The 72089-nt window shown below is 36.5% G+C and overlaps 1 protein-coding gene across 1 annotated transcript; it reads left to right on the top strand.

Annotated features, from left to right (window-relative positions):
* Window positions 1-35686: 35686 nt before the first annotated feature.
* On the top strand, window positions 35687-37438 carry LOC126732959 (transcription factor RAX3). Its single transcript, XM_050436046.1, has 3 exons — window positions 35687-36108; window positions 36219-36348; window positions 36472-37438. The coding sequence occupies exons 1-3, from the start codon at window positions 35973-35975 to the stop codon at window positions 37262-37264; spliced, it is 1059 nt and encodes a 352-aa protein (XP_050292003.1). The 5' UTR covers window positions 35687-35972; the 3' UTR covers window positions 37265-37438.
* The last annotated feature ends 34651 nt before the right edge of the window (window positions 37439-72089 follow it).

Raw genomic sequence — 72089 nt, 5'->3', positions numbered from 1 at the left:
ATCAGCGATGGGTTTGAGTCGCGCGATCAGATCGTTGGGGCCGTGGGTCGAGGATTGGGATATGGTGAAATCGGGGTGGGTTTAGCTGGGTTCATCGGAGATGGGTTTGATCAAAACGGAGGAGCTGAGGCGGTGCGATTAGATTGGCGATGGGTTTGAGCGGCGAGATCAGAACGATGGGGCCGTGGCTTAGGGACTGGATTTAGGCTTCACCGGTGATAGCTCTCTCCGTCCTTTGGCTTGGGCTTGGCGTAAGTGATGAGAGTGAGTGAGGAGAGAAATTTTCTAAGAAGAGTGGAAATGGTTTGAAGGTAAAATAAAAGTGTAAAATGATTTATGGGTCACAGCTGGGTATTTTACGGTCAATGGAAATCATTTTCCATTTGACTAAATTTTCCGGCCAATCCAAACATGCCCCGTGGTGTAAAATATTTTCCGGATTCCGTTTGCTGTCGAAATAAACACACCCTTAGTGAAAAACAGATAGATGTTACAGTGTTAATTTTCCCCAAGTATATGATCCAAGGGACCAAGCATGAACAGGGTTCTGCTTAACACTTAGAAAAAATGAATAGCGTCATAGAGTGTTAATTTCCCCAAAGTATCTGGTCCGAGGAGCCAGGTATGACTAAGGTTTTGTTTAAACACTTATAAAGATGTAATAGAGTGTTAATTTCCCCAAAGCATCTGGTTCGAGGAGCCAGGCATGACTGAGGTTCTGTTTAAACACTTATGAAGATGTCATAGAGTGTTAATTTTCCCAAAACATCTGGTCCGAAGAGCTAGGCATGACTATGGTTCTGTTTAAACACTTATAAAAGATGCCAACAAGTATTAATTTGGCCAAAGCATATGGTCTGAGGAGCTAGATATGACTAAAGTTCTGTTTAATACTTGGAAAGAATGAATAGATGTAATTGAGTGCTAATTTTACCAAAGTATGTGGTCCGAGGAGCCTAACATAATTTAGGTTCTGTTTAACACTTAGAAAAGATGAATAGATGTTATTGAGTATTAATTTCCCCAAAGTATGTGGTCCGAGGAGTCAGGCATGACTAAGTTTCTATTTAAATACTTATAAAGATGTCATAAAATGTTAATTTCCTCAAAGCATCTAGTCCGAGGAGTCAGGTATGACTAAGGTTCTGTTTAAACACTTATAAAGATGTCATAAAGTGTTAATTTTCCCAAAATATCTGGTCCGAAGAGCCAGACATGAATAAGATTCTGTTTAAACACTTATAAAGATGTCATAGAGTGTTAATTTTCCCAAAGCATCTGGTCCGAAGAGCCAGGCATGACTAAGGTTCTGTTTAATCACTTATAAAAGATGCCAACAAGTATTAATTTGGCCAAAGCATGTGGTCTGAGGAGTCAGGCATGACTAAGGTTTTGTTTAATACTTGGAAAGAATGACTATATATTATTGAGTGTTAATTTTACCAAAGTATGTGGCCTGAGGAGCCTGACATAACTTACATTCTGTTTAACACTTAGAACAGATGGATAGATGTTATTGACTGTTAATTTCCCCAAAGTATGTGGTCTGAGAGACCAGGCATGACTAAGGTTCTGTTTATAAAGAACGAATAATGGGAAGTACAATGCCTTTATACAACAAAAGAACATATTGACAAAGGAAACTTTCATTAATAATAATATATTTTCAGGTTGTTTACATTCCAAGAGCACAGTATTACATGCTCATCTAAGTCTTTCAGAAAATATGCTCCTATACACCGAGGTGATGCAATATGGTCCTTCCCAATTGGGCCCTAACTTTCCCCATGCCGGGTTCTTTGCAGTACCTAGAACCTTCCTTAACACCAAGTCACCAGGCACCAATGGCCTCAGCTTCACATTGGCATCATAACCTTGCTTGAGTTTGTGTTGGTAATATGCCAATTGAACTATTGCATTTTCTCTTTTTTCTTCAATAAGGTCTAAGCTCTTTTCAAGCAACCCATTATTACCGTTCGGATTAAAAGAACTTGTCCTCAACATTGGGAATCCAGTCTTTAAAGGAATGACAGCCTCGATTCCATAAGTCATTGAAAAGGGGATCTCTCCTGTTGACCTGCGAGGTGTAGTTCTATATGTCCAGAGGACATGTTATAGCTTTTCTACCCATTTTCCCTTCACGTCATCCAGTCTCTTCTTGAGTCCATTCATTATGACCTTGTTTACAGCCTCGGCTTGTCCATTCCCTTGGGGATAAGCTAGTGTAGAATATATTTTTGTAATTCCCAAATCACAGCAGTATCTCCTAAAATATTTGCTATCAAACTGAAGGCCATTGTCTGAAATGAGGGTATAAGGGACCTCAAATCGGGTGACAATATTTTTCCAGACAAACTTCTTGGCGTCCACATCTCTGATATTCGCCAAGAGCTCAACTTCAACCCACTTAGTAAAGTAGTCCGTGCCAATCAGCAAATACCTCTTGTTCCCTGTTGCCTTGGAGAAAGGGCCAATGATATGTAAGCCCCATTGAGAAAATGGCCAAGGGCTGGATAGGGAGTTAAGGACTCCTTTTGGTTGATGTATATTTGGTGCAAATCTTTAGCATTGATCACACTTCTTCACATATTCTTGCACTTTTTTCTGTATATTTGGCCACCAATAGCCTTGAGTGATGGCTTTGTGAGACAAAGATCTGCCTTCTGTATAGCTTCCACAAATCCCTTCATGTAACTCCTCAAGGAGTAGTTCTGATGCCTCAGGATGAATGTAGAGTAGATATGGCCCAGAAAAAGAGCGCTTGTACAATTTTTGGTCCTCAGATAGCTAGAAATGAGGCGCCTTTCTCCGTACTTTGTTAACTTTTGATTTATCCTCCGGTAAGATGTCCTCTTTCAAAAATAGTACTATGAGATCCATCCAGTTAGGCCCTACTCTGACTTGGTGAGTTTGCATAAGTCTTCTATAAGGATAACCCGAGGTAAGCTCTGCGCCGAGAAGTTTGCAAGCGTGGCTAGGGAATCAGCATGTGTGTTTCCACCTCTAGGGACATGCAGTAGGCTGAATGATTCAAATCTTGATTGCAAATGCCTAACTTGACTTAAGTACCCTTGCATTCTCTCATCTCTTGCTTTTAGCTCGCCCTTCACTTTGCCAATAACCAATCTTGAGTCAGAGAACATCTTTATTGCTTTCCCCCCCCCATTCTTTGAACCATGGACATTCCTTCCAACAAAACTTCATATTCGGCCTCATTATTTGTAGTTGAGAAGCCCAGTCTTAGTAACTTTTCAATGGTGATTTGTTCAGGAGAAACCAGAACTAGCCCCACTCCAGAGCCTCTTTGATTTGCTGCACCATCATCATATACCTTCCAGAATAAAGGTTTTTGCAGGGAAATTGTGCCAACTGATTTTCCATCCATGCTCTATGTTGCTGCCACTTCCTCTAATGGAGGTTCTGCGAACTTGGCCACTAAATTCACGAAGACCTGGCCCTTGACAGAGGTACGATGCATGTACTTGATGTCAAAAGCCCCTAGAACTGTGTCCCATTTAGCAATCTTCCCCGTGTAATCAACACTTCGAAGTATAGACCTGAGCGGAAGCTGAGTTAGGACAACAACTATGTGTGCTTGGAAGTAATGGGGAAGCTTTCGTGTAGCATGCACCACCGCCAAAATGGTTTTCTCTAGTGGTAGATAACGAACCTAGGCCTCATGTAGTGACTTGCTTACATAGTAAACTGGCCGTTGTATGCCACTATCAACTCGTATCAACACCAAACTTACAGCATGAGGGGCCATAGCGATATAAGCAAACAGGACCTTATCCACCTCAGGACTGAACATGATAGGTGGCTGAGATAGATATTCTTTAAGTTGCTGGAAGGCCAAAGCACACTCCTCGGTCCACTCAAATCCCTTCCATTTATTCATCAAGAGGAAGAAGGGTCTGTACCTATCCACTGACCGAGAAATAAACCGGTTCAAGGTAGTAGTCATTTCGGTAAGCTTTTGGACCTCTTTGGGATTTCGAGGTGGTTGTAAATTGTTAATGGCTTTGATTTGATCGGGATTGACCTCGATTCCTCTGTGAGTTACCATGTAGCCCAAGAACTTGCCTGATCCCACACCAAATGAGCACTTGGAAGCGTTTAGGCGCAACTTGTGTTTCCTCAAAATTTCAAAGACATTTCTGAGGTCTCCCACATGCTTAGACACCACCTTACTTTTCACCACCATGTCGTCTATATAAACTTCAATACTTTTACCCAACTGTGGTTCAAACATTCTCGTCATCATTTTTTGATAGGTAGACCTTGCGTTTTTCAAACTAAAGGGCATCACTTTTAGTGGTAGTTTCCAATGGGAGTGGCAAAAGCTGTCTTTTCTTGGTCGTTTAGGGCTAGTGGTATCTGATGATATCCTTGAAAGGCGTCTAAGAAGCTCATCCAAGGATGGCCCACCGTTGCATTCACCAACTGATCTATTCGAGGCATAGGGAAGGGATCTTTTGGGCAAGCCTTATTTAGATTTGTGAAGTCCATACACACTCGCCACTTTCCGTTCTTCTTTTTCACCACCACAGTATTAGCCAGCCATTCAGGGTAGAAAACTTCCTTGATAGCCCCTGCCTGCTTGAGCTTCAACACCTCATCTTTGACAGCATCTGCATGTTCTTTGGATGGGCGTCGAGGTGATTGCTTTTTGGGAGTGATGGATAGGTTAACATTTAAATGATGACAGATGAAGCTCGGGTCTACCCTCGATGCTTTGTAAGCATTCCATGCAAACACGTCAATATTTTTCCTAAGAAATTCCACTAACTCTTCCTTCTCCTGAGGAGGTAGCTAAGCTCCGATTAGAAAGAACTTTTCCGGGTCATCACTGACTATAATCATTTCTAAATCTTTACATTTTACCTCCTCGGCCATTCTATTTATAGGCAATGCGTGAGCCTTTGATTGCTACAAGCACCCTCCAGTAGAGGCTGAGGACTTAGTTTTGGGTTGATGTAAGATGGTAGCCACTAGGCATTGCCTAGTTGTGGATTGACTCCCCACGATTTCTTCAATGCGACCCCCCCCGACGGATATTTCACCTTCTAGTGCAGAGAAGAAGAGACGGCCTTTAGGGCATGAAGTTAGGGTCTGGCTACAATGGCCATGTAGGGGGAATAGGCATCCACCACGATGAAGTTTACCTCCACCACTTCTGAACTAGCTTGCACGGGTAGTCTTATTTAACCCTTCAGAATGCCTACCTTTCCATCAAAACACACCAAAGGAGAATTGTAGGCCATCAAGTCCTCGGGTCTCAAATTCAACCCTTTGTATAAGTCAGGGTACATAATTTCGGCACCATTGTCTTGGTTCACCATCACCCTCTTCACGTCATACCCCCCAACCCTGAGCGTGACCACCAAAGCATCATCGTGGGGTTGTATGGTTCCAATCTTATCCTCGTTCGAAAAATTTAATGCCGGTTGGATATCCATTCTAGCCCTTTTCGGCTCTAGATTATTATCCTCGGTGGATAGTCGAGTCATAGACATCACTCTGGAAGGACAAGAACCAGTCCTCCCTGGAGTAGCAAAGATGACATTGATCGTTCCTAGAGGAGGTCTTGAAGCATCTCTTCGGGGTTCTGAACCTGTCTGGCTCCCCTGGCCACTGAAATGATGCAAAAGCTGTTTCAACTTTCCTTCTCGGACCAGCTAGTCCAAATGGTCCCACAAATTTCTATAGTCTTTCGTAGTGTGTCCCTGGTCCTGATGGTATTTGCAATAAAGGCTTTGGTTGCGCCTTATGGGGTTTCCAGCCATCTTGTTTGGTCATTTGAAGAACGGCTTATTCTTAATCTTCTATAGAATCTTATGCATCGGTTCTCAGAATACTGCATTAACCACCTGAGTATTAGCATACCCTGACTGCCCAGCAAAGTCTATCTGAGGCCGATTGTTGTTGTTGTACTAGTCCGACCTGAAATCCCTCATATCTTGAGGGATAACCTTAGCTTTTCCTTTCCCCAGCTGCTAATCTTCCTCAACCCTCTTGTACTTATCAATCTGGTCCATGAGTTGGTGCACACTGGTGACAGGCTTGTCAGTCAAAGACTTCCTTAAACCGTTCTCAGCTGGGAGGTCGACCTTGAAGGTGTTGATGGCCACGTTATCAAAGTCACCATCAATCTCGTTGAACATTTCCCAGTATCTGTCCGAGTACGTCTTTAGAGTCTCCCCTTCTCGCATGGATAAGGAGAGTAGGGAATCTGTGGGCCGAGGGGCCCTGGTACACATAATAAAACGATAGCCAAATGCCCGGGTGAGCTCCTTGAAGGAATCTATGGAATCTGCATTTAGGCCGTCGAACCATCTTATTGCCACGGGTCCCAGACTGTATGGGAACACCTTGCACATCAAGGTTTCGTCCTTAGAATGAACAGCCATTCTCTAACTGAAATGGCTCACATGCTCCACCGGGTCCGTTCATCCATTGTATATGATGAACGTTGGCTGATGGAAATGCCGAGGAAGAGTTACCCCTTCAATCTTGCACGTAAAGGGCGACTTGGAAATCTGGTTCAACGCTTTGCTCATAGCATCGTTTCCCAGTCCACTACGAGTTGGGCTCTTATATCTGCGTTCACAGTGGTGTTCCTCTTCATATGAGAAAGACTCACTAGGAGGAGTCCTTGATCTACGTCGATAACTACCATCCTTCTCACCATCAGAAGAGGAGTCAAACTAGGAGGGAGTTCGTCTTCGTCATGCATGGCATAATTCCTTCTTTAGATGGTCAATTTCCCATTGCATGGCTCTGTTATTCTACTATTGAGAGACGTGACTCCCAACTCGAGAGTAACTTTTACTAGTATGTGCGGTGTGTATGCTACCTTTTCGATCCTGCTTGTGTTCGAGGTTAAGGAAATCATCTTGTCGTTGGGAACCCATGGATTCTTGTTGATGGGGACCTGATCTTACCATAGTTAACCGTCACACTCACTATTATACAAGTTCTTTCCATAGATAGCGCCAATTGTAGGGACACGTTTTGCAACCCAAGCCCAAGATGTATGGGATATTGGCCCAGTGAGCCCAATACAATAAATATGTAGAGAGTGGGTTGAAGAACTAGGCCCTAATGAATTGGGCAACGGCTAGTATGAATTTAGAGGATAATCAAGCAAGAACAAGAAGCACTAATTGAATGAGTTCACTGTCCAAGGAGGTAAGTATTCACATAAATCAATTAAACCGATTACAAGTATAATTTAGATAGCTATAGTGTTCTCTTTTTCTTTTTCGATCTCCTCCTCATGGAGGGTTTCTTACATTATATAGCTCCCTTTGGATCATCTTAATCCTACACTTGTTGATCATTTGAGCTTTTACTTGAGTATCTGTCCCATTAGACATCCTTTTTGGCTTTCTGTGAGTTGTGGTAGCCAAGGCAGCATTGTTCATGGGTCTTCTCTACATAAATGCGGCTAGAAAAGTAGCTGTAGTGCATTCAATGCGATGGTAGCAGCTTTCCCTTAGATATTTTTGGGTTCCCCTCCTTCTCGTATGTTCATGATGCACGTCTCTATCACTGGAATTTCTTGGAAGGTCACCCTAATTGTTAGAATACATATTTGAGCTGTATTTATCATATCCGAGGAGAAATTCCTCCTCGAACCACCTTCCACTCCTTCCTTACTTATGAGACTCTAAACTGGAATCACCCATAGCTATTTATTCATCTTCGGACCATTCATGTTCTCGACCCAAGCCCAAGGCTTAGTATATGATTTGGGCCCTTAACCCTACAATAACATTTAACAATCAAAGAAAAGAAAAAGAAATATAACATCTTAAAAACACAAAACCAAAAAGTTTGGAGCATGAAATACAATTTAATCCTGTTTATTTATTTTATTTTTTTTGTAGTTGTATGCATCAACCTAAAGTAAAGTTCTAAAGAACACACAAATTCATCAACCTAAAGTAAAGATATAAAACATAAAAAAAATCCACACAAAAAAGGAGAGAGAGAGTTCTAAAGAACATGAAAATTCATCAACTTAAAGTAAAGATACCAAAAAAAAAAAAAAAAAAAAACCAAAAAGAAAAGAAAAGAAAATCATGAGAAAGAGAGAGTGTAATAACCTTTTTATGTGATAAAATATGTATAGAGTGAGAGAGAGAATAGCAAATTTATAGTAAGAGGATGGAGATAAAAATAGTCAAAATAAAAGGAAGATGAAGGGATAAAGGAATAGTGATATTAATGTTGATAATAGTGAAAAGATTATTAGGTAAAAAGGAAGAGTGATATTAATGTTGATAATAGTGAAAAGATTATTAGGTAAAAAGGAAGGGAAAAAGTTGGAAAAAAATGTAAAAGTAAACTACAAAATTAATAGATAAATAAAAAGAGTAAAAAAGAAGAAGAGAGAAATGATTGAAAATAAGTAGGTGATATGGCCGCTGATGTGGCTTAACTGGAGTGTACTACACTTTAGCTTGTAGATATATATAGATATAGATTAGGGTCATGTTAATTAATGCCCTTAGGGTATTGGTTAAAATTTCCCTTATACATATAAAATCGAATCCTTTGACTTTTGGTTGACCTATCCACAATTTCCCACATCAACAATTTTTATTTATATTTTTTAATTTGATTTAATTCTTTCGATTTTATAGCACCAAATTGCAGAAAATTAATTAAATTTCTTTAAAAAAAAAAAAAATTTATTTGGTGCCATACAACCACTATACTTAAAGGAGACCTAAATTATCACATAATCAGTGAATTTTTAGATAATCCTAACAATCTATATAATAACTCAATTAATATAAATCTATCCCAAAAAAGGGAATATATCTCTATTAATTTGATAATTTCTACGTTGATGACATTTATAAAAAAAAATTCTAAAATATTTCCTTATATCTATCAATCATGTTTTCTTTCTCTTCTTTTTTTCATTTTTTTTATATTAACGTTGATTAGAAATTATAATTTCAATAGGATTTAAACTCTATAATTATATCAGACTTTTGACTTTTGGTTGACCTCTCCACAATTTTTCACATCAACATTTTTTATTTATATTTTTTAATTTGATTTAATTCAATTTAATTCTTTTGATTTTATAGCACCAAATTGCAAAAAATTTATTAAATTTCTTTTAAAAAAATTTAAATTTAGTTGTTTGGTGCCATACAACTACTATACTTAAAGGAGACTTAAATTATCACCTATTCAGGAAATTTTTAGATAATCCTAACAAGTTATATAATTACTCTATTAATATAAATCTATCTCAAAAAACAGAGCATATCTCTATTAATTTGATAATTTCTATGTTGATGACATTTAAAAAAAAAAAATTCTATCATATTTCTTTATATTTATCAATCACGTTTTCTTTCTCTTCTTTTTTCAATTTATTATTATTTTTTATATTAACGTTGATTAGAAATTATAATTTCAATAGGATTTAAACTCTAATTTGACTCCAATTCGTGTTTATGTGTGTGGGCTTTCTTTTCTCACAACCTTAGACATATAAAAAGATTATTTTAAGGGTTGTCAAAGTGTTCACAAGTTGCGCAAGTGTTAAGTAAAGTTTGTTCAAGCAATTTGTGACCGTAGACATAGTTTTGCCATAGTTCATCTTTCTTGTGAAGAAGTTGCTGTGTTTGTGTACCGTAAGGTTTTGTGACCAAGCATCTTCTTGATCTTCATCGTTGGGATCAACTGAAGAACTTTACAGCTAACAACTTTCTCTAGTTGGTGTTTGAAGTCGCGTACTGGGATTCGCGCAATTGGTTAGTCACGTATTGGGAGCCGTGCATCGAAAGGAGAAATTGTAACTACAGAACAAGTCCAATTGGGTATTGGAGTAAGGGTTCAACTGTAGGTTGGTATAAAGTACTGAGATTTCTTTATTTGTAACCGCTTGTTGTGATAATAGTGGAATTTCGGGAGTGGTGACTTGAAAATCACCTGGTGGGGTTTTTGCCGTGTTGGTTTTCCCCATTCGTAAACAAATCATCGTGTCAAATTTATTTTCCGCTGCATACTCAGTTTATTGGTGATTTGTTTGTGCTACCACGCGTTTGCATGTTAATTAACTTAATTAATTCACTTAGCTAAATTAATTGGTTAATTTATCACAATGGGTTAATTTGTTTTTGGCCTATCAAGTAGTATCAGAGCAGGTACACTCTGATTAGGGTTAATCTTTGCTGTGTTGATCCATTGACCCCTGGTTGTCATGGATAGAGGACAGTCATTAATTATACCTCCTTTATTTGATGTCATTAACTATGCATACTGGAAAGTATGCATGAGAGTTTTCTTGCAATCTCTAGATGAGAAGGTGTAGCAAGCTGTAGAGATTGGCTGGACCAAGCCAAAGGAAGCGTCGGCCAATTGGGATGATGCCAAGATCAAGGCGGCAAACTTCAATAGCGGGGCATTGAATGCTTTATTCAGTGCAGTCACTAATGAGGAGTTCAAGAAGATATCCTCTACTGAAACTGCTAAGGAGGCATGGACCATTCTCCAGACAACTTATGAGGGAACTAAGGCTGTCAAAGATTCAAAATTTCAGAGGCTCACTACAAGCTTTGAAGAAATCAAGATGGAGGAGGATGAGTCGTTTGATGAGTTCTATGCCAAGTTAAAGGACATAGTGAACTCAGCCTTCAATCTTGGGGAAACCATTCCCGAACCCAAGATTGTGAGGAAAGTGCTCAGATCTCTACCAGAGAGATTCCTTGCAAAGATCACGACGATCGAGAAATCAAAGGATATTGACAAGATTCCTTTAACAGAGCTGGTTGTTAATCTACAGACCTAGAGCTAAGGTTAACTAGAATTGGCAAATCGGGTAAAGACAAGAGCATGACACTGAATGCTAAGAGCAGTGACACGGATGAGTCTTCAGACGATGAAGATTCTAAGATGAAGTCCTACATCACCAGGAAATTCAAGAAGTTCATGAAGAATGCCAAGGGGAAGGGCTTCAACAAGGACCGTAGGCAATCCAGTTCTTCTTAGTTTAAGAGCTAAGACAAAGGGAAGAAGGATGTTAGGGATGGCAGTCAGTACACTATTCCTGCAGGACCTAAGTGCTTTGGGTGTCAAGGCTTTGGTCACATGAAACAGGAGTGTCTTACATATCTCAAGAGTATTGGAAAGAGTAAGGCACTTGCTGCTACTTTGAGCGACACTGAGCCTGAGGATGATTTCGACAATGAGGATGACAGAATCCTGAATGCCTTCATTGCCACTGTTAATCATACTAAGGGGATTGTTGAAGATGTGGATGAAGAAGAGGAATTGGTGGAGTCCAAGTTTGAGAAGATGGATGATCAAGATGATATCTATACAGCCTATGAGAAATTATACAAGCTTTCTGAGAAACATGAGAAACTTTATAGGCTGACCACCAAGAAGCTCAGTGATGTCGAACTTGATCGTGAAGAGCTTTCCATAAAGTTTGATGAAGCTAATCAAACTATTGGAGTACTGAGGTTTGAGAATAATTTCTTGGCTGAGAAGACCAAGAAGCTTGAAGTGAAGCTGTTTCAAGTCAGAACTCAATTGGAGAGGACTTCAAGTGCAAAGTTTGATGAGATGCTCAGTCTTCAAAAATTTGCTTCTGATCGAACAGGTTTAGGGTATGGTCTTTCTTCTTCTAATATTGCTTTTACTAGTACTACTATTTTTGTTCCTCCTAGTAATAATGTTATTGAGAACAATGATGTTAAAACTGATATAGCTAGTGAGAACATAGATAAAGGTAAATCTATCTTAGGAGCACCCCTAAGCAAGATAAGAAGGAAGCTAAAAACGCTAGGGCTAAGAAGGCTAACTCTTAAAAGCCTAAATAGAAGAAACAACATCTTTGTCATCATTGTGGAGTTGCCGGTCATACTAGACCAAATTGTTATAAGTGATCAGCCACTCAACAGAGCAATGGCATGATAGCATTTGGAAGTCAGAATCAGCTTTAATCCTCTCTTGCTCCTCTTGGAGATCTATTTAAAGCCCTCATGTTCCTTTCGAACTTGAATAGTTTCAATTCTTCCTCCTCATCGACGATTCAAGGGTTCACTTAAAGGAAAAGTTCTTCTAAGGCGTGGAAGGAAAATGTTCACAAGTTACACAAGCGTTGAGCAAAGTTTGTTCAAGCAATTTGTGACCGGAGAGACAGTTTTGCCCTAGTTCATCTTTCTTGTGAAGAAGTTGCTGTGTTTGTGCACCATAAGGTTTTGTGACCAAACATCTTCTTGATCTTCATTGTTGGGATGAATTGAAGAACTTTGCAGCCAACAACTTTCTCTAGTTGGTGTTTGAAGTCGCGTACTAGGATTCGCACAATTGGTTAGTCACGTACTGGGTGGGAACTGTGTATCAAAATGAGAAATTGTCACTACAGAACAAGTCCAATTGGGTATTAGGGTAAGGGTTCAACTGTAGGTTGGTATAAGGTATTGTAATTCCTTCACTTGTAACCGCTTATTGTGCTAATAGTGGAATTTCGAGAGTGGTGACTCGAAAATCACCTGGTGGGGTTTTTGTCGTGTTGGTTTTCCCCATTTGTAAACAAATCACCGTGTCAAATTTATTTTCCGTTGCATACTCAGTTTATTGGTGATTTGTTTGTGCTACCACTTTTTTGCATATTAATTAACTTAATTAATTCACTTGGCTAAATTAATTGGTTTATTTATCACAAAGGGTCAATTCGTTTTTGGCCTATCAAGAGAGTTAGGGCATAGATGAAATACCTTGATGTTGCCTGAGGTCAGGGGCGGCGCCGCTGCGGCACATTGAAGGCTAAGGTTCTTATTTCCCGATCTTGCTTTTGCTGTCGCTGATCTCGCTTTTGCTATCGCCGATCTCATAATCTCTGATCTGGCCTATCTAGGCCAAGTCAATCTCCGACATCGCCGTCGCAGAGCTGCTCTGGGTGTTTAGTGTTGTTGTTGCTGCCTTGTTGAGTCAGTGAGTCTTTTTTTTTTTTTTTTTTTTTTTTTTTTTTTTGAGAATCACTGCCTTGTTGATGTTGAATTGTTGCTGCTGCTGAGAAGTGACTTAACTCTCAAGTGAGGACGTGAGGTTCTTATTAGATTAGGAATTGGGTAATGGATATATGTATTAAGTTTATAAAATTTTTATTATTATTATATTTGTTGAGAATTTGTGGGTTTGCTCTTTGCTGGGCTTTCACACATCAGTCTTGTACTGATTGATTGTTTTTTTTTTTTTTTTTTTAAATTTTTAATTATATATATATATATATATTTAGAATCCATGGGTTTCTATTTTCAGTATATTGGGCTTTTTTCCAGGTGGGCTTGCCTGTTACATTTTTTTTTGGGGGTCAGATTTTGGTTCAAATTTTTTTTTTTTTGTTTTTTTTTTTCTTGAAAGTAGAAAAAATAAATTTATTTTTATTTGAGAGTGTTCCTAATTTTGATTGAGGGTGTTTCTAATTTTTTTTAGAGGGTAAACAAATAAATTTTTTTTAATTAATATATATATATATATTTTCAGGTCAGGGTGTTCCTAGGAACACCTTGACATGAACATGGCGTCGCCACTGGCTCAGAGGAGGGGTTGGCCACTGCATTTTGAAGGCCTGCAGCTAACGGGTTTGGACGCTTCTCACCGATTAAGAATTTGTGCATCCTTATATCTTCTATATGCACCTTTGCTACTACAGACTCATTGTTTTGGCGAATATAGTTGTGATGCCCCAATTTGATTGATTGTGTGATGTGTGTGGGTCTGTGATGAGTTCCACATCGGGTATTTACTGGGTTGAACTGGGCTTTATTAACAACTACAAAGAGCCTCAATTGTGACTAGTCCGTTTGAGGTATAGCGCAGATGTGGCTAGCGCTTTTCCTTGGGTCGTTACATATGGTATCAGAGCCGGCCTGGTAATCCCATGTGGGTTTAGAGACACTACCCCACAAAGTGGGCCCTAACAAGGACGTTAGGGATTTAAGTGGGGGAGATTGTGATACCCCAATTTGATTGATTGTGTGATATGTGTGGGTGTGTGATGAGTCCCACATCGGGTATTTACTGGGTTGAACTGGACTTTATTAACAACTACAAAGAGCCTCAATTGTGACTAGTCCTTTTGAGGTATAGCGTAGATGTGACCAGCGCTTTTCCTTGGGTCGTTACAATAGCTATCCATGCGGCTTCGCTCTACATTGCTAACAGAAAGGTCCATATAGTCACCACAATACAGAGCTCAAAGAAACTAGATAGATAGATAAAGGAAAGCTGTATTAAATTGAGCACTTCACCAGTTACCAAAAAGAGAAGAAGGATGATTTATTATCAAGCAACTAGATAGTGACGGCTTGAAATAATTGTGTACAACTTTACTTGATCAAGTACTTGCAGTTGCACACCATTTTATGGAAGGAAGTAGCAGTATCAGGTCTTTTCTTATTGACGACTAATGGGGTCCAAACCAAGTTTAGTTCGTCCATGCTTGTCGTCTATGTCCATATTACATCCATAGGGTTTTACAAGAAAAGAAGCCCAATAGAAGCACCCCGAGTACGAACAAGATCCCTCCATAAGATATTGTAACCGTCCAAATTAGGATGGTCATCCATGGCTCACAAGAGTATGGATGACCAAGTATAATCGTCCATGGCTCACAAGGGTGTGGATGACCATACAACACTTACTAAATTTCAGAGGAACTCGCTATAAACTCTACGCAATCAAACCACAATTTGTCATTTCAGAATGTGGGGAGAATTCTCCGAAACCCGCTTCATTTTTCTCCATTAACTCCACATATCTCCCATGATGATAGTGGATCTGAACAAGTAGACCCACTCCTAACTTTCTATAAAAGGATCAAGTCACATTCGAGCAAGGTAAGATTTTACTATTCACCAAACCACCATTCTTGTGTTCTAGAAAGAAAACTGACTTAACCGTTGGAGGGTCCTTAGCCAGTTTACACTGGTTACCCTTAACAGTCTTTTCATTCTTTTCATGTCTTAGAGCCATCACCATAGCCTGAAACATTCTAGCCTACTGATTTTCATGCATCATCAATGACAATTTATAGTTTAAAAATATATATTAGTAAATTATTTTAAACAAAATTTATAAAAAAATAAAAAAAAATAATTTTTTGATAATTCTTTTTTTTATTTATTTAATTTTTCACAAAAAATTCCTAAACTGAATAATTAACACACGTTAACCAAATCCTTTCATCGAAAATGAGAGATTTTGACACGACAGACAAGATTTTAGTGCTGTCACTCCCAGACGTATTGTACTCGCGGGCCTGAGTTGTACAGAGACGCAATTCATGGGCGCTGGGCTCGGTTTTTATTTAGTTTGGGCCTGTTCTAGAAGTTTGGAATGGGGTTCTTTGGGCTAGCCCTGCTCTCTTCATTTCGATTGGGTTCTATTATTGGTCTCTAAAACTGGAAATCAGAATAGAATTTGCTCGCAACACAATTTTTGTTGGTAAGTCTCAAATATTTGTTCCCAACCTTTTCTTGGAAAGGACCAGTTTTTTAAAACATATTAAGATTTATTTATACTCTTCTACATTCAGGAAATTAAAGGTAGGCTTTCTTTCCTACAAACATGGTGATCTTATACACAAATTCTAGTTTTGTTAATTACATAGTTTTAGGGGTACAATCATGTTTTTATTATCATTACAAAGTGAGTTTTAGAAGTATAACATGTATTTCGCATATCAGTGACAACAAGCTGTAAGATTGGAACACCTCGGCTTGTCATAAATTAGCAAGACTTAATCTTGTCAACCACAACCTATTACTTGAAATCCCTTGGTTGATACTGTGGTGGATGAAATTTGGGATCTCTTGATTTTCTCCATGTCACCAAAGAAGAGAAGCACTCATGGAAATTCTGTCGATTAATTACTCCAAATTGGGGTACTTTACTAATAATTATTCTATACATAAGATACATGCATCATCCCTCTCACAACATATAGGTTTTATAGTCATATAGAACTCATGCGTTGCTAGAAGAACGATGAATGCATAAGATACCTGCTCATACATTAGAGTCCAAATGATGTGAGGAGAAAAGTGGGGAGTGGGAAAGCAAAATCTCTCTCAGATATTTCTTGGTCACGTTGGAAAGAATATTCATAACATTGTTTTCTTTCACATGAACCTCACGCTCTCTATCTTATAATATCTGGGTCTACTTCCAAAAGGCCCGGGTTTATTTAATAACAATAAGGAACAAATATGTAGTTTTCAAATACCTGAATTTGTCTACAATATTTTGCCTCATGGTTTACTTTTCCTATATAATTTCCTTTCCTTTGTCTTATAAGCAGTAGTCCACAAACAACATTAAAATAGGGAGCAACATTTATAACACTTTTTCTAGAATTTCATGAATAAAAGGGGTATCATTATCACTGAAACTTCAAAAGTTCCATCTCCATTTGTTTTGTCTTGGTTCTTTTGACCTTTACTTCCTTTACAATAAATCTAGCTTTTAACTAAAGTTAAACCAGCGACGAAGAAACCGCGTAGCTGACTAACATATATACCTTTTGCTTGGCGATAAAAGATAAGCTGAGAGACAAGGTTGGATTACTTTCTTATAAAGAATTCAGCAGCAGTCAAATATGGGAAGTGACTCTCACCTTTAATCACAGATCATGGGGGGAGCACGGGGCACTCGGCTATTGTCATGTTCACATGACATGTTTTAAGACTAGTATGCAGGGCTTTGACTCAGTGAATTGAGGGAAATTTGCTTTCACACACTTGTATAGTCGTGTACACAACGTTTATAATTTCATACTTAGGGTTTCTTTGAGATTCGCTTATTTTGTTGAAACTGAATTTTTTTTTACTAAAAGTACTATAGATAAAGGTAAATGGTAGTTGAAATAATATAGTGAGACTCATGAATAGTACCAAAAAGTGCAGTGAGACCCATGAATAATAGCAAAAATAAGTTGAATAATAAAATAAGTCGGCAAAAAATAATCTTTGCCAACTTATTTTTTGTTGATGATCATATTTAAAACATAAAATGAGTGTTATATTATATATGGACTATTGATGCCCATTTTTGATAAAAAAAAAGACCTAACAGCAAGAAAGCCCAATCACAAGTGAAAAAGGGAACGTAATAAGTGTTAGGGTCATATTTTATATGTAATTGACTAATCTTTTGATAAAATGCACTTTACTTGTAATTGGATAGATCTAAGTTGGGTTTAATACATCAAGAAATATGTTGTTCAAAAATATCAAGTGTGAGTATTAAAGACATGAAGATTGATCCAAGAAACAAGTGAAGAAAAATTGTTTTATTAAAGCTCGATAGATAGTTGGTATTGAGACTAAATGGAAAGCTTGACAGAAGCTTGATCTATCGAGAAGTACGATTTCAGAATTCCAAATATGAAATTTGGCCCAAGCTGATATATTTATTTAGGGTTTCTTTTCTCACAACTCTCTCTCTCTCTCTCTCTCTCTCTCTCTATACATATATATATATATATATATAAGGCTTATTTTAAGAGCTGTCATACACGGATATAGAGACCAAGAGTTTAATTTTCTCAGTGAGAAGCTATTGTGTTTGTACGCTATAAGGTTTTGTAACCAATTGCTTCCTGATCTTCATTGTTGATGAAGTGAAAAACTTTGTAACCAAAACAATCATTTAAGTTGCTGGAGTTAGTCATGTATTGGGATTCGTGCAAATGAGTTAGTCACAGATTGGAGATTTATGCATTTGTGCATTAAAGGAAAGAAGGCATCAAGTCCAATGGGGTATTGGAGTAAATGATCAACTGTAGGTTGGTATTTTGGGATAGGCGAGGGTAGTGGTAAAATTCCTTATACTTGTAACCGCTTGATTATTGATTAGTGGATTCTTAGGAGTAGTGACCTTAAATTCACCCGGTGAGGTTTTTGCTTTGTAAAAGGTTTTCCCCATTTGTCAACAAGTTACCCTGTCTATTTGGTGATTTATTGGTGCCTCCACAATTTGCATGTAATTTGACATAATTAATTAACTTGAGTAATTGAATTAATTAACCAGAGTCAAGTTATCTTAACCCAACAATAAGAATAGTAAGTAACGACATAAAGTAAGGGTTGAAAAGACCCAAGTAAATGAGGAGAAAGAAGAAAGGCCCAACAGGCTAGCTTGGCAGAAAGTAGCAATAAGCAACCTCGAGGGCCCAAGAAAGGGTAAAAATGGGGCAAACCCAACAAGCCCATGCTATCCTCCATATAAGATAAGCACATGTAGAAAGGACGCTGGAATAGAACAAGACAAAGTTGAACAACAGTAGCAGAAACAACATGGGAAAAGAAAGAAAACATAAACAGAGAGTAGTGGAACAACCACATTAGGGCTGGAACACCACCAGCCTATACCTAGCCAACACAAAGGAGGTGAGCCCATGGTCAATGGATTTACAGAGGGTGTGGTCTGGTGGAGGTGGGGGGTGGGGGGGAAGGGCCTAATTCCGGTTTTTAGCTAAAGCCTCTTTTGGGAGATGCTTTGCTAGGATGACATCATTACCCAAAATGGGTAGTAGACGGTTGGAACTACTTGATGCATGCTAGAGAGGTAAGTAAAGAGAGACCCAAAGCCTTATCCGTTCAAGGGGGAAAAGGCTCACGACATAATCAAACGAATTTAGATCTGTTAAGGAATGGGTAGTGGAAGAGAGAGAGGGTATTGGGCATGCCCAGATGTAGTGGAGGCAAAGAAACCAAGACAAAAATTGGTTGGTGAACCATAGGGGTAAAATAGAGAAATCCCATAGGCTTGAACCAATATAAATAGGAACAGTAACCATAAATGGAAGGGGGATAGCAACTAAGGCTAGAAACAAAGAGAATTGAGAGAGAAATAACAAAGAAAAGAGAAAGGGTGAAGTAGAAAGAAAAGAGAGTAGACACGGCAGAAATGCATGCATCAATAGCAGCAACAAGTAGCCATCTTTTCCCTCCCTTTTACAGTAAACTCACTCTTTAAAATCCCAAAAGCAGCAACAAGTAGCCATCTAAGCCCATTACCTAGAATGCATAACTTTGATGGCTTAGCCCAATAATAAGGTTGTCCAAGTTGGGGTTTAGGTTCTTTGTGGTTCGCTTCTTACAAAAAGATTTACCATTTTATATCCTACTGTATCATTCTTACATTCTGCTGTGTTGACATTCTGTTGTGTCATTCTTACATTCTACTGTATTATTTTTATGTTTTGCTATATCATTTAACATTTTGCTATGTTGTTTATGTTAGTCATGTCATTGGTTACTTTTCCTGTTGTAACTTATCTTCCCGCCACAAGATATTTGTTCTCGAATCCATGAACATGAGCTAACATTGGTGAATTAATATGTATGCATTCGTTAATGGTTGTTGTCTTTGTTTCTTGGACGCTGGGTTTGTGCAAAGACTAGCCCTTTAGCAAGGTCTTGCTAGAATAGTGGGTCAGATCCAACTCTCTAACCCATAGTAGAACATGCCCCCACACGGAAAATGTACCCAAAAAAAAAAAAAAATGTTAAAATCGATATTTCTAATTTTTTATACATTATTTCCCCACATCCCCAAACAATCTCAAGCATGAAGAATATTTTGAAAAGTATTATGATCAACATATTAAAAAAAAAAAAAAAAAACTTGAAAACAAGATACTAGAAGTCTAGAACTATATTATGGGAAGGTATGAAATATACAAAGACTAATTTGACATCAAGTGACATTTCAATTATTCTTTAATTTTGTGTAAGTCATATTTACATGTAAATTCATGTATCTAAACTTATAAAATATTAAAATATTGAATTCAAAATTTATTAGTCTTTTAGGTAATATTGTGAATGTTTATAGTTTGTTACTTATTAGGCAAAAACATATAAATATGTATGTATCTAATTGTGGTGGTTATTGATTGAAGTATAATTTGATGTCAAGTGTCTTTAAATTTCTCACTATATATATATATATATATATTCTAATTTCATACCAGGTGCAATTCTAATTATATTATAATTTTGTGTCTATATTTACATGCAAATTCATAAATCTAAACTTATGAAATATAAAAAGACTTAATTCAAATTTATTATGTTTCTATATATACTATGAATATTTTTTTTTTGGGGGGGGGGGGGGGGGGGTGTGGGGGGAGGGGGGGAAACTATGATGGAATACAAGTTTCACACACATATATCTATATAATTATAGCTATTTTCAATTCTACCAGTGAGTATACAGGGCCAATTTCAATAATGTATATGGTTTCACTTGGAAATAGTCAACGCTCAAGTATTTTTCTAGATAGTGGAATCTTATACTCCAAATAAAGAGATAATTAGAATATTAATTTGACAAATTTAAAAACCGGTTTGAAATAATTTTCCACAATTGCATAGCCCAATATTTCCTCTTTTCACTCTTCAATTAATTTACAATATTAACAAATAAAGGATTAAACATAAAACTACAAATTTTCAATTTCTAGAAAATCAATAGATTAATTGTGTTACATTGGTCTTTAACAAATCAATAGAATCTATTATGGGTAGGAGTGGTTATGGTACAGTTTTGGGTCATATTTAGCACTATACTGTGTGGTTTCCAAAGCCCTCATCACACCTTACTTTATAAATTGGTCACCATGCAATGCGGTTCAGTTTTAGACCATGCGGTGTAGTGTGGTTTGATCGATTTTCATATATATTACAAATATATACTAAATATATTTAATATATGTTAAATATTTATAAAATCTATATTAAATATAAAATAATACTTATATATTAATAGATGCTTTGTGGGGCCATTTTTTATTTTATTTTTTTATATTTTTTTACGGTTTTCTGAAAATCTTAGAACGGCATGATACGATTTGGTTTTAAAATATAATAAATATTTAATCAGTCTAAAACGCATAGTTTAGATAATATGTATTTAATATAAAATAAAACATATATAGATATGTGAGGCAAAATGGGTAAATGCCTTTAATTTTAAAACAGTGTAGCAAAATAACCCACTTTCCAAACTAATTAACAAAATGCCCATATTTTTTGAACTTGATTTTAACAAAATCGAGTTATAAGTGGAACTCGACATTAATAATTTAAAATTTTATGCATATTTTTCCATTTAATTTTTAAAAAATATTTAAGTGGAACTAATGTCGAGTTCTACTTAAAAATACACATAGAACTCAATTTTGAGGATGTCGAGCTTTACACAGAACTCAATTAAATCGAGTTCTAAAATAGAGACATTTTGCTAAATAGTTTGGAAAAAGAGATATCTTGCTTCATAGTTTTAAAATTAAGGGTATTTATCCATTTTGCCCTAGATAGGGGTGTGTGTGTGTGTGTGTGTGGTGTGCTGCAGTTTTGTACATTTTTCTTAACATTGAACCACAAACCACACCACATGGTGCAATGCGGTTTTTTCACCTTCACCTACAGTGAGGTGTGGCTACTTCATTTTGTGGGTGATTTTAACTGATTTAGCTAACTAAAAAAAGATTAAGAACTTTAAGAAATTCAACAAATAAAAGAAAATGAATTAACCAAAATTTTATGGATAATAAACCTCCAAATTTCGTTTTGCAACATAGGATTGAATTTAACTCCTTAAGAAAACTTAATTTCCTTGGAAGAATAATCTCAAAAGATTCAAATTAGTATACTAAAAAACTAAATCTAATTTAACATAAAAACTCTTAATTTTTTTAAAAAGATCCTAATAAAAAATTCAAAAATTTTCAAAATAAAAATAAAAATATTTTCAATAACATGTAAGACATCTTAATGCCTTTGACCTTTGTTAGGGACATATTTTATGTAATTGGCTAATCCTTTGACAAAATTCACTTTACTTGTAATTGGGTAGATCTAGGATGGGTTTAAGACTTTAAGAAACATGTTGTTCAAGTTAAGTGTTAAAGCCCTAAAGATTTGACTAAGAAACAAGTGAATAAGAGCTGTTCATTAAAGCTCGACAGAATCCTTTCTATCGAGATTTAATGTTGAAGCTCGACATAAGTTGTTTCTGTCGAGACTTACGAAATCAAAAATTTCAGATATGATTTTCGGTCCATGCTTGTATATTTTTAGAGGGTTTCTTTTCTCACAACCCTAGACATATATAAGGATTATTTTTAAAGGCCATCACACAAGAGAACATATGTAGAAAGTGACCTAGTTCATTATTCTCTTTGAAGAAGCTATTGCATCTTTATGCCATAGGGTTTTGTAACCGAGTTTCTTAATCTTCATCATTGATGAACTAAAGAACTTTGCAGCCAACATCTTCTTTAAAGTTACTGGTGTTGGTCACGTACTTGGATTTGTGCATCATTGGTTAGTCACGTACTGGGATTTATGCATTGAACTGGAAGATTGCCACTACAATATAAGTACAATTGGGTATTGGGGTAAGGGTTCAATTGTAGGTTGGTATTTTGAGATAGGCCAAAAGGTTTAGTAAGATTCCTTATACTTGTAACTGCTTGTGATTGATAATAGTGGATTCTTGGGAGCGGTGACCTGAAATTCACCCGGTGGCGTTTTGCCTCGATAGTTTTCCCCATTAGTAAACAAATCATCTTGTCAAATTTATTTTCCATTAGTTGTAGATAATTTGGTGATTTGTTTGTGTTGCCACACTATTGCATGTAATTGAACCTAACTAATTAATTTGGGTAATTAATTAATTTGCAAAAGGTCAATTCATTTTAACCTAACAAGTAGATCAGAGTGGGCACATTTTGATTAGGTTTTAATCTTTGCTGTGTGATCCATTGACCCCTGTTTGTCATGGATAGAGGACAGTCTCTTATTATATCTCATTTATTTGATGGCACTAATTATGCATACTGGAAAGTATGCATGAGAGTTTTCTTGCAGTCTTTAGATGAGAAGGTTTGGCATACTATGAAAATTGGCTGGATGAAGCCAAAGGAAGTGCCAGCTGATTGGGATGAGGCCAAGATCAAAGTGGCAAACTTTAACAGCAGTGCGATGACCAATGAGGAGTTCAAGAAAATATCCTTAACTGAAACTGCAAAGGAAGCATGGATCATCCTCTAGACAACCTATGAAAGGACTAAGGCTATCAAGGATTCAAGGCTCCAAAGGCTCACAACTAGCTTTGAGGAGATAAAGATAGAGGAGGATGAGACGTTCGATGAGTTCTATGCCAAGTTGAAGGACATAGTGAACTCAACATTCAATCTTGGTGATCATATTCTCGAGCCCAAGATTGTGAGAAAGGCGCTCAGATCTCTCCCTGAGATATTTTATGCAAAGATAGCAGCGATTGAAGAATCAAAAGACATTGACACCATTCTTTTGACGGAGCTGATTGGCAACTTGCAAACTTATGAATTGGGTTTGACTAGACTTGGGAAAGGAACCAAAAGTAAGAATATGACACTGAAAGCCAAAAGCAATGAGACTAATGAGTCTTCAGATTATAAAGATTCCAAGATGAACTCCTACATCACTAGGTAGTTCAAGAAGTTCATGAAGAATGTCAATGTGAAAGGTTTTGACAAGGACCATAAGCAATCCAATTCTTCTCAATTCAAAAGTCAAGACAGAGGGAAGAAGGATGCTAAGGACGGCGGTCAATATGCTATTCCATTCAGACTAAAGTGCTTCGGATGTCAAGATTTTGGACACATGAAACAAGAATGTCTAACATATCTCAAGTCGATTGGGAAAAGCAAGGCTCTTGCTGCTACCTTGAGTGATACCGAGCCTGAGACTAAGTCAAATGACAGTGATGACGAGGGAATCTTGAGTGCTTTCATTGCCATAATGGATGCTACTAAGGGGATTGTAGAAGTAGTGGATGAAAAAGAGGACTTGGTGGAATCTAAGTTTGAGAAAATGAATGAACAAGATGACATCTACATTGCTTATGCAAAATTGAACAAGATTTCTAAAAAGTATGAAAAACTGTATAGGCTGTCCACCAAGAAGCTGAGCGATGTGGAGCTAGATTGAGAGGATCTCTCTACCAAGGTTGATGAAGCCAATCAAACCATTAGAGCACTGCGATTTGAGAACAATTTCTTGGCTGAGAGGACCAGAAACTTGAAGCGGAGCTATTTCAAATCAGAGCTCAATTAGAGAGGACTTCTAATGCAAAGCTCAATGAGATGCTAAGCTTTCAGAAAGCTGCTTCTAACAAAACCAGTTTGGGGTATGAAAACTCTTCTCATATTGCCTCTTCTAGTAATACTGTTTTTGTCTCACTTGCTAATAATGAAAATGTTGAGAAAAATGAAACTAAAATTGAGATATCTAATGAGAACAATCTAGAAAAAGGAAAATCTATTCTAGAAGCACCCCCTAAGATAGAAAAGAAAGAGTCTAGAAACCCTAAGAGCAATAATGTTAAAAATAAGAACTCTAAACCAAAGAAGTCGCATTTTTGTCATCACTGTGGAGTTTTAGGACACACTCGTCCAAATTGCTATAAGTGGTTAGCCACTCAACAGAGCAATAGTGTGTTATCATCTGGTGGTCAAGGTTAGATTCCACCATCTTTAGGTCCTCTTTGAGATCTTCTCAAGGCCCTTATGTTCCTTTCGAACTTGAACGGTTTCAATTCTTCCCCCTCACCTTCGGAACAAAGGTTCAACTCTAGGAAATGATCTTCCTCCAAAACCAAAGTTTGGAAAGAAAAAGGCTTAAAGTGATTCGGTCACTTTTTTTTTCTCTCTCTCCCTTTTTGTTCTTGCATAACTTGTTTGTTTTGCTGTCTAGTTGTTTTTGAGTTAGTCTAGTCTTTATGATTTGTGTGTTTTGTTTAACATGTTTTTGTTTGTTTGTTTTTAGTTTTATTTAATATAAAAATAAAAAAGAAAAAAAAATTGAAATATCAGAAAAATACAAAACACAGTGTGTATCTGTGTATATTGGTACTTCTGTACCTTGGATGGCCATTGAAACAAAGTTTTCTAAACTTTGTTTCTCTTTTAGCTTAGATGAGTATCTCTATGCACAACTAAGCAAGTGAGCTTTGTAGCTCGTGTTTGTAATGAGTACGATCAAGTGATCTTTCACTCTTTATACTCTAATCACTCTTTTTGACGGGAAGGACTATAAAATCCTAAGAGAAAGACATAAATAACCATCTCACCACTAAAGCCTGCCAATAATTTATAACATCTGTATGCTCTGACATAACAAAATTGTGATGTTTTTGGCTTACATAATTGGGTATTTTTTTTTCTCTATATATGCCCATGCATGGAATGTTCAAAAAAGAAAAATATGCAAAGAACATGAAAAGCAAAAAGATCATAATGCTTTTAAAAATGGTTGTAAGTGTGTTTCTAAGAGATGTGAGAGTTATATGATGTACCTCAAAGGTGATAGTCCCCATCAAACTATTATGATTGTGTGTGAAGTGTATTAGATCACCTCATATCTTGAATCTTCATAATATGAGAAACTTGTGCACTCTTGCTATGTTTACACACACAACATGCACACTCTTTGCTACTTTTGATACATGTGTAGGTACAATGTGATTTGACCATCACAAGGAATACATGTGTTAATATATGCTCACTAAATTGTCTTAACTCGTTTTTGAAATATAAAATTGGTTAAACTTGTTTAGTGTGTGTTTTGGATCTATGGATGCTTTGCTTATATGTTGAGAGATGTTTTGAGAGCTTAACATGTTGAGTGAATCTTTTTTTTAGTAGCTTGCTTGTTGCATTCATCTTTATGTATTTTTCCTCCCTTGAAAAACTCTTTTTCTTCAAGCTTGACAGTTTCTCAACAGATACCTCGACACATCCTCTTCTATCAAGCTTCTTTGCTTTGCTTTCGATAGATTTTCAAAAGCAGGTTGATCCATCGAGTTTTTCTTCTGATCTCTTTGTCTGCTTGACAGATCCTCGATACATTCTCGATCCATCGAGATTTTTGGGTTTCTTCTCGATCCTTCGAGGCGATTTCCTTGAGCTTCTATCTCCTCGACACCTTCTTAACAGATGTTTTGATCCATCGAGATCATGTTTTTGCCGTCGACAGCACTTCGACAGCACCTCGATAGATTCTCTTCTGTTGAGATTTAGTGCTTAATAGTTTCTTGACAAATCCTCGATCCATCGAGCTGCATTTTTCTATATATAGCTGAGGTGTGATCCGGTTTTCATTTTCTCACTTCTCTCTCGATAGAAAACTCTCTCTTTTCAAGCTCCAAACACCTGGTAAGTTTTCTCATCTTTTCTCTTTTCATGCATTTATGCATTTTAGACCTAGGTTTTGGGGGTTTTTCAAAATTTTTAGGGTTTTTGAGTTTTTCATGAAATTTTTGGGTTGGGCTTTGTGAAATTGTTGTTATATGTTTATGCATTGCATCTTCTATACACTATAACAATGTTTCACGCATTTGTTAGATGTGTGCTTGATTAGACTTTTGAGTGTTGTTAAGTTTGGATTGGGTTTTACCCATGATGTTTTTTAATTTTTGCACGTCACATGGTCATGCATTTTTTATGCATACGTTCTTTCCTTTTCTTTTCTATTCTGAACTTGTGTTGTGTTTCCTTTTGTTCTCTTTTCTCTCTCTCTCTCTCTCTCTCTCTCTCTCTCTCTCTCTCTCTCTCTCTCTCTCTCTCTCTCTCTCTCTCTCTCTCTCTCTCTCTCTCTCTCTCTCTCTCTCAAATAGAACCTTTCTATGGCACCCAAATAGAGAAAATCCACTTCGGCTCGGAACCCTCTTCGTGGTTCCGAGTCATCCTCTTCTGATCCTTCTATTCCATCGCATATTCGGTTTGGTGATGAGAAGGCCAAGATGGACTTCTTTGAGAACTTCCAGAATTGTGCCATTCATCCAGAATGCCAGGTCATTCTGTCGGATTTCTCTAACACTACGCTACCCAATGTCATTCGGACTCGGGGATAGGAATCTTTCTGTGAGAAACCCATGCGTTTTCCCGTCGTGTTTATTCAGGAGTTTTACTCCAACATACATGGCATCAATACCTCTGTGCCTCAGTTTGTTTCTACATTTAGAGGTACACGTATCATAGTTACTCCGAATCTTATATCCGAGGTATTACATGTCCCTAGGGTAGCGCATCCTAACTACCTTGGCTATGCGCGTCTCTGGACCGTGTCTAGAGACGACCTCATCTCTCACTTTTATGAGACTCCTTTCATATGGGGTGGAAAGCTAAACACTCCATGCTCAAGTTTTGCTAAAGGCCCGAGGTTCCTTAACATGATGATGACATTCACTCTCACACCATTGTCTCACTATAACTCCATCTCTAAGCCTCGTGCTCATTTTCTTCTTTCCTTGATGGAGGATCTTTTCATTGAATTTCCCTCTTACTTCATCACATCTATAATAGATGTGTATCAAGACACTGCTACACGTGATAAGCTCATCTTCTCTTCGGCTATCACACGTATCCTCACACACTTTCACATTCCCATTCCTTTCTCTCCTCTTTTCACTATCATAGGTGCCATCAGCGCTGGTTCTATTCGGCGGAGTGAGGTTCAGTTTCGATCGAAGTGGCCACGAGTGGAGACGACCGATCCTGCAGCTTTTGTTGTTCCACCCTTTTCCTCGGCTCCTTCTACCTTCGTAGCTGGTGGTGTGACCCTTGAGGCCATCATGGCGCAGCTTTAGTAGATGAAGGCTGACTTTAGTGGTCGTCTTGACTATCTCACTGATGAGATGTGTCAGATGAACACCCGAGTCTATCGCATTGCCTGCAGATAGGCTCACATGGCTGGGCTTGCTCCTTCTCCCTCTCCTTCTCCCGAGGCCTCGCCTGATGATGATGATGAGGATGGTGCTATCTCTTCTGGTGATGACGACCTCTTAATGACTTACCCTTTGTCATTCGTGACAAAAAAGGGGAGTAGTTTTGAGTTTGAGAGTAGTCTTGTTTTTAGGGGGAGAGTTAGTATAGGACATTTTTGATGGGGGAGTGTATATAGTTTTGAGGGATGTAGTGAGGTTTATATGTACTTTTTCTTTCTTTTTAGTTACATTAGCCTCTTGTACACCGGTCTTGTGACCATTATTATTATGACATACATTGTACTTTATTTTCTTATATATGATGATGATGTATGTTCATTTTCTTCACCTACCTCTACATGTGTTGCTTCTTTTCTCTCTTTATACACATGTTTCTTTATGTATGCAATCCTTATTTCTGTTTCACACATGATGCCTTGATGAGTTTTGTTTAAGTGTTTTAGAAAGACAGGTTGTGAAAGTCTTTCATACCATGAACTCTCTTCTTGCAAAGTTTTTCAAGAGTTTGTAGTAGGGATAGATTTATTTTGTAATACAACAAGTGGTTATGAGTTTAGTAATTTAAGACTTCTCTCATGATTATTTGTTTGTTGTGGTTTTTTCACGCATTACCAAAGGGGGAGATTGTTAGGGACATATTTTATATAATTGGCTAATTCTTTGACAAAATGCACTTTACTTGTAAATGGGCAGATCTAGGATGTGTTTAAGACTTCAAGAAACATGTTGTTCAAGTTAAGTGTTAAAGCCATGAAAATCTAACCAAGAAACAAGTGAAGAAAAGTTGTTCATTAAAGCTCGCCAGAAGTCTCGATAGAATCCTTTCTATCGAGATTTAATGTTGAAGCTCGACAAAAGCTGCTTCTGTCGAGACTTACGAAATTAGAAATTCTAGATCTGATTTTTGGCCCATACTTGTATATTTGTAGAGGGTTTCTTTTCTCACTATCCTAGACATACTTAAGGATTATTTTTAAAGGCCGTCACACAAGAGAACACATGCAGAAAGGGTTTGGTAAGATTCCTTATACTTGTAATTGCTTGTAATTGATAATAGTGGATTCTTGGGAGTGGTGACCTGAAATTCACCCGGTGGAGTTTTGCCTTGGTGATTTTTTCCATTCGTAAACAAATCACCCTGTCAAATTTATTTTCCACTGCATTTAGATAATTTGGTGATTTGTTTGTGCTGTCACACTATTGCATGTAATTGAATCTAATTAATTAACTTGGGTAATTAATTAATTTGCACGGGGTCAATTCATTTTAACCCAACAACCTTTAATCATAGAGCATCATAAGCAAAGCAATCAGCTATTGTCATGCTTACATGACATGTATTAGGGTCATATTTTAATATAGTTGACATATCATTTGACAAAATGCACTTGTATTTGGGTAGTTCTAAGTGCATTCTAGAATATCATGAAGTATGTCTCTTAAGGAAAACCAGTGGTATTATTGAAGACATGATGAAGACTGCACAAAGAAACAAGTAAGAAAAGCTGAAAATAGTGGACCTCGATACAAGCTCAACACTACTTGATCTATCGAGTTTTGCATATCCAGAAATTCCAAATCGGCTTATGATGACTTGGACTTTCAAGGTTTCGTTCACTAAACTTCTAGGGGATATAAAAGGTTTATTTTATAGTTGTCATCATACATAGAAACTCAATTAGAGAATTTATATATTGTGAAGCTATTGCGTTCTTATATGCCTTAGGGTTTTGTGACTAAATGCTTCGTTCTCTACAAGTGTATTGAAGAACTTTGCATCTAACAAAAAGCTTCAAGTTACTAGAAGTTAGTCATGTATTGGGATTCGTGCAAAGAGAAGAAGTCTCTACAAAATCAAGACCAATTGGGTATTGACGTAAGGATTCTACTGTAGGTAAATACTTTGGAATAGACTAGGTTTGGGGTAAGATTCTTTGTACTTGTAATCTCTTAATTTTGATTAGTGATTCTTGAGAGTGGTGACCTGAAAATTTTCCGGTGGGGTTTTTGCCTTGTGAGAAATTTTCCCTATTAGTCAACAAATCACTGTGTCAATTATTTTCCACTGCACTTTAGATTATTTGGTAATTTGTTTGTGTCTCCACAATATTGCATGTAATTTGACATAATTAATCAACTTAGGTAATTGAATTAATTAACTAGAGTCAATCTATAACCCAACAATATTTTTTAAAATAAGTGTGCAGCACTTTAGCAAGAAATTTGGTTTAAGCACCGTTTTAAGCAGTTTCTTTTGTCGTTCAAAACAAAATGGAACGACTAACCCAAGGCATGATATATATGAACTCTTCTTCAGGGGTGATTTCTTAACTAATAAGTTTAGGGAAACAACATTTTTTATAACTATTGACATAACCTATTGTGATTAGAGATATAAAAGTGATGGATCTAAGTAAAAATGATGTTGCTTCAATCACAACAAATCATGCCAATGATTATGAAAAAGTTAAAAAAAAAAAAAAAAATTGTATCTCTAGCATTACTTTTTCTTAACTATATCTATATGGATGATTACTGTCTATTTGCTAACTGGCAAGCTAGTGTACATAACAAAAAATTGGTGCCCTAAGCCTTTTAGCTCAACTGACACCTTTAGCTGTTTTTAGGTGAGATTTTTAAAGTTCAAATCTCTACACCCCAACTATTGATGTTAAAAAAAAAAAAAAAAAGAAGCATGGGTAGTTATTATTATAGCTGTAAAACTGTGGAGTAAGCGAAATCGATTAAGTATTCTTCATTTATTTTTATTTTCCATTTCTGCTAAGAACGCTGAGCATATATTCAAGTGGATTTCATTTTAGTTTGTTGCTCCTGCAGCTTATATGTATATACATGCTCTAACCATTGCTATTTTTCACTTATGTGTCATACTTGCTTCTGTAGTTTGAAGTGCTGCTAGCCTGTCAGCCTTGACTAAGACAGAGCGAGAGAGAGAGTCAAATTACATACTTCCATTAGCATGGTGCAGGTGGGAAATCATGAATAAAGGTAGTCTAAGAATCTCTCAAATTGTTTCCTGATCTTCTTACAGGGTGTTTCTAGATGATCAGAAATTTTCAACACGATTGTTTAATTCCCTCATGGAGACACTTGCTTTAACCCTACAGTTACATATTTGGTTTCATTAAAGGAAGGTTCTCTTTTTAAGGTGAGGAGTACTTGAGTTAGACGAGGCATGCATATGTATCATCTATCATGTATGATCTGACTTCGTAAATTTGATTTCTGAACAGATTAAAATATATATATATATATATATATATATATATATATATACACACACATATTCTAAATTAAGATCAGGTGCAATCTCCTAGATAGGGGATTGCACCTTATGCAATTCACTTACTTTCTCTCACAATTTTTTTTTTTTTTTACAATTTTTACTTTTTAACTTTCTTTTAATATATTTTATTTAATAGTTGAGATTGAAAATTACTTTTTCAACTTTTAATCTCAACCATTAATTACAATTGCATCCGGTGCAATACTCTAAGTGTTACACCTGATCTCAATCGTACATGTTCTGATTTCTGACAGCACAAGGCAGACCACAGAACTAATTAATGTTCCTCTCTATTTTTTTTTTGCGAAACTAATTAATGTTCCTCGAAGACAGATCATGTATAGGAATTATAGAAAAAAAATGTAACAATATTTTGAACTAAAAATAGGTTTAGAGCACGATGACAATTAACAGGATTTATTCGTAATTTTTGTCTGTCTACGATTTCGGTAAAGTGGTCTTAAAATTGTGGTATAAGTGTCTTAACATTGGTCAATGGCCTGCTAATCGGATGATAAAACATGCAAGTGGATGATATTTATACCAATAGGTGTGTGTATATGTGTGTGTCTATACTCTATAGAGAAATTTGTGTCAACAAAATTAATATTTCTTGAATAGAAATAGAGAAATTTGGGTTAACTAAAATTCAAAAAAAAAAAATATATATATATATATATATATATTTAACTACAATTTATCTAGAAATTTGGGGAGGCTAGTGTGAAGTGTGAACGTCTTTTAGTATTGTATTAGTAGTTTAGTAGTACAATTTAGTGTGAAGTGTGAACGCTCTTTGTTCGCATTTACAGTATGTGGTATAGTAAAAAAAATATATATATATATATATATTGTATTATTAATGTAAAATTTACATTATAAACTAAGCAAATATGTATAATATTATACACTTTTATGCATATGTATATAATATTGTATCCTTTTGACAAATCTATATATATAATAATAGGTAAAGCTGAGAGAAACTCAAATTAGAATTCCAAATTAGAGATCTAATTTCGCGCAATTTGTCCTAAATTATTTATTCTTAAAGAGTTTTATTTCTTAATTTTAGAATCAAATGTGGGACAATTTCATAAATATTCATCAAAGTGAGCTATTAAGTACAAAAGCCAAAGAGTCTAGAATAAATGAATCGTAAAAAAAAAAAAAAAAAAAAAAGGACAATTTACATTTTATACCTAATAATATTCTTACAAAATTTTTTAAAGAGTTAATAAAATATAAAAATGACTATCAATAGTATTTAAATTATATATATAAGAATTATATTATACATTTTATTGTATATCTTTAAGTGTATATGCATGGAGTTACAAACTAGTGTTTATAATGTTGTATATATTTATTTGGACAAGACTTAGGTACAATACTTATATACTGTTCCTTAAGTTTCATTTTTAAGATTTTGTCATGTGGATTTTTTCTCATGGAATGAACGTATATTTTTTAGTTAAATAGCTACATGACTAAATTTTAAAAGAGAAACTTAAGGAATAGTACTTATACCTAAGTTTTGTCTTTAAAATGTAAAATCTTACATCTATAAAATATATATCAATAGTTGTGAAAAAATAATATTATAAAAAAAAGTAAGAAGAAGGTGGCCTTGAGCTGTATAAGACTTGGAGCACTGTCCTAAAGACTTTATCAAACTAAGCTGGGCCAAATAAGGAAAAAGTAAAAAAACCTTAAATGAGAGAGAAACTTTGGCCTACCCAAGAAGACCAAATCCTTCTGTCGGAGTTGGAAAAGTCGTGTGCTTGGCTGCTTACTTTCTGAATACATATATATGCAAGAAAATATCACTGAAAAATCAAACACTAGGGCCAGGAGTACAGAATTTTTCAAAAAATTTCTCATACTAAATATGTAGCAAATTATAGTTGGAGTAATATCACTTAAAGTGACACATAATTTTTATTATACACTATTCACAACTAATAAAGTTGTAAAAAATATGAGTCTACAAATTTTACCCTAAAAAGTTTACAATTAAATGTGATAATAAATATGATTGATAATATATAAAAGAACATAATTTATTTATTATTGAATTACTTTTTCTTTATTGGTAATATACTATTCATTTATAAATCTTTTATACTTTTCATTTGGGTATCTTGTAGTTTTCAATAACTTATTTACATAATATTTATCAAAAAAATATAATTTTTAGAAACTTTTATCCTAAATGTTTGACCCAAAAAAAACCAATAAATTCAAGACATGTACACATAGTAAAATTTACAAAGTTGTGCCCCTAAGCGTATTTGAAAGGGCAAATCTAAAGTCCAAACAGTGAAAAACCAACAAACATTTAATGATTTTATAAAGCCACCTTTGACTTTTATTCCTTTCATCGAAGAATCAGGTCAGCCACTGTAAATTCATTTTTCATGCCTTTCCCAGGAAAATCGAGCCCCCCAGCTTCAAGTTCGTTGAAAATGTTCATATGCATGGTCTATTATCTGTGACGCAATGGACGTCACAGTGGGCTTTGTTGTTAATCTTGACTGCTACCAGTAATCTAATACATTACATCTTCATCACGTCTTTTATTTAATAAATATTTGGGTCCCAAATGGCATGTGTGGTCATTAGTATAATTGGCTACACCCATAATTTTTGCTGTAAAGGATCAATCTATAATTTAAATTAAGTAGACCCTTGGCTATTATATAGTATTTTATTTATCTAAAAGCCATCTATTATTGTTGCATAATTTGAAACTTTTGCCATAATTAATTAATCTTCATTGGGTGATTAATTTCAAACCATGAGGGGCTTATCCCCCCAGTAATATCACGGTAATTTCGTGTTAGTGGCTATTTGGTTACCTACCATAACGAAAAATCTCCTATCATTCCCACATGATTGAATTCTTGGACAATAGCTCATCTTCTAGATCTTTTAAAGGTTCACATTGTTTTTTTTGTTTTTTGTTTTTTGTTTTTAATTAATTATTTATATTATAAATATTAGCTAAAGAAGAAATCTTGCGACTCATGAGTTAAAATAGTTTATTGATAAGATTGAGACATCGTGGCTCTCTCTTGACACACATCCAATAAAGATCAACGAGTTTATATTTGGTTTAATTTGGTATACATGATTATTTTATCGGAACTTTGGTAAAGAGAGTTAAAATAATTACTATATATTTCATCTAAGACAAAATCAAAATGAACCCAGAAATAAGATTCTTGAAATGCATGAGTAACAATCATAACTCAAAAAGAAGAAGGAAACTAGACTAATTTTAGACAAGTTTTTCTCTCTATTATACTAATAATTCTTAGGTACTCCGGAAATACGAAAAATCGTATTCTTTTCTTTCACATTTATAGTGAGGTTTATTTATTAAATTTATGGTGGGGTTCACTATAAATATGAGAGGAAGTGAGCACCATTTTTCTGTACTTCGAGAGTGCCCATGGGCAGAGCTATGTTGAAGGCATGGCCCCCCAAAATTTTGAAATTTTTTTTAAATATATATATATATATATATAATTATTTTAATGTTTTCAAAATTTAGTTTACAAAAATAAGAGTTGGCCCCCCCTAAGTATTTGAATTAGTCCAATGATGCTTTAAAAAAAATAACTGATCTAATAGTTATAGAGACAACTTTATTTTTCGCAATTCTATTTTTTATTGTAAAATGTGTTTTTATATCTGTTAAATATTTGGAAAAGTTTGGCATCAAACATGTTTGAATTTATCTTTTTCAACCTGTTATGTGACGATTAACAAGTCATTGACTCATTAAAAAATTATTGTCACTAAAACTACACATGAAATGTCTCTTTAGTTGCCACATAATGGGTCAAAGCAAAATAGTTTTAAATATGTTTGGAGCCTAATTTGTTCCTCCAAGTTTTGGATCATTCTTGTTTTTGAAAATTACATTAGTTCAATTGAATAATTTTACTTACATTAGTATAAAATTTGATAATTTTTATAGAAAATGAAACTTTTTAAGAATTTCACTATGAAAATTGTGAAAATGTATTTTATTAATTTTATGAAAGATAGCCATCAAACATAATTTTGATTGAAAATATTGAGCTCTTTTTTTGTTGGGTGTGTGTGTATATATATATAACTTATCAAATAAAAAAGTTTGTGTATGTAATAAAAAAAAGCATGTGTATTTATGTGTGTGTATGGGGTTGTCTTGATAAATATATTAGTGTTGCAACTTGGCCCTCCAAACAAAAATTCCTAACTCCGCCCTGAGAGTGCCTAAAAATTTTCCTTATGATTTACTGATGTGATGAGAGCCCGTTTCTCCATTGGTCACAGGTGATATAAGCATATTCTCTATCATGCGTATATATCTAGCTAGCCCATTACATTACTCATCTAGGCATAACTGAGGAAACATTCAACAAAGTTGATGGCTGAATCTTTAACCCTCAAGTAACTTGGGTCCACATAAATTGCACATCATGATCATCATACAAATTAAGATGTATAATGACCCTATCTATGAGTGAGAGAGAGAGAGAGAGTGAGTCAAGGTGGATGGCGGACATATGTTTTAGATTCTGGAATAAGAAAGACAAATGAGAAAAACCCTGGTCTCCCGTTCTGCCACTTATTAATTTTTTTCATTATATTATAGAAATAAGGCTCATCTTTTCTCATTACCTTTTTGAAATCTTGTGACCCTTCCATGTCTTTCCTCCTCCAGCTATTATAGTCCCTCTCTCTCTCTCTTATATATATTACATTATCTTGAACACAATCATCAAGTTATAATTATAGAGAGAATTGTAGCTTACTTGAACCTCACAAGAACACAAAAACAAACATGGGGAGAGCTCCTTGCTGTGACAAAGCCAATGTGAAGAAAGGCCCTTGGTCACCTGAGGAAGATGCCACACTCAAGGCCTACATTGAGCAGAATGGCACAGGTGGAAACTGGATAGCCTTGCCGCAGAAGATAGGTAATTATAAATCAATCAACCTTGTTTATTATGGTTTTCACTTCTCTTCTGTATATTAGAATCCAAATAAAGTTTATTCAAGCTTGCATATATATCCTCTATGTATATAGGCCTTAAGAGATGCGGGAAGAGCTGTCGCCTTAGATGGTTGAATTATCTCAGACCAAACATTAAGCATGGAGGGTTTTCTGAGGAAGAAGAAAACATTATTTGCAGCCTCTATGTTAGTATTGGAAGCAGGTACATCATTAATTAATCTTGTTAATTTTGACAACCCTTCTAACCAATTTTGTGCACAATAATAATTTCGTATGGACTCAGACACACTGAAAATGATGTTGTTTTTGTTGTTGTTGTTTGTAGGTGGTCCATCATCGCTGGTCAATTACCAGGGCGAACTGATAATGATATAAAGAACTACTGGAACACAAGGCTGAAGAAGAAGCTCCTAGGAAAGCAACGCAAAGAGGAACAGGCTCAGGCTCAGGCTCACGCTCACGCTCAGGCACAGGCTCGGCGAGCTAAGCAAGAAATGAAGAGAGAGAGCTATGAGAATTTTATGGTTCCTGGGGCCATGAACCAGAGCCCATATTGGCCTGTAGAGCTCCCTGTGGCAGTGCCAATAGTGTGTGCAGCCCAATACCCTCCTCCTCTTGAGGACCAAGCAGCTCTTACAAATTTTCTGATCAAACTAGGAGGAAGATTTTCAGACAATCATCAACAACCAAACCTCACCACCACCACCACTGATTTTCAATATCCCATTGATAATCATATCATTTCCTCGCCTCAAGATCAACTATATGCAAACTCAATGAGTATGCTTACTTCGTCAACAACTACCAATTCCGTTGGCAGTACTTGTACTCAATTGACAAACATGGTTCAAGGGCTTGAAAATTTCCCATGTGAGGTAGAGTTTGGCTATAACAATCCACAACAACAACTAAATGGGTTGGATGGATTTTATGGAATGGACATGGTCAATGCTAGCACTGCAGGGACTACTACTACTAGTTCTTGTGAAAGCGCTAGCTGGGGAGACATAAGTTCTTTGGTTAATGTTTATCCCCCTTTGGTTTCTGACTATGAAGGGACACCACAACCACAAGATTCTGCTTTTGGAGATTTGAGTTACTTCAGGCCGATACAATAGCAGCACTGTACATGGGTGGTGTATATTTGTACCAGTAGAGGATTTGATTTCAGGATTTCACAAAAAAAAAAAAAAAAACTAATGAATTCACTCATTTAGAGTTCTTTTTCAATTGTTCTGCAGCTAGTTGCACGTTCACACTGACTTCTTATATATGCTATTAGTTTTAAATAATTTCTCTTCCAAGCTGGGGTTCTCTTTTGCAACCATGATTGTTGGACTGAATTGATTTTGGGTCAGGTTTTATTGCTGAATTGGAATCTTAGGACTATGAAACTCGGAACTGTAACAGTGTTCTACTGCAATTGGATCCAGTGTTCCTGCCACTTTAAGCACAGTCGTGTTTGTTCCGTATTGACTGGTCTCCTTGATCATCCATTTCTTGATTACAGCCTAAAATGTACCTTTATGTAGTATTTTTTTTTTCTCCTCCAACACATGGGTTGAATTGTATCTTTCACAAAGTTCTCCTGAAACCTCCATGAAAAGGTAGTAAAAGTTTGGAAAGGTGCTTTGACATTTTGGCCGTGACTTTCTCGGCTCTAGCAAATAGGGCATCAAAATATGGCTTCTTTCTTTTATTGGTTTCTTCGTGTCTGTAATAACAATCAGATCTGTGAAAGCACATCTTATCTTTCATGTAATTCCAACTAGAATGAGGAAAATTTAAGTTTCTGAGTACTTTCTATATTATAGCTAGATTTGTCTGGTGATCAATTTAATTAAGTATTTTGTTTACAGAAATGGATTACGTAAATATATATACAGTACCATCTCAATCAAATTTAATAATCGAAATTAATCGATCTCTTTATCTCGTTTATTCATTAGTATTTTATAAATTGGGGTTTATTTATTATGGAATTATATATTGCGGTTCTAATTTCATATTGTTCAGTAGAACGGTATGATCAGGTTGCAAAGAAAATCTGACATATATTCAGTTTGGTGCATAGATGAAAATTAAATTAGGATTTCTGGTAAGTTGATATTAATCTCTTCATGTTGGATGAAATTTCAATACCAAAATAGCATGGAGCAGCACCACATTGGTCAAAATGACGTCTCATGTGTTCCACGTGTGGTTCTTTCATTCATGTCCTGAACTTTACGAAGCTTGTCAGGCATTATTAGATAGAAAGTACAGGTTTTTTTTAAAAAAAAAAAAAAAAAGAATAGTCCAACTGAAGTGAATTCCAGATGGTTCTGGTACTCAAATCAAATATCTTTTCAACGCAGAAGATGGGATTGTGGCTCTATGGCTCACTGAGATCGTAGTTATACTACTAGTAACAATCCTTATTATGAAGGCTGAAGTAACTTCATCACTTAATTAAAATCTCAAGGCCATATAATATCAATCACATTTTAATTGAAATAATGTGAAGAACTAATCCTAGTAAATCTAGACTGCGTGGCAAGCTCTTCAAGAAATAAATTTAGAATCGTCTCTTGTTTGATTAAAACGGGGTTTCAACTTCCTTTTAAGACCCTAAGATTTGATGAATACCTTTTAAGCTATTACCTATTCCCATTAAAATGAGGGTTACATAAGCATATGTGATTTCCCAACCCCATTATTGTTTTCAACTACGCATTTAAATTAGTTCCAAAAAAAAAAAAAAGGAGAAATTTGTGGAGTCAAACCTTAAGTCTCAATGTAGAGTTTAAACACCTAGCAGATCAGAAATTTCATCCATAACCATGATGGAAATTCTTACATGCAATGCCGTCTTTGATCATACATGATATATTAGACAGTGACTCAATTTTCTGTTCATTACCCTAATTAGGAAACTTTTTAATTGCTGTCGTGTCGCTTTACTGAGATTGCATAAATATAGTAAACTGGTCTATAAATCATGTAGCTAGCTGTTTACGATTTACAAGAGGACCAAACTGAAGTATCACTGTCAGTCTTTATAACGGAGTAGCTTTTAACTCCATGCATATGTATGGATATACTTAAAAATATACAATAAGATGCATAATATAATTTATATATATATAAATAATTTGAATACTATTAATAGTCATTTTTATATTTTGTTAACTGTTTAAAAAATTTTGTAAGGATTTTATTATGTATAAAATGTAAATTGTCCTTTTTTTTATAATTATTGTGAAGCACTTTTATTTTTATTTTTTATGATTCATTTATTCTAGACTCTTTGATTTTTGTACTTAATAACTCATTTAGATGAATATTTATGATGTGGTCCCACATTTAATTCTAAAATTAAGAAAAAAATTGAAATTTTAATTTGGAATTCTAATTTGAGTTTCTCTCAATTTCATCTATTATTATATATATAGATGATTTGTCATCGTGCCAAAATCAAGAAACCCAGAAAGTCTTTGAAAGAGAAGCCAGATCTAAGCCTAACAACTTACTTACGTATTATTTTCAGGTTTTAAATTCTACCTATTTACTAAGATTTTCTCCCTGTACCTTGGGTTGGCTGCATCCCATATCCTATTTTGTCAATCAGTTTTATCATGTTATTTATTAAGGGTTTTATAGAGGATGATTGTAAAGTTTAGACCTCTGGAAGGAAAATACAGTGTTTAACCTAATTTATTAGCCAATTAATTATTTAGGTCAATTAATCAGATTTAGGTTAAACATTCATCACAATCAACATGAACGAAGGAAATATAAATAACACAAGATGGAATGACCTTAGAAAACAAATAAAACAAACTAGTTTCAAGGTAAAAAACCTAGGGGGAACTATCCAAAGAGAATAATCCATTATATCAAATTAAGATTTACAGTCAAGAATACCAGTTCGTAATAAATCTAACGTAGTTACCAAATTGAGCACTGAACCCCTCAGACTTCTTTGATGTGGACTTTTTCGAACATGAAGCTCTAGTTCATGTGTTAATCTTCAGTACGCTAGATAGCTTAAACTTGTTGCTCTAGTTAATGTGTTAATCTCACAGATCTCACAAGATTAGCTCTTTAAGACTTGAAAAACGTGTATTAGAGTTTCCCTTATATACCTAGTAATATTGGACTTGAACCCTAAACGTTTCATGGGCTGTTGGGCCTTATTTAAAATTCTACAGATTCACAATTCGATCGATCAAAATTTTCTCTCGATCGGTTGAACTTGACAGTTTTTCAATTCTTCTTTTTGTAGCTTGTGCATTCTTGAATTTTGACTTGTATCAACTTGAGCAGTATCTAAAACACTTCAAAGACTATATAATTAATCTATTCCTAGATAAATTTTTGTTTTTGGTTTGCCAATATACAAAGTATTAGAGCCTAAACTTTTATGTAGGGACTGGGTTCGAGCACTTCTCCTGTTGGATGAATGGTCTTAAGCCCAACTAGCCCAATACAATAAATTTGTAGAGAATGGGTTTAAGAACTAGGTCCTAGTTTGGATTATAATAACTAGACATGGTTACAAATGAGCTGAGTAACAAGGATATGGATTAAAGCATGAAATTTGGTCCTCGGGCGTTTCGTCCAAGGGACTTAGTATCCTTCTTCTTCCTTCAGTACTAGGTTACAGAGGTTTCCAAGACCATGCAGGCTACTACTGTCTCCTCCTTTTTCTCTCTTCCTCTTTTTTTTTGTGATCTCCCATTCTTGGAGGGTCTCTCACATTATATACTTCTTTCCAGTCGATCTTGACCCTTCACCTGTTGATCATGCAGGTCATTACTCGAGTGCTCGTCCCATCAGCCACCTTCCCAAACCCTCTATGAGTTACAGCAACTAAGGCCGCACTGTTCAAAGGTCATTTCCTCATTAATGCGGCCAGAACTTTAGTTTGGTGCATTCAATGCGGAGGTGACAGTTTCTCCTTGGATTGCTCCTGCACCATACGCCTATAGGTATCCTACTGTACTTGTCCTTCTCCTGGGGGCGCTCTGGGAGGCTACCTTTATCGGCATGCTGTTCTTTCCTCCTGGGATTTGGGATGTCGAGAGCAGGATCGTCCTTGGCAAAGTTTCTAGGCCATCTGGGCTTTTTTTGTTCGTCCTCGGCCATTTCTCCCTCCTCAGTGTGGGTCTTGGGCTCAGTATAAAGTGGGGCGGGGTTGTCAAATTCTTTGGCCCCACAATAGCCCCTCAAAATCCTGCTGTCCGGCTCCTCGGACGGAGAGGAGGGTTTTGGTGACATCTGTGCTCCCCACGTTCAATGGTACGATGATAATCTAACGGTGGAGAGTTTCTTACCTTTATGGGCGGGAAAACCCGCACAGTTATTTTTAATGAGAGGTATAAATACCCATTTGAACTAATTTGTTTCTTTACCTTTGCACTTAAGAGTTCTTGTGCACATATCCTGAGTTCAGTCAAACTTCCAGCCAAACTCAAGTCCTTTCCAGCATAAAAAACATATCCAAGGAGCTTTTCCTCATTTCTGTAAGTTTTCTTCTCTCTCCAACTCGCGTTTTCTCTCTTCAAAGTTTCTTTTTCTCTTGTTCCTCTCCTTCTTTCGTCATTCCCTGAGTCTCTTTAACTGTTTCTAGAGATGAGTAAATTAAAAAAGTTGGTTGAAACCGAAGAGGCGATGGAAAAATTCATCGCCGATTATACGATACCTCCCAATGTAGGTTTGAGGTATTGTGAGGAAGGGGAATGACACTTTAGGAGAAACGAGGGTGAAGTGGTGATTCCCCTAATCGCTTTTATAGAAGGCGGTGTGAGATGGGGCCAGTAATGAGGGATTACCTTAGGCATTTTCGATTAGTTCCCACCCAGTGTGCTGCTAATGTGTTTAGGATCCTGGATTGTGTGGATGCTTTAAATGAGAAAATGGGGCTAAGATTAACCCATCACAATGTAAAAGGCAATTAGAAAGAAAAAAAAAAAATCTCTATTTGACTTTTCTAGTGAAATATATAGTAACATTGAAAATCTTGAAGGAAAAAACAACTACTTGAATTAGCTTTCTCACAAAATAAAAGTTTAACTAATCTACATTGAAAGGCATATATAAACTATAAAGCATATCACCAAAAAAAAAAAGCCTTGTAGGACACAGTTTTTTCAAGAGAGAGCACATGTCTATGCTCTCAAGTCAAAAGATAAAGGAGGGTAGCACCAAGTGAAACAAAATTGACCAGGTCTTTGTTATCGTTTATCAGAATTCAAGTTCAAGTATTTGTTCAGTCAATCACTATCACTTTCATTGAATTGTTTATCAATAAGCTGATGAAGAGAAGGAAAAGTAAACAAGAGCGTCTAGGCACTATTTTGTCCTTTTAGCACTTGTCACTCAAAAGTCAAAACTAGAAAGCCATTCAATTTTTTTTTCCCCAACAAAGCTTTTCAATTTAAGATTAGCTCTATTTTTTTTTTTTTTTTTTTATTTAGATTAGCTTTCAAGGGTGTAGAATTTGCGGCATATTACATCCCGAATCATTGCTCTTGTTACAATGTCCTCCTCAAACTTTTTATTTGGAGAATTAAGACCTAAATTGAAAGGGTTAATGCAATTTTCCCCCTCACTATCCAAATCAAGCATTAATGCTCCCTTTCTTTTATTGGAAAACATTTTCTGGAACATGATGTATTTTTAAAAGGAATTTTCTATAACAATAAGAGCATCTATAACAATAAGAGCATTTGCATCTGCAAAATAGAAAAAAATGTTCAATTTTACACATCTAAGTCTCAAAATCACCCACATTAGTGAAGTGAAAATGTGTAAATTTGTAAAGTTGCTACTATAAAATAGTGTAAATTTGCATTGGCACTAATTATTTTGTATTTAGTTTTTTATTCTTTCTTTACGTAGCTCAAAGAAGAAAGTTGATGATGATTGTTGTGCGTGAAGAAAGGGAGACAATTAAAAAATTTAAGAAAAATTGATATTTTAATGAACATATTGTAAAATAGATAATTTGATGTGGGGTGTTTTGAAAGTAAGTTATTACGCTAAAGTAGTCATAAATTTTTGCACGAGTTAATGTGAATGCTTTAACTTATGTTCCCATGTTTGATTGCGACCTTCCAAATGAGTTGGAAAACATTTTTTGTCCTTTAACTCATACAAAAAATTAGTTTAAAAACCATATTGCACAAATAGCCAGTCTAGGTCATGTTTTAGATTGAATCAGTTAGACTAATTAGTTTGGTTTGTTTTTAAAAAATAAATTTTTAAGAAATAAAGCCAAATCAAAATTGGTTTTTGGTTTAATTGGTTGAACTATTGGTTTTGCCCATTTTGATTCATTTAAAAAAATTTCACCCTTCAAGGTTAGGATAGACCAATTTTGATCCCAATTCACAACTATGAAGTGATCAGATCATTTGGTCATGTTTTTAATACTATTGCCCTTATGTGTTGAGAATTGGCTATACAAAGTATGATGTGTAGTACAAGCATCGACCTTCGCTTAACACTTGCTGGAGCGAACTGCTTGAATGTGTTGCCTGCTTAACCAATTTTTTAATATGTATATATAAAATCCATCTATTGCTAACAAGAGTGGGTGATAGGCAACCATATAAGAGTAGATATCTAAGATCCAAACCTCCTTTTGCCTAAAGAGTTTCAAATTCATCACATTTGAGTAATTTTATAAAGAGTTTCAAATTCATCTCATTTAAGTAATTTTATAATAAATCGAGGAAAGTACTAGCCACATATGCATTATATCCCATACAACTAGTCAAGTTACAATTGAGGCACCTTATAATCATTTATATATCTTAGTTCAACCTGGTAAACATTTAATGTGGACTTAACACATACCAATACAATACATGTTTATTTAATCCAATTCATATAGTCTAGGGTATTACAATACTCGACCCCTTCTCCCCACCTTAAATTCTAATGTTCTTGTGAGAGCTCATATTGTGTAATAGTGCACCTAGGGCTATCCACGGGTTGGTTCGGGTCGGGTTTGTGCCCAACTCGCAACTAACCCAATCAGATTGAGTGGAGTGGAGAAGTTCCAAAACCGCCGCCATTTGTGAAAAACCACTGGTCGAGTCAAATCGGGTTCAAGTGGACAGCGGTCGGCTTTGATTTCAACCGAAAATACAAACATCAAACACAAACCCAAAGAACAAAACCAATGATTCAAAAGATCTACAACTACAAACCCAATGAACAGATCAACAAACCCAAATAACAGATCGACAAACCCAAATAAAATAATAGATCTACAAACCCAAAATAACAGAGAATAGAGAGATTGAACTTAAGAGCTTGAACATGAGAGAGAGAGATAATCATAGATCTGAACTGGTGAGGGCGAGTGGGCGATGTTAGCAATGGAGGTGAATCAGAGACAGAGACGACCTATCGATGTTGCAGCAAAAAAATAGAGAGATTGAGTGACTGGGAATAGAGAGATCAAACTTGAGAGATGAAGGTGATGGAGCGTAGATGAGCTAGCGACGTTGCAGACAACGAGGAAAGATTGACGATGAAGAGGTAGAGATCGACAACGATGAGCAAAGATCGGCGACGAGCAGAGTTCAACAAAGAGTAGAGATCGGCAAAGAGCAGAGAGATCGTTAGAGGAGATAGTGAAAGTAGAAGAATTGAGTCTAAGGGTGAGTTCTGAAAAAACCTTTTAACCCATTTATAATCCGGTCGGGTTGGGTGACTTGGGTTTTGGAAGAAGAGACCCTTCACCGATCACCAGAGTAGTCAGATCGGGCGGTGGACGGTTCGGGTTCAATTGATGTGGCCAGGTGGATCAGTTCTATGGGTTGTTTGGATAGCCCTAAGTGTACTCGAGCCACACAACATTACCATGTTAGCTCTAATATTATTTACAAAAACTTGAGGAAAGCATTAGTCACATATATGATATTCCCCAAAAGGACTAGGTAAGTTACAATTAGGGTTTCTTATAATCACTTATATATGTTTGACCTTGTAAACATCTCATATAGGACGCAACACACATCAGCGAAATATACACTTATCTAATCCAATTTACATAATCTACAATATTACAATTTCTCCTAGTGGGATTGTTTTCATATTTTCTCTTTGAGAGTTTCTCGCTTTGAACTTTAATACTGATATTAAAATAGTAGAGTTGTTGTACATCCAAACCATAGAAAATCTAAAGTTTGCCAGTGAGTTCATTTGTAGAAACCATGCAAAGAGTTTTTTTTTTTTTGGAGAACTAAGGTTCTGAGGTGTTGTGAACAAGGTTAGATCACATAGAAAGTTTTTGTAGGAGAATTCTAGAGCTTTGGGGCCATTGCAACGTTTGCTGAGATTACATAGAGAATTTATTTGCAAAGGTTTTGTAAAAATGCTATTGTAACTGTTTTTTTTTTCCCTATAGTGGATTTTCTATAAGGTTGAATCCCTAGCATTAACAATGGAGGGTGTAAAAATCCCTTAGTTACTATTTTACCAACCAACACCCCAAAAATCAAATTATCTAAGTATATATTGCTATATTTATTTAGCAAATGTGAATAGTGAATTCTCAAATATACAACCTACTATTCATAGCTTATAAACATAAAAAAAAAATATATATATATATATATATTATTGGAGAGAGAAAGAACATAAAAAAAAATATTATTGAAGAGAGAGCGACAAAAAGGAAGAGAGGAAAGAGAGATGGAAGGGAAGAGAGAGAAACAATATTTTTTTATTATTATTTGATTGTGTAGTTTATATTATTTTATTAGATTGTATATAAAAATAAGAACTAGGATGTTGGGTTTATTGTTAGACGGGCTGGTAAAATAGATAAAGTAATGTTTGGAAATGTAACCTAGGTATTTTTTTACATCTAAATGCTCATAGTGGATTTTTCTTTGAAAAGGTTATTCTTTTTTTTCTTTTTCTTTTTTGCTTTCATAATTATTGTTTTTAGATTTGATGGTTAATTATTAAGGATGAAATACTTTTATTAGTTAAAAATTGGCAGATGGTGGTTGAAATACTTATTTGTGCTCTCTGTATGTATGAGATAGTTATAATTTGATTAGATAATTTGAGATCTAAATTTAATTTTTTAATATTACAACCCAAAAAAAAATCGATTTCAAAAAGTTCTATATTATTTCTTTTTAGTTTATTTTATTTTATTTTATTTTTTGTATTTTTACATTTGGAGATAATATCAATGTTGGCCCTAATCACTACTTGTGCTGTATCCTGCATGTCTGATGCAGACTGATACCTAATTGTTAAAGAGGCATTTTATTTACTCTGTCAACGCGGTACCAAATCTTTGATATCCTGATTATGTCGAAGCCAACTTTAGATGGCAGCTTACAACATGCTTTGATACGGTTTTCGTCACCATTGATTTCATGCTCTCATTCCCTGTTCCTAAGGCAAAGTGTGAATAACATGCATGCTAGCGATGTCAATAAAGAATTTTATATATATATATATATATATATATGTATAGCTAGCTGGCTGGAGGCTAATTTGGAATAGTTGGTGATGTTGGAAGAATAGGTACCACTAGGTCTTCTAGTCTATAGTTTTCTATGCCCATGGATTCTAACTTTCTGGAGAGTCTTCTTCTTAATACCGTCTCTCTTCCTAATTAAATCACCGCCAAATAATAAAAAAGAAAGAACTTTTGAAGACTCTGTTGCGAGTTACAGCAAGATGACTAAAAATGAAATTCATGGTAACGGAGTACTTACTTTCTTTTGAAGTCAAAACTATGTATGTAGTGACTCAAATTAATCCGAAATTTGAGACCAATTATAGTTGTTACAGGTTGGAGCATATTAAATTTTCACCTTGACTTTCTTTCTGTACTTTGTTTGGTTGGCCAACTTTATATATTAAAGCCAATTGACATAGGATGAGACCTTTTAGTGGATCTTGTGGATACATGTAGGCGCTTCAAAGTCCCTTGACAAACCCAATTCTCAAATCAATCACTTCACATTGAACTAAATTTTGTTTTATTATTGACTATATCGCTCATTATGTATTTATTTTCTCTGCCGACATACGGAAGTTGTTTCCTTCTTAAGGAAAAGGGAAGTAGAAAATTATTTGTTGCGAGGGTAGGAGCTCTCATAACAGTCACTCTCACAACAATTTTTTTTTTTTGTTTTTTTTTTTGTTTTTGTTTTTGTTTTTTGGATTTTGAGGTTTGTGCGAGGGCACCTACATCAACAAAAGATAAAAACAATTGTTGGATTTTAGGTATCGGTTGCTATTTGTCAATTAATAAATTAATTAATTATTCTCTCAATTAAATATTGATTAATATACCACACAAGCACATATCACATATGACACCATATTCATGACCTAGAAAAATCGATGAAATGACTGTTTCAAAGTAAAAAAAGGGGACGGGGGGGGGGGGGATTTAATATAAATAATCCTCAAGGAAACATATCGACTAGAATAGAATTGAAGTGTGTATAATAGACTCGATCCTAAATCTACTACTACATGAACTTATTGACATGACCACACGTAACTTTGAGATCCACAAACTTTTCTATTCTAGACTATTGTACACAAACTCCCCTGTTCGTGACTCCGAGATCTACTTTTAAAGATTTAACTTGTAATTATAGTTAATTATTGCAACAACTTTGCTTTATCACTGAATCTTTTGTATGCATTTAGTCTCTAGTTGATGTTTCAAGAGAGTTTGAAAAATTTCAGATTTGTATACAGAAACATTGCCCTCTTGTATATTTAAAAAATGTGTTCTAGGATTTGTATTTATATTTACTTAAGTTGCACCAAAACCCTAGATCAAAAAGCTGAGAAAAGAAGCTCAAATTTGCACGAATCTCAATTGGTCGAGATGTGTAGTTCGATCGATTGAGATAAGTGATTTTCGACTTGTCAAGCTACAATTGAAATGCAGTCTTCTAGTAGTCTATGTTTTGCATTCTTGAGTCTTCAACTGTTCTTCACTTGATTTGTCTTGATCTAAAAGATTAATTCAATGATAATAAACTAGACAAACTAGGTTCTAAGTTGTTACATTTGTTCATGGTTGCCCATCTGAAAATATGGACTTTACAACAATCATATAAGATAATACTATCTAACTTGGTTTCAGTTAACTTCATGCCTAAATTCATGGGTAGTGTCAACTAAAATCCATTATTAACGGTATAAATTATAACCATACTTGATCAATCTCACAAACCAAATTCACACTTTCACAAACAACATTTGCAAACCTCATAAACACAACCTAACAAAATCTCCCGCAAAAACAGACTTAATTACAAGTTTCATGCACACAAACTCACAATCCTAAGCCTCAAAACAACCACTAATTCTATAACATTTACATAAGAAACAAACTCACTAACTCATACAAGCGTAGATCTTTGAACCCCAAAATTACTATCACACCAATCCTTTCACAACATTACTACTTTGGACAGGATCTCCACTCGTGCCAAAATTACAAAATTCTTTTTAAAATATGCTTATTTATAAGGCTTTTAACCGTACTCCTTAACAAAAAAATCTCTTCTTACTTCTTTAACAAAAAAAAATCTTCCATTTCATTCCAAGAAAATGAGCCCATTTGGTACTGCTATTTAAACAACAGTTTTTAATGTTTAAACACTACAACACGTATTTTTACAATATTTTTTAATCTACACATAATATCACAACACTTAAATAACGTTACTAAAAATCTCTTATCAAAGAAATTTCTAGTAACATTAGTTAGTATGAAATTTAGGGTCTGTTTGAATACCGTTTATTGTTGAAAACTGAAAACATTATAATAAAATAATTTTTAAATATATGAATAGTACAATAAAACCTATTTTTAATAAAACTTTTGCTAAAAAAATAAATTTGTAAGTCTCATAAATAGTATATAGAACCTACATACAAAACCCTGGACGCACAAACACTACACGTTTGCTGCTATCCAATCGTTCACTTATAGTAACGTTGGCTGAAAATAAAAAGTTGGCTGAGAATCACATTATGTTTTATAAGGAAGCCTCTTTTTCTTTTTTATTGCTCTCTCTCTCTCTCTCTCGTCTTGTCATTAATTATAATATGCTAAAAGAATCCGCGTAAATGCCACAGACACTCTCAACAAACAGCAAGAAAACAAATCCAACAAAAGTACACATCAATTAAATATAAAAACCATTTTAAAAAGCAAATTACTATTTATGTAAAAAAAAAGAGTCTGACGACTTCAACCCAGATGGGTTGGGTGCACAAACTTTAAATGCATCAAGGTGATTTATTACACAAGTCACATCAGGAATGAGTAACAAAGAAGTTCAAACCTCAGCAAAAAAAAAAAAAAAAAAAAAAAACGAAACAAAGAAGTTCAAACAAGTGAACAACCCTTGGCCAACCATTCAAGGTTCCTTGCATCTAGAATCGCACCAAAAAAAAAACGTAAGTAATGACTCAAATGGGCTCAATAACCAGAGAGAAGCGTCAAAGAAACTCTAGCCAAGGGCCAAAGGTGCAAGACCAAGAAACTTGTCTCTGTAATTCAAAAGGTTTTTATTAATAAAAATGAATTGTGTAAGCAGTGACATCAAGGAGATCAGAGAAAAAGCAGTATGAACTGAATAATAATGGAGTCCAGACCATTCACTCTTATCAAGCTAATATATATCTCAATGCATTGGATAATCTCAATAAGTCTGGATTTTGAATTAAAATATGAGAGTGCGACCTATATTTCCCCTTCTACACTTCAATTGTTCACCAATTTAGGGCGTCCAATCAAATTTTCTTCCTCTTCTTTTTCTAGTTTTAACCCTAAGAATCCAATGTATCCACCCTCTAAAATTTCGTGTAAATTATTTTAGGTGTGCTTAAAACGAGTTTCAAACTTATCCATTTTTTTATTTTTGCATTTTCAACTTTCATTAATGTTGAATTGAACGTTCTGTCCAATTATATGTGTGACGTTTTATACCCAGCTTTGATCAATTGGGGTCGGCCACGACCAGCCAAGCTGGTCCTTGAATTACACTTTAACACTAAGAAATGTTACAAGAGTCAAGAGGGAATAAATTGTAAAAAATTTATTATTTTGTATAACATGTTGATGTTACACTTAATAATATATTAATTAATAACACACCTCTTAGGAGAGGGTTCAAAATAGACTGCAAATATGGAGAAAAATCTTGAAACTTTTTTTCTCAAAAATTAATGGCATTCACAACAGTATTTGTGAAATAGAAAAAGTTCCTCCATTTTGCCCAACCAACCTCAAAACTTCTTGGTTCTCAAAAAAAAAAAAAAAAACCTCAAAACCTCTTATATTAGTCTATGTATAATTTTGTAAAATCCATTCACACTATAGGAACTATATAAATTTATATTGACATTATTTATTTTGCATTTTATTATTTATTTTTTCTTTACGTATCTTGACTATAATAGAGACGAGAGTAGATGATAATTGTTGTGTATGAAGAAAGTAAAGTTTAGAATAAATAATTTGATGCGGGTATTTTTTATAAATGATATTATGTAAAACTTAATTAAAAAAAAGTAGTATCATGCTAAAATAAACATAATTTTTTTCTTTGAGTTGAGGTGTGAATGCTTTTAGACAGCATGGAGAGGAGACCCAAAAACAAAACGAAACAAAAGCAAAAACATTGAACCTCTTTCTTAAAAATTTGGGCAAGAACACATCACACAAATTCCAAGGAAATTTGGGGTGTACTAATTTACTTCTTCTTACATTCGGTATGTAGCAGCCTGAGAGGTGAGAGGTGAGAGGTGACATAGATGCCTGTTAACTTATAGATAAACGATACTGATTAAATAATTTGGTGGCTAAAATTATTTTTAGTGCAAAAGTTCACAGCTAACTGATTAATTAATATCCTCTAAAAAATAAAAACTGATTAATTAATAATAATTCCTGGAAAGTGAGGAGGAATAATCCTCGACTAGAAGCGGCATGACAGAAAAAGCCCCAAGCAAAAAACCAAAATTAATAAAAGAAAAATAAAAAAGAATACCCTTAATTATTATTATTTTATTTAAGAATCAATTAATACCCTAAATTGAGTGGGCACATTCTGTCAATGCCATGACGAAAAGAAACACCAAATAAATCTTGATTGAGTCATTGAGGACAAAAGCCCCGCGACGACCTAAATGCAACCTTTTTATTTTTATATTAATTGGACAGTAATAACATTTAGATAGATAGTGCCACTTTCTTTGTTTATCTTGTGACATCGACACTCACTAACATGAGAATAATTCTTTATTCCGATTTGTCCTGATCGTGAAAGTTAGCAAAAAAAAGAAAAGAAAAGAAAAAAGAACTTGTTTTTTGTATAATAATTAAACAATTGGATTGGGTATCTTCATGTGAAAACAAATGTCTTCGATGATTCTGTTTCCTCGAAGAAGTCAGCAAATTTTTTTTTTTTTGTTACTGATTTGGCTGATATCAATCAAAGAATGAAATGAGAGATGGTGATGCTTTATAGGATACCGTTTTTTTCAATCTCATGTATTGCTCGGAGCTATCTAATAGTTTTATAATTACTATTGATAGACCCAATAAATACCGTTGTCTAGACGAGCCCATCAAGTACCGTCATCCACCCGGACCTAGCATTGATGATGGTAGAAGCACCATAAAGAGGAAAATTTAATACCTCAGACGGTTACAAATCAACCAAGAAGATCGTTGGAGACCCATCAAAGCCTACATTGAATGAGCCCAAAAGCGTTACAAATGAGGCACTTATGCCAACATAAATAGGGAATGGCTAGAAGAAAAGGGTATGTATACAAGATACACTTCAAGACTAAACAAGGCATATACACACATGTTGAAACACTAATAATTTCTTTATTCACTCTAGCTCTTATAAGCCCTCTCTGCCAATTCCATTCACTAACTTTATCATCGGAGACTTCGTGATCGGCACCATACCGGTGACCACTCAGAGAGGATTCCATTCTTTGTTGGGAATATTACACAAAGTAATAATGGAAGAACAAGATTAATAGAAAAGACAAAAGAAAATAGATAACTTGAAGGCACTATATCATTTTCCTTAGACAATATTTGCCCCCCACACTTTTGTTACTAAAGGGTTATCGCAAATTTGTCTCTAGGATACAACGAAGTTGTTGGGTTTTACAGATAGCAATTTTGGAGAATGACCACAAAATTTCTTGTGTTTCTTGTGTTTCTCTCCAACTTTTGATTTTGTGAAGTTAGTTTTTCAAGAGAACATAAGCCTCTATTTATACCCATAGGGTTATGTTCATGAAAAGGCACATATGGAGAGTTAGTTATTTACTTAAGTGAACATAAGCCTGTTTCATCAAAAGACACGTATGAAAAATTAGTTATTTTTTTATAATACGGTTATCAAAGATTGAAACCTCTTCAGTCTTTTTGAATAGTCACCAGAAAATTCTAGAAAATTCAGATTTCAAATTTTCACTTAGAAAATTCTAGAACTTGAATTTCCACTTTATGAAACCATATTATCCAAACTCAACTATCATTATTACAATCTATCCTTTTATATACCTATATATACAACAATCCCCCACTAGGTTGTAATAATATATGTCTCGCTTGATTGATATCCTATCATGCATATTGGATGGTGTCTTTCAACTTAAACCTCCCTTTAGTGTAATTACTCAAGAAATCAACAGAGTTAATGGTGGCTTGGTGCTTGTTGAGGGCCATTTGTGAGAATCTAAGTAGAAAGAAGGAAAGCCCAATAACAAGGGCAGCAAAGAATTGGCAAGCAGACAGCAAAACCATTAGGCCCAAGCGGCAGGAATAATGGATTGTAGGCCCAAGAAATAAACAAATGAGCCTTGAAGAGGCAAGTGGGCTTAAAGAAGCCTGGAAAGAGAGAAATGGCATCCCATGGGCAGTGTATGTTGTAGAAAAGTGAGAAAGGGCCGTCGCAGGGCCAAAGTAATGCAAACTAAGAAAGTAAGGGGTTTATGACAAGCCCATGAAACCCAAAGATGAGAATAAAGTTATTGGGCCAGGGAAGCTCAATGAAGTTAGTAAAAGTTCATGGGAATGTAGAATTAGCAAAAGGGTCAAGGAAGCCCAAAGAAAGCAAATGGGCCAAGGATGCCCAAGAGAAAGACAAAAGGGACACAGGAGCCCATAAGTAAGAAAAGAAACTAGTGGCCATACCAAGTCACTAGGAGAAAGAATAAACAGCTGGCCTAAAGAGGCCCAACATGATTAAATCATTACAGTAGGAATAACAGAAACAGATATGGCAGGAAATGAGGTGGGCTAAAGAAGTATAAGGTCCATCATCAAATAAAGCCCAGTTCTTGAGAGGAGCGGGAAATCAAAAAGCAGCCACATAAAAGGTCAAAGAAAATGGACAGCAACCAATGTAGGCAAGCCACCAGACCATGGCAGATGAATAGGTAACAGGCAGATTTTGGACACATATGGAAGGAGGCACGCGTAAGGCCCATGCACCACTAGCATGTACCCAGCCAATACAGAGCATGGTGAGGTCGGGGGTCAGAGATTCAGAGGGCATGGTTTGGTGGTGGGGAGAGGGGAAAAATCTATTTTGAAGGTTCCGGCTCAGGCTCTTTAGGGGAGGTGTCCTGCTGGGATGACTTACTACCCAAAAGAGGCAAGCTGAGTTGGAACCACTAGGTGCATGCCATGAGGGATAGGGAGAAAGAAAGAACCCAGACCATAGCAGGAAAGGGTGCCATGACAGACAAGCAAACAAAATACTCTTCCTTGTCTGGTGATGGAAGGTTGGCACACAGATAGAACAGTGATGATCGACCAATACACCCAGACCAGACAAAGGGAGTTAAGGGCTAAAATAGTAAAATCTGGTCACGACTGGCACTATAAAAGAGGGTCTTGCCGTGAGTAGAAGGGGGGAGAACGACGGGAGCTTTGACTAAGAAATAGGAACTTAAAAAGAGAAACGGAGAAATAGAAAAGAAACGAGTGGGAAAGAAAGGAAGAAAACAACCAGAAAGAAAGAAAAAGTGAGAATTAGAACGGCAGGCATGCATCGGTAGATCGATTCCTTCTCTCCCTCATGAAATCCTGCTCTTTGTGAAAACCTCAAGGAGCCTCTGTGCAGAAAAACCACTCAGGTCCGTTTCCCTCAGGGCAGTTAATCTCCACGGTAGGACTTTTTCCCGAGAGATTAATTGCGTTGAGAAGGAACGTTCTTTCCTCTCTGGCTTTGCTCCTGCAAACCGGACTTTAGTTGATTTTTCTAACATTCTGACTAACCCATACATATTAATATTTGTTAACTTCTGTTCTGTTCTTTCCCTTCCGTAAAAATGATTAATATTGCTGCTGTAATTGTGTTCAAGGGCTGTTTGGTCATTTCCCACTGAGTGGTCAGATATTTTGTTTATTTTATTATTATTATGTCTGTCTGCCACAACTTGCTTGAAGCAGTTCTGCCTGTCGTAAGCACGTTCCTGGCAGACCTGTCCTAGTTTGCGCACAAGTCGGACCAACTTGAGTTGCAGCTGGACCGGTCCCAACTCCCTTATCCAGAAAACTTGGGCTTAGTACCGCAGGAAGTAGCCCAACACCACTAGCATAGCCCACCACCTTACAGTGCTTAAACCAAAACTCTTATGTGTTGAAATCGGAAACAACACACACATGAGAACATCCACAACACATTTAGAAATCCACTATTGTTAGCACTATTATGGCCTTGTGCTCTTCCTGGTTTAGTGAACATGTACAAGAAAAAACCCTTTTAATCTTGCTAAAAGTGGCACCACTCCTATGTTCACAAAGGTGAAGTTCCTTCTTATGTCCCCGTTACACGACATTTATTCTTTATGAACTTCATTAAGAGTGTAAAACTCATCCTCGATTATATCGTAACAGTCTGCACTAATCCATCCTGAATGAGACACAAAATTAGTGCTCTTACTAACCACGTATCAATAGCTTGTTGTTACCCTTTAAACCTCTTTAGATTACATCAATTCGAGGTTAGGTTCCCACTATTGGTGATTCTCTTAAAAGAAGAGTTTTAGTCCCATTCTAATGGATGTTACCCTAACCATATCTCAAGACACTGCTTTGGTTAAAGGGTCTGCCAAATTATTATTTAACCTTACATAGACAATTGAAATGGTACCAAATTCAATTAATTGTCTTTTGTAATCATGTCTTAGACCTATATGTGTAGACTTACCATTATACATTTTACTGTATGCTCTGCCCAAGGTATCTTCACTATTGCAGTACACTAAAATGGCTGGTATTGGTTGTGGCCACAACTCTATATCTAACAACATATTTCTTAGCCATTCCGCTTCCTTGCCTACTGTCGCCAAGGCTATAAATTCTGATTCCATGGTGGAGTGAGAAATACACGTTTGTTTCTTTGATGCCCAAGAGATGACACCCCCACCAAAAGTGAATATCCAACTAGACGTGGATTTGTTATCACTCACACTAGTAATCCAACGAGCATCTAAATAACCTTCCAACACAGCTGGAAATTTAGAATAAAAGAGTCCAAAACTTATGGTTTTCTTTAAATAACCAAGAACTCTACCAATTGCTTTCTAGTGATCCACACTTGGATTTCTTGTAAATCTAGAAAGTTTGCCCACTGAAAATGATATGTTTGGTCTTGTACAATGCATAGCATATATTATGCTACTAATAGCACTAGCATACTCAAGCTATGCTATTGCTCTTCTAGTGTTTTCACCCAATTTTATGCTCCAATCAAAAGCTGTATTTGCTTTCTTTATATTAAGATGTTCAAATCTTTGAAGCACTTTCTCAACATAATGAGATTGACATAGTGCAAAACCCTCACTATGTCTTTTAATTTTGATTCCCAAAATAGTATATACTTCATTTAAATCTTTCATTTGAAACATAGAAGAAAGATACTTTTTGGTTTCACATACACCTTTCATATTCGTACCAAATATGAGCATATCATCCACATAAAGACATACAATGACTCCATGTTCTTTTGTGAATTTGGAATACATACATTTGTCGGAACTATTATGCACAAAGCCATTCGACAAAATTGTTGAGTCAAACTTCTCATGCCATTGTTTTGGAGCTTGTTTCAAGCCATACAAAGACTTGACTAACTTGCAAACTATCTTTTCATTTCTAGGAAGTACAAAACCCTCAGGTGGTTCAATGTAAACTTCCTCATCAAGATCGCCATTTGGGAAAGTTGTTTTAACATCCATTTGATGTACAATAAACTTATATATGGATGCAAGTGCTAATAACATACGAATAAACGCGATCCTAGCCACCGGTGCATAGGTATCAAAATAGTCTACTCCTTCCCTTTTGATGAAGTGTAAATTCATCAATCGCAATGAACACGTCCAGATGGAGTTTGATATTCGTTTGCGTCACTGTGGAAGTAGTAATTCCTCACAATGGTCACTGGTGTGGTGCCTGCCACAACACCTTCGATGCCAAAGTCAGTATGAGAAGCTTATAGCAAATAACAGAGTAAAAATAACTAGGGATGCTGTTTTTGTGTCAAAAAAAAATGTACCTTCTGTTGGAGGTGTGAGGGTTATATATATACATTCTCTTAGCTCCTAGCCATTGTGGCTGTTATGGTGGTCTTAATTCTCTTTTGGGTAACGCCTTACCTCCATTAAATGTGGACTTGAATGGGCTTCCAATGGTCTGCACAGTTGGCCTTTTAATCGACCGACTCATTTATTGACTGTATTAAATGGCTTCTCTACTTTCGTCAACAGCGTGGTTGTATTGCCGGGGATGCTTAGTTGTTTCGTCTGTCAAGGTTACTTCGTCAGTATTAATGACTTCGTCAAAGGAGGTTGACTTCGTCAGTCCCGTCACCTTTGTTTAAAGCCTTTTGCCATTAACCTTACTTTAAAGGTTTGAATTGATCTATTAGTATTATATTTTCTTCTAAATACCCATTTACAACCAATTGGTTTAGAACCAGTAGGTAGATCCACTAGGACCCAAGTATTATTGGATAATATTAAGTTCATTTCATCATCTACAACTTCTTTCCAGAAAGCTGAATCTCTAGAAGCCATAGCTTCCTCAAATGTTTAGGATCGTCCTTTGTGTTAAACACTATGGGTATTTTATTTAGGACCACTTGTCTATTACCTTCAATTAGGTACAATTGAGCTTGATAAGAAATGAAATCTGGATCAAAGTCCTTTACTTTTCTTATCTTTTGACTATTTCTTTGTTCACTTGGTGAACCATTTTCAATCCTTTTAGTATCACTCAAAATAGTATTAGGGTTAGAGTCACCTTGATGTGTTTGAGTAGGTATCAAAATATCCATGGAATCTTTACTGAATTTATCCTCAATAAACTCAACATCTCTTGATTCCATGACTTCATTAGAGCTTAAGTCTAATAATCTATATGCCTTTGAATTTTCAGCATAACCTACAAACACACTTTTCATAGCTCTTGGTCCTAATTTTGTTCTTTTAGGACCAACCACTCTATAAAAGGCTAAACACCCCCACATTTTGATATAATCAAGGTTTGGTTTCCTTCCATTCCATAACTCATATAGAGATACTTTAATTTTCTTGGAAGGTACTCTATTGTGCACATGACATGCTGTAAGTAATGTCTTTCCCCATAAATTTAATGAGAGCTCTACACTTAAGATCATGACATTTACCATGTTTACAAGAGTCCAATTTTTCCTTTCAGTCAAACCATTTTGTTGGGGTATATAAGGGGCTGAACTTTGGTGTATTATACCATGTTTCTCACAAAATGTAGAAAAATCATTAGGAAAATATTCACTACCTCTATCGTTTCGTAGGATCTTTATTTTCCTATCCTTTTGATTTTCTACTTCAGTTTTATAACGTTTGAACATGTCAAATGATTCATCTTTATTTCTCATTAAATACACATATGTAAATCTAGAGAAATCATCAATGAATGTAATGAAGTATCTTTTACCTCCTCTAGTTAATACACCATTCAATTCACATACATCAGAATGTACAAATTTCACATTTCTTTTCATCATCATGCTTATATGAAATCATACCATGTTTTGACATAAACTTCAAGTATTTGAAATTTAAATGTCCTAATCTAGCATGCCACAAATATGAAGAAATCAACCATATAAGCACAACCAAAAACTTCTTTATTAATAATACTTAGTTTGTACATGCCATCAGTAACATATCCCTTTCCTACAAATATCCCATTCTTGGATAGGATTAACTTGTTCGATTCAAGTATAGCTTTTACACCACTCTTATATAACAAATTGGCAGACACAAGATTCTTCTTGATTTCAGGTACATGAAAAACATTGGTCAAGATCATCATCTTGTCGAAACTCATCTTCACTTCAATGGTGCCCTTTCCAAGAACTTTTGCTTTATTATGGTTGCCCATTAACACTTGTTGTTCTATGGAAGACTCATCATAAGTCTTGTATTGCTCCTTGTTGTTGCACACATGCACCGTTGCACCCGAATCGAACCACTAATCAAAAGGATTTGCAATCACAGCCATATGAACTTCAGTGATCATATCAATATGTATGCCACTTACCATAGCAACAATGTCCTCAATGACATTCATTTCAATGGCATTGCCTTCTTCTTCCTTTTTCTTGTTCTTTAAGAGTTTACATTCGCGAATGTAATGGCCTTTCTTTCCACAATGGAAACATGCTCGATTCTTCTAGTTCTTGTTGAGATTCTTGGAGTTGTTCTTCTTGAAATCACTCTCACTTTTGTTCACTTTCAAGTGCTTATTGGTCTTACTCGAACTCCTACTTTGAACATTGCTCACATTGTTCACATTCACTTTAGAATCGGTGTTAGTCACATCTCTAACCCGACTTTCCTCTTCAATTCAAAGATGTTGTCTGAATTTGAAAGTTCAAAAACGTGTACAAAAACACTTTTGAACGTTTAGACCCCCAAAAACCAATTTAATCAACACACGCAATATGTCAAACAATAGTTTGCGGAAACTTAACATATGCTATAACATGGTATTGATTAAACAACTATCTAAGCCACAACAGAATAAACCACAGCAGATAATGTAAAGGCAGAGATAGAGAGGAAGGAAGATGCAAACACAGCGATAACACCAGATATGTTATCGAAGAGGAAACCGAAGACCTCGGCGAAAAACCTCTCCGCCGCCCTCCAAGCGGTAATCAATCCACTAGAAAATACAGTTGGGATACAAGGACAGCAATAGACCCTCCAAGCCTAATCTACCCAATGCACCTAAGCCCTCCAAGCTTCTTGCTCCAACGAGGTTGCGTCGAACCTTTTTCTTTTCTAGCTTTCCGGATTCCGCTACTTCACCGTAGCATCAACCAATAAAGATTGGCTCCTTCCTAACTGCTTCCCAGAACTCCAAACGACTGTCTCACAGAGATGATAATGGTGAGAACCAGGTTTGGTATAATGGCCTCTCAAGGATTTGACAATGGAGAGGAAGAGAGTGAGGGATTTTGATGAGACTCTAAGGTAGAGATTGTGGGTAAAATAATCTGGTTTTTCTTTAGGGTTTCTCTCTCAAAATTCTCTCTGGAAGCTCTCTTTCAATCGTGGGTTAAAAGGGTATTTATACTGAAGAGGAGTGGAATGCGAAACGTCAGGTTTTTCCAAAACAGGGGTGGCTCGCGGCTTGACCTCGCGGCTTGACTAAGTCGCGAGTTCCAGTCGCGAGTTAACCGTATGGCCAGTTGTCCTGTTTTGTCCTGTAGTGCTCCAGCTAACATGACTGTTCATCTTCCAGCATGCTTGGCACGTGTGCAGATTCTGGCGGGTTGAAGCCGCGAGTCCAGCCGCGAGTCCCAGCCGCGACTCTCTGTTTTCTTGCACACTCTTGAGCAATCTTCACACTATCTCACTCACTACCCTTACAACAATCCCACCTAAATACAGGGTTACTAAATGCTGAATTACAAGCAAATTTGGCACGGAATAAAGCCAATTAGATGGTTGAATAAATTCAACCTTACAATCTCCCCCTTTGGCTATTCCGTGACAAAACCCTAAAACAGACTCTAGACTTAACATGTGAGTTGGGAACAGTTGATCAAAACTCACTCACACCTAATTCTAGAAGCTGTGAAGCACTTGAATCATATGAACATAAACTCCTGAAACACAACAATACACCATGATCATTGTAAGCAGAAAATTATTAATGCATATGAAACAGGCAAAAAGAGATCAAGCATAAGATGGAGTTAATGAACAAACCATGGCTTGATCAACCAAGTGAACACCACAAAGTAGTGATCACAGTGTTCATTCACACTTGGAATGAACACAAAGACATACAAGTTAACAAGCACAAGGCAAGACACTTGTATGCTCAACACTCAACCAATGCATAGCACACATGGCATATGCATCTAGGAACAATCCTACAAGGGCACAAGAGTGACAGTACATAAACCACAATGCAGAACATTTAGATTTAAAATACTGATTTCACATAGCATAAAGGCTGCACTTAAGCATGGTACATACCACAAGGCCTACAAACTATGCATAAACCATAAACCCTCAAAGCTTACAAAAGCATATGGGTACAAACTAACAAATACCTGAATAACAGTTTTACAAAACATACTATATCAACTTAAAGAGAGGAAGGAAACAAAAAAAATAAAGACACTCCCCCTTAGATAGTGACACTCCCCCTTAGGGTAATATCCTCCCCCTCTGATTATGCCTATCACTCCCCCTTTTTGTCATGGAATAGGCTAGTCATCCTCTTCTAGTTTTCTCTGAATCTGATCCAACTGAGTCTGAAGAGAAGTAAACTTCATGTCCCATCGGTTGCTTTGATGGTGTAGAGAAACAGTGAGTCCAGACATCTTTGTATTCACCTCGTGGACAGAGGAAACAATGCGATCAAGTTTCTCATCGAGGGAGAGATTGCTGAACTGAGAGTCACTGTGAGATGCAGAAGTTTCTGGTTTGGCTCTCTTCCGACTATGTCCAACACTTGCATTGTATGTACGCATGTTGATCGGACTCGGTTTGGGGATAGGAGACTCATCAGTCGATGGATAGATCCCCTTGAGCTTCAAGATCCGTGAAATGAGACTGCAGAAAGGAATGCAGATCCGAGACTCACTGCGAAGAACTGTTTTGCGCAGAACATGAAAGATGTGAGCACAAATGTCAATTTCTTCATCAGAAACCAGATCATGAAGAAACAAAGCTCGTCCGAGATTCATATACCCAGTACTTGACAAAGGGTACAAATTGTGAAACATCACAATTGTAAGCACTCGCAGTTTCGGAGAAAGGGAGGAAACACTGATGGATTTTCCATTTGGCGAGAATTCCAAGTCTTGACCAAGACTTTGTTTTAGAAGCTCCTCATCAGGACATAGATCATCATAGACCGGTGAATGACGAAAAATGGGTCTGTTGATGTGAAGAATTTCTGCCAGGTATGTAGGAGAGACAGAAAAGCTCTTTTGCCGAACCCAGCACTTAAGTTCATCTCCCTCCACAATTGCATTAGCATAAAATTCTTTAACCAACTCTTCATACACGATATCCGGATCCGAGAGAAGGTAATTCCAATCCTTGTGAGCAAAGCATATCGGGATGTCAGTGTTATGAAGTGAAGGCAGATCCACTGCTCTCTCTAGTAGTGGTGTGGCATGAAGAAAGAAGTTCTCATATGACTGATATGCTGAATAGGATCTGAACTTATTGGGATCGAATCGCTGTGATGAAGAGCGAGTCACTTTCGGGAGAGGTGTGTCTTCATCAACATCAATTACGGGTTCCTTCCCTTTGGAAGAACCTCCTTTCACAGCAGCCTTTTTGAATGGAGACATGACCAGTCTGTATTATAAACAAGGGAAATGACAAAAACACAATCCAACAGACTATATCAGCAGTGGGTTAGTGAAAATGTAGGAACAATGAAGAAACCCTAACAGCTGGATGAGTATGGTCAGAAAATAACAATGAGGGACACCAAAGGCCCAACTTAGAACTACACAGTAGAGAGATCAAATAAGCCCACAAAAACAGCTGTAAAGGGACCAAAATCAACACCACATCAACAAGATACCACACAAGATCAAAGTGAAATATGATAGCAACAACAAATCAGACAAAAATTAGCTAACCCTAGCTAAGCATATGATGAAGAACACAGCCAACAAAATAAATGAGCTCAAAACCAGAAGCACAGGTTATCAGAAGCTAAGAAAGGACAATGATGACAACAAAGCCCATCACAAAACCCACACTCAGAAGTGAATAATCCAGAGGGAAAACCATAACAACAGGACAAATAGAGTGCAAGACAAGGAACCATACCTGTGAGTCGACGATTCTTAGCGGAGAAGAAGCAAACAATGGAGATCGACAATGAAGGCACGGTGAGAAAGGGAAAGTGCAGAAGAAAAAGACAATGAACAGTCACAAAAAGATCGAGGGAAAACAGAAAATTTTAAAAACTGCCCCTGTATGTCCAAAACACGCGTTTTTCGCGACTGGTTCAAGTCGCCACACAGTCGCCAGCTCAAACCGCCAAAGCACTCAAGATGAAAATTTTGAAAAATTTTCTAAGTGTTTTTCGCGACTGGAAGGTCTACCCGCGAGTGAGTCGCGAGCTGAGCCGCGAAAATCTCTGAGTGAATCTCGCGACTGGACCTTCCACTCGCGAACAAGTCGCCAAAACTGACCAGCGAAGATGCGACTGAGGCTCGCGACTTGACACACCCGCGACTGAGCCGCCAAAACAGGGCAAAACTGTATTTTTGAAATTTTTCAGATTTTTCAGCAAAACACTTTCCAAAAACACCTAAAACACTCAAAAATCTTTTTGTGCTTGAATTAACAAAGATTGAGCATGTGAAAACACATTTTATCAAGTACAATCACACAAATGAATATGGCATTTATCGAACACAAACTTGTGTGTTGTGTGTGGATAACAACAATGAAATAGTCCTTTGACTAATGTGAAGCTTCAATGATCAATTCAACCAAGGCATACACAATTAGCACTAGATCATGTGACCAATCTCAATTATAGAAATATGAATATATGACTTCCCACACAACTTGATAACATAACTTGGAGCCTTTCATTTGACTCCACTTTCGGCCATAACATTTGATCTTTTGAGGCAATCATCTCTCATTGTGAGAGGGATATATAACATTTTTCTTTGAAGAATAGGCCTTTGGCCTTTTTGAAAGAAATTTCACTTTTAATATAAAGTCGCTTACCCTTTTTCCTAGTCAAATACTAGAATGTGCGACAGGCTTTTGCAGCTCAATATCTCTTTTCATTTGGAGATTTACATTTAGTGAGCTCTTTGTAGCAAAAAAATAAAAAGTGGGAAGAGATATAGACACAAGTCTATGCAAGTTTCAAGATCAACATAACCATTCACTAATCATTCATGACAAGTTTGAAGATCTATTTACAACAATCACATAGATTTCAAGATTTTTCCCAAAGTGATATGAGTGCATGAAAACAAGCAATGCTCGACAATGCACAAAGCCATTAGCACAAAGGTACAAGGTAAAACGAGTTTTAAGACAAAAACTCAACAAAGTCAATCAAGTGTTTTGATTTTCAAATTCTTTATGTGATTTTTGGATTTTTGACTCAAGAAACAAAAAGAATGAATCAAACACAAACAAACCAGCAGCAAACACAAAAGAACAAGCAAGCAAGAAACAAGTTGCAAAAAAAAAATGTGTGCTCCAACACAGACAGATATATAAACAGTGAAGCACACAACACACAAGAGAGTCAAGGAATTGTACCGACACCAATGGTCTTACGGAGGGATTCAAACCGTGGACCATCGAGAGGCTTGGTGAAGATATCCGCCTTTTGATTGTCAGTGTGTATGAACTCAAGACACACAACTCTTTCCTCTACCAAATCCCGAATGAAATGGTAACGTATCTCTATGTGTTTGGATTTTGAATGCTGAACAGGATTTTTGGAAAGATTGATGGCACTGGTGTTGTCACAGAAGACACACATCGTTTCTTGAGGAATTCCATAGTCATGAAGTAATTTCTTCATCCAAAGAAGCTGAGTGCAGCAACTTCCAGCAGCTATGTACTCTGCTTCTGCAGTAGATAGAGATACTGAATTCTGCTTCTTGCTCATCCACGAAACAAGATTGTTACCAAGATAAAAACAGCCACCTGAAGTGCTTTTCCGATCGTCTACACTTCCAGCCCAGTCAGCATCCGAATACCCAGCAAGACACGCATTTGAGTCTTTTGAATACCACAGACCATAGTTTGCAGTACCACTCACATATCGAATGATTCGCTTAGCAGCAGTCAGATGAGATTCCTTTGGATTAGCTTGGTACCTGGCACAAACGCCCACACTGAAAGCAATGTCCGGTCTACTTGCTGTAAGTTAGAGCAAACTTCCAATGATGCTCCTATACAACGTGGGACTTACTTCAACTCCTGATGAATCCACATTCAGTTTAGTGGCAGAGCTCATGGGAGTGGAGGCATGTTTTTTGGAGTCTAGGCCAAACTTCTTGACAATATTTCTGGCATACTTCTCTTGAGATACAAATATACCCTCCTTCTGTTGTTTAACTTGAAAACCCAAAAAGAATGTGAGCTCCCCCACCATGCTCATCTCAAACTCCTTCTTCATCTCCTCAGAAAATTCAGTAGCACGATCTTCGATAGTTGCTCCAAACACTATGTCATCAACATAAACTTGTGCCACAAGGAGATAATCTTCATCATTTTTGACAAATAGAGTTCGATCAGCATACCCTCTCTTGAAACCTCTATCTAGAAGATAATGTGTAAGACGGTCGTACCAGGCTCTAGGCGCTTGTTTTAAACCATACAGTGCTTTCTTTAATCTTAATACATGATCTGGAAAATGAGGATCCTCAAATCCTTTTGGTTGCTCAAAAAAAACCTCTTCATTTAAATATCCATTCAGAAACGCACACTTAACATCCATTTGATAAAGTTTGAACTTCAAGGTGCACGCAATGGACATGAGGATTCGAATGGATTCGAGTCTTGCCACCGGAGCAAATGATTCATCAAAATCCACCCCTTCTACTTGTGTGTAGCCTTGAGCCACCAATCGAGACTTGTTTCGAATTATCTCCCCATCTTCATCAGTTTTGTTTTTAAAAATCCACTTTGTGCCTATAACATGAACGTTCTCAGGCCGTGGAGCAAGTTCCCACACGTCATTCCTCACAAACTGATTCAGCTCGTCATGCATTGATTCAACCCAATTCTCATCTAGAAGAGCCTCTTCAACCCTCTTTGGTTCAAACTGTGCAAGATAACAGTGATATGTTACATGATTGGCTAGCAGAATATTTCCTCTCTTGAGGCGAAGACCGTCATCAAGTGATCCTATGATATTACTTTCCGGATGATTCTTGAGAATTCTTGAGGAAGGCCTTTTTGAAGTGGAAACTTCATCACTACGAGAGATAGGAGGATGAACTTCTGGTGGAGTAAGAGGACTTGAAGTTCTAGACATCGATCTCGTTTCCCTTCTTGGGTTGATGGGAGTCGATTCTACTTCTGGTATAGGTTCTTCACCTTCTATATCCAAAGCTTCTACCTCAACATCAGGCTCTTCGGTGCTCGGCCCTTCTACATCATCAATCATTTCCACCTTAGGTAAGGCATCATCAATCTTGACATTTATGGATTCCATCACAGTCTTTGTTCTCTTGTTGAACACTCTATATGCTCGACTTGTAGTAGAGTAGCCAAGAAAAATACCCTCATCACTTCTTGCATCAAACTTCCCAAGATTCTCTCGATCATTTAAGATATAACATTTACTTCCAAATACCCGGAAATATTTCACTTTAGGCTTCTTCTCATTCCATATCTCATATGCAGTCTTCTTTGTACCAGCTCGAAAGAAAATCCTATTGCCAATGTGACACGAGGTGTTGACAGCTTCTCCCCAAAAATTTTGAGGTATTTGCTTATTAAGCAACATGACTCTTGCCATCTCCTGAATCACACGATTTTTTCTCTCTACCACTCCATTTTGTTGTGGAGTTTTGGGAGCTGAAAACTCTCTTTTAATACCACTCTTCTCACAGAAGGACTCGAATCTTGCATTCTCAAATTCTCTCCCATGATCACTTCTAATCTTGGCTATTGGAATCCCCTTTTCATTTTGTAGTTTCTTGCACAGAATCTCTAGCCTCTCACAAGCTTCTGATTTTTCTCTAAGGAATTCAACCCAAGTGTATCTTGAGTAGTCGTCCACAATGACCATGATATATCTTTTTCCCCCTAGGCTTTCAGTTCTGGTGGGCCCCATCAGATCAACATGAAGTAGCTCCAAGCAACGAGAGGTGGCTATCACATTTACCTTGTGATGGCTTGCCTTAGTTTGCTTCCCCATTTGACATGCACCACAAATGGTCTTCTCTACTTTTCCAAACTTAGGAAGTCCCTCGACTGCTTCAAGTTTGGAGACTTTGGCGACTTGTTTGAAGTTGGCATGCCCAAATCTGTGATGCCACAGCTCCAACATATCTACCCGAGTACTTCTACATGATATTGGTGCCGTGGGAACTATTCCATAACAATTATCCGTAGTCCGATTTCCTTCCAAAACCTGAATCCCCTCTTTATTGATGATCAAACATCCTTTCTTGGAGAATTGTACCAGAAAGTTGTCATCACAAATTTGAGTGATGCTCAGCAAATTTGCCTTCAGCCCTTTTATGAACAGCACATCTTTCAACAGAGGCAAACCGGGTATCTCAATGGTTCCTTTGCCTAGGACTTGAGCATGGCTTCCATCCCCAAAGGTCACATAGTCACCCACCTTTTCTTTGAGTGACTTAAACAGTGACTTATCCCCTGTCATATGGCGAGAACACCCACTATCAAGATACCACAGACAAGCATTAAACACCTTTAAAGAGGTATGCACAAATAGGTTCACATGTGACAGACACTCTTGACCTTCAAACACAAACTCATCATCAGGTTTCATGCTACTTTTAGATTGATTTTTCATTTCAGATTCTCAATCATTTCACACAACATTCTATTCTTTCTTTTATATTTCTTAATCAATGATTTTGATTTAGATATGCTACTGTGTAAGACAAGATTCTGATTCTCAAGAAATTTCAGCATGTGAACAAAAGCTCTAGCATGTTTCTTAGTTTTTAATAACTCTACAAGGTCATCAGTAAGACACCTTTCAGTCATGTGCATAGAGACATTTTCACAAACACTTGAGCTACAATTCAACATGGTATAAACAAGAACAGCAACCACAACACAGGGGTCTAGGATCACACAAATGGTAATGACACCAAACAGCTGTGTACCCGCTCTGATACCAAATGAAAGTTCAAAAACGTGTACAAAAACACTTTTGAACGTTTAGACCCCCAAAAACCAATTTAATCAACACACGCAATATGTCAAACAATAGTGTGCGGAAACTTAACATATGCTATAACATGGTATTGATTAAACAACTATCTAAGCCACAACAGAATAAACCACAGCAGATAATGTAAAGGCAGAGATAGAGAGGAAGGAAGATGCAAACACAGCGATAACACCAGATATGTTATCGAAGAGGAAACCGAAGACCTCGGCGAAAAACCTCTCCGCCGCCCTCCAAGCGGTAATCAATCCACTAGAAAATACAGTTGGGATACAAGGACAGCAATAGACCCTCCAAGCCTAATCTACCCAATGCACCTAAGCCCTCCAAGCTTCTTGCTCCAACGAGGTTGCGCCGAACCTTTTTCTTTTCTAGCTTTCCGGATTCCGCTACTTCACCGTAGCATCAACCAATAAAGATTGGCTCCTTCCTAACTGCTTCCCAGAACTCCAAACGACTGTCTCACAGAGATGATAATGGTGAGAACCAGGTTTGGTATAATGGCCTCTCAAGGATTTGACAATGGAGAGGAAGAGAGTGAGGGATTTTGATGAGACTCTAAGGTAGAGATTGTGGGTAAAACAATCTGGTTTTTCTTTAGGGTTTCTCTCTCAAAATTCTCTCTGGAAGCTCTCTTTCAATCGTGGGTTAAAAGGGTATTTATACTGAAGAGGAGTGGAATGCGAAACGTCAGGTTTTTCCAAAACAGGGGTGGCTCGCGGCTTGACCTCGCGGCTTGACTAAGTCGCGAGTTCCAGTCGCGAGTTAACCGTATGGCCAGTTGTCCTGTTTTGTCCTGTAGTGCTCCAGCTAACATGACTGTTCATCTTCCAGCATGCTTGGCACGTGTGCAGATTCTGGCGGGTTGAAGCCGCGAGTCCAGCCGCGAGTCCCAGCCGCGACTCTCTGTTTTCTTGCACACTCTTGAGCAATCTTCACACTATCTCACTCACTACCCTTACAACAATCCCACCTAAATACAGGGTTACTAAATGCTGAATTACAAGCAAATTTGGCACGGAATAAAGCCAATTAGATGGTTGAATAAATTCAACCTTACAGAATTGTTCTAAAGTGAGATCTTCCGACATATGCAGAAACTTCTTCCTAAAATTATTCCAATTTGGTGGGAGTTTCGCAATGATTGCACCCACTTGAAATGATTCAGGAATATTGATTGACAAATCACAGAGTGTATTGACAAAAATATGTAACTCATGCACTTGATCTAAAACTGAGACATTATCAAACATTTTATAATCAAAATACTTTTGAATAATAAACTTATTCATACCTATTTTCTCTGTTTTGTACTTCGTCTCCAAAGCATTCCAAATCTCCTTCAGTTATTTCATTGATGTGTAGAGATCATAGAGACGATCCGAACGAGTATTAAGAATGTGCCATCTGCATATCAATTCATCTTCCTCCCGCTTTTTTCTTTGTGCCTTAATCTCATTAGTATCTTCATCACTCGCAGGAGGAAAATGCATCAAATTTGGGTCCAAGACATAGAAAAGTTTTAGTGCAGTAAGTAGGAATTTCATCTTGTCTTTCCATCGAGAGAAATTGGTTCCATCAAAGCGATCCAATTTCACTAACTCATGATTCAACATCTTTAATGCTGAAACATCACTTGCTCCTTCCATCGTAGGAAATATTGTCTAAGATTGTTGGGAATATTACACAAAGTAATAATGGAAGAACAAGATTAATAGAAAAGACAAAAGAAAATAGATAACTTTGAGGCATTATATCGTTTTCTTTAGACAATATTTGCCTCCCACACTTTTGTTGCTAAAGGGTTATTGCAAATTTGTCTCCAGGATACAACCAAGTTGTTGGGTTCTACAGATAGCAATTATGGAGAATGACCACAGGATTTCTTGTGTTTCTCTCCAATTTTTGATTTTGTGAAATTAGTTTTTCAAGAGAACATAAGCCTCTATTTATACCTATAGGGTTATGTTTCATGAAAAGGCACGTATGGAGAGTTAGTTATTTACTTACGTGAACATAAGTCTGTTTCATGAAAAGGCACGTATGAAGAGTTAGTCATTTTTTTATAATACGGTTATCAAAGATTGAAAGTTCTTCAACCTTTCTGAATAGTCACTAGAAAATTCTGCAGAAAATTCTAGAAATTTCAAAATTCAAATTTTCACTTAGAAAATTCTAGAACTTGAATTTTCACTTTATGAAACCATATTCTCCAAATTCAACCATCATTATTACAACCAATCCTTGTATATACCTATATATACAACATTCTTAACCCTACAAGTATAGAGACGAAGCCCATGCTGACCTATCTAAACGAACCTACTTAACTGACGATCTTGACATCATCAGTTTGGCGCCATCTATGGGAATTGACAATTTCGTACTTAGGTTCAAAAGCGTAGTTCCATTCAAATCTAAGGTCCAAATGGAGTCCAGCATGCCTCAAGATTTTGCAACACTAGCCTTGCAAATCCAAACACTCACAGCTAGCGTAGAGGAACTCAAAAGGCGGAACTAGGAGATTAGATTGCAACTTCAACAGGAAGATAATCACTCCGGGACCAACTAGAACGACGACAGAGATAGGCAAAGAAGGATTGACCGCCGACGACCAATTACCCCTAAAGGGGGTGAGCTCAAACCTCTTCAGGGAAATGAGAAGGGAAATGGACGAATGGAGAAGTGCAATAAGGGAGAAAACAGATCAAAGCTTAGATAGGATGGTCAGGAGGACAGACTCGCCTTTTACAATTGGAGTCCTGGAATGCCCAATGCCTTCAAAGTCTCGTCTCCCACAGCTCGAGTTGTTCGACAGTCTGAAAGATCCTCTAGACCACCTCAACACCTTTAAGACAACTCTGGGTCTTCAATAGCTCCCTAATGAGAGATACTGTGCCATTCTTTTCCTACCACTCTCAAGGGAGCAACATGAGAGTGGTTCACTAAGCTACCTACATCGTCCATCGACAGCTTCGAGCAATTGTGCAGTTCCTTTTTACGCCATTTCGTCGGTGGACAACGCCCAAAAAGGCTGGCAGACCACTTGCTCACCATCATGCAAAGGGAGAAGGAAACCCTGAGGTCATATGTGAAGTGTTTCACTACAAAAACCTTAGAGGTAGATGAAGCAGATGACAAAGTGTAGCTGACGAACTTCAAGGCTGGATTGAAGTCTAGAGAGTTTGTGGTTACACTAGCAAAAAGCCTTCCTTAGATGACGATGGAAATGCTCTTGAAAGCGATAAAGTATATGAATGCTGAAGACGCCCTAGCAGTAATAAGGGACGAGGGGAAGCCCAAGGAGAGGGAAGGAAAGGGAGAAGAACAAAGGGGACGAAAAACAGAAAGAGGAGACCGTCAGGTACCGACGGAAATAAGCAAAAGGACGATAAAACCCCTCGGACAGTAAAATTTACCCCTTTTATTATGCCTGTTGACAAAATTTTGTCGCAGATTAAAGACGAACATTACCTTAAATGGCCAAGGCCGTTGCACTCCTCACCTAATGTGCGTGACAAGAAGAAATACTGCCGTTTTCATAAGGACCACAGCCATTACACTTAAGATTGCAGAGACCTGAAAGAGCAGATAAAAGAACTCATTCGAAAGGGAAAGCTGCAGAAATTTGTGAAAAAGGGGGAATCCAATAGATTTAGAAGTGATAACAAGGAGAAGTACGAACTTGTTCCGAGGGACGAGGACAACGCGTTCAACCGTCCACAGAGCACGATAGGAGAAATAAAAACAATCACGAGAGGACCATCCATAGGTGGGTCTTTCAAATCCCTCAAGAAGTTACAACAAAAGCAGGTAAATAGCATCCATAGGATACCACCCCTTAAGCAAAAAAGGACGGACATGGACATCCTATTTTTAGAAGAAGATGCCAAAGGTGTGAAGTAGCCGCATGACGACCCCTTAGTTATCATGCTCATGATAGAAGGGTTTAACATCAGGAGAATCCTCATAGATAACGGTAGCTCTACAGACATTATCTACCTCTCCGCTTTTCAGCAGCTGAAGGTAGATCCTGAAAGGTTGTGGCCTTTTAAGTCCCTCTTCGTTAGCTTCAGTAGAGATTGGGTGTACCCCAAAGGTATAGTGACATTGACGGTCATGGTGGGATCATACCCCTAACATTTAACTCGTCAACTCGACTTCCTGGTGGTTGACTGCCCTTCCTCGTACAACTTGATAATTGGAAGGCCCACACTCAACCGCTAGAAGGTAGCCACATCCACCTACTGCCTGAAGGTAAAATTCCCAACGGAGAATGGCATGGGAGAAGTGAAGGGAGATCAAGTGTTGGCCAGGGAATGCTACCAAGCGGTGTTAGCCGCAAAGGAGAACCATACATGGATGATTGAGAAAAAGGAAGAAGAAAAAGTGGAAGCCCTAGAAACTGTGGAGTTGGTAGACGGGAAATCAACGAAGACCACAAGGAT

The sequence above is a fragment of the Quercus robur genome, chromosome 6 (genome assembly GCF_932294415.1).
Source record: "Quercus robur chromosome 6, dhQueRobu3.1, whole genome shotgun sequence".
Lineage (NCBI taxonomy): Eukaryota > Viridiplantae > Streptophyta > Magnoliopsida > Fagales > Fagaceae > Quercus > Quercus robur.
Note: the sequence above shows the minus strand (reverse complement) of the source record. Positions and strands in the feature narration are given on the sequence as shown.

What these genes read in the sequence shown, in the direction of transcription:
- LOC126732959 (XM_050436046.1), top strand. Translation starts at nt 35,973, where the DNA reads ATGGGGAGAGCTCCTTGCTGTGACAAAGCCAATGTGAAGAAAGGCCCT. An exon ending in AGCCTTGCCGCAGAAGATAG is followed by an intron (nt 36,109 to 36,218) that starts GTAATTATAAAT and finishes CTATGTATATAG; the next exon opens with GCCTTAAGAGATGCGGGAAG. An exon ending in TATGTTAGTATTGGAAGCAG is followed by an intron (nt 36,349 to 36,471) that starts GTACATCATTAA and finishes TGTTGTTTGTAG; the next exon opens with GTGGTCCATCATCGCTGGTC.